At 40.7% G+C, this 72,089-nt stretch overlaps 1 protein-coding gene across 1 annotated transcript; it reads left to right on the top strand.

Annotated features, from left to right (window-relative positions):
• The first annotated feature begins 13,343 nt into the window (after positions 1-13,343).
• FAM83D (family with sequence similarity 83 member D) lies at positions 13,344-51,334 on the top strand. The gene is made up of 4 exons (XM_053715016.1): positions 13,344-13,832; positions 36,591-36,758; positions 47,950-48,074; positions 48,215-51,334. Exons 1-4 carry the CDS (start codon positions 13,368-13,370, stop codon positions 49,131-49,133), a joined length of 1,677 nt encoding a protein of 558 aa, XP_053570991.1. The 5' UTR covers positions 13,344-13,367; the 3' UTR covers positions 49,134-51,334.
• Positions 51,335-72,089: the final 20,755 nt, after the last annotated feature.

Here is a 72,089-nt window from a genome sequence, read left to right as displayed (position 1 = left end):
GGTGCCCTACTCTCTGTAATCAGAGAACAGGGTATTGCAGTGTTTCCTTATTTGGACGATATCTTGGTACTAGCTCAGTCTTTACGTTCTGCAGAATCTCACACGCATCAACTAGTGTTGTTTCTTCGGAAACATGGTTGGAGAATCAATTTACCAAAAAGTTTCTTGATTCCTCATACAAGGGTCACCTTTTTAGGCTTCCAGATAGATTCAGTGTCAATGACTCTGTCTCTAACAGACAAGAGACGTTTAAAATTGGTTGCAGCCTGCCGGCACCTTCAGTCTCAGACATTCCCTTCAGTGGCTATGTGCATGGAAGTTTTAGGTCTCATGACTGCAGCATTGGACGCGATCCCCTTTGCTCGTTTTCACATGAGACCTTTTCAGCTTTGTATGCTGAATCAATGGTGCAGGGATTATACAAAGATATCACAATTAATATCCTTAAATCCCAATGTACAGCTCTCTGACATGGTGGATAGATCACCATTGTTTAGTTCAAGGGGCTTCTTTTGTTCGGCCAACCTGGACTGTGATCACAACAGATGCGAGTCTCTCAGGTTGGGGAGCTGTTTGGGGATCTCTGACAGCACAAGGGGTTTGGAAATCTCAAGAGGCGAGATTACCAATAAATATTTTAGAACTCCGTGCAATTCTCAGAGCTCTTCAGTTTTGGCCTCTGTTAAAGAGAGAACCGTTCATTTGTTTTCAGACAGACAATATCACAACAGTGGCATATGTCAATCATCAGGGTGGGACTCACAGTCCCAAGCTATGAAAGAAGTATCTCAAATACTTGTTTGGGCGGAATCCAGCTCCTGTCTAATCTCTGCAGTGCATATCCCAGGTGTAGACAATTGGGAAGCCGATTATCTCAGCCGCCAGACTTTACATCCAGGGGAGTGGTCTCTCCATCCAGATGTGTTTTCTCAGATTGTTCAGATGTGGGGTCTTCCAGAGATAGATCTCATGAACTCTCATCTAAACAAGAAACTTCCCAGATACCTGTCCAGGTCCAGGGATGTTCAGGCGGAAGCAGTGGATGCACTGACACTTCCTTGGTGTTATCATCCTGCTTACATCTTCCCGCCTCTAGTTCTCCTTCCAAGAGTGATTTCCAAAATCATCATGGAACAATCATTTGTGTTTCTGGTGGCGCCAGCATGGCCACACAGGTTTTGGTATGCGGATCTGGTTCGGATGTCCAGTTGCCCGCCTTGGCCACTTCCGTTACGGCCAGACATACTATCTCAAGGTCCTTTTTTCCATCAGGATCTCAAATCATTAAATTTGAAGGTATGGAAATTGAACGCTTAGTTCTAAGTCATAGAGGTTTCTCTGACTCAGTGATTAATACTATGTTACAAGCTCGTAAACCTGTCTCTAGAAAGATTTATTATAGAGTTTGGAAGACTTACATTTCATGGTGTTCTTCTCATACATTTTCTTGGCATTCTTTTAGAATTCCTAGAATTTTACAGTTTCTTCAGGATGGTTTGGATAAGGGTTTGTCTGCAAGTTCCTTGAAAGGACAAATCTCTGCTCTTTCTGTTTTATTTCACAGAAAGATTTCTATACTTCCTGATATACACTGTTTTGTACAGGCTTTAGTTTGTATTAAGCCTGTCATTAAATCAATTTCTCCTCCTTGGAGTCTTAATTTGGTTCTGAAGGCTTTACAGGCTCCTCCATTTGAGCCTATGCATTCTTTGGGCATTAAACTACTTTCTTGGAAAGTGTTGTTCCTTTTGGCCATCTCTTCTGCTAGAAGAGTTTCTGAGCTATCTGCTCTTTCTTGTGAATCTCCTTTTCTGATTTTTCATCAGGATAAGGCGGTTTTGCAGACTGCATTTGAATTTTTACCTAAGGTTGTGAATTCTAACAACATTAGTATAGAAATTGTTGTCCCTTCCTTGTGTCCTAATCCTAAGAATCCTTTGGAAAGATCCTTACATTCTTTGGATGTGGTGAGAGCTTTGAAATATTATGTTGAAGCTACTAAAGATTTCAGGAAGACTTCTAGTCTATTTGTTTTATTTTCTGGTCCTAGGAAAGGTCAGAAGGTCTCTGCTATTTCCTTGACCTCTTGGTTAAAGTTTTGATTCATCAAGCTTATTTGGAGTCGGGTCAAGCCCCGCCTCAGAGAATTATAGCTCATTCTACTAGATCAGTCTCCACTTCGTTTTATTTTCTGGTCCTAGGAAAGGTCAGAAGGTCTCTGCTATTTCCTTGACCTCTTGGTTAAAGTTTTGATTCATCAAGCTTATTTGGAGTCGGGTCAAGCCCCGCCTCAGAGAATTATAGCTCATTCTACTAGATCAGTCTCCACTTCGTGGACTTTTAAGAATGAAGCATCAGTTGATCAGATTTGCAAAGCAGCAACTTGGTCCTCTTTGCATACATTTACTAAATTCTACCGTTTTTATGTATTTGCTTCTTCGGAAGCAGTTTTTGGTAGAAAAGTTCTTCAGGCAGATGTTTCAGTTTGATTCTTCTGCTTGTGATTTAAGTTTTTTTCTTTCAAATGAAAATAAACTTATTTTTTTGGGTTGTGGACTAATTTTTTCAGCGGTATATGGCGGTTTTTATTTTATTCCCTCCTTCTCTAGTGACTCTTGAGTGGAGATCCACATTTTGGTTATTGATATCCCATATGTCACTAGCTCATGGACTCTTGCCAATTACATGAAAGAAAACATAATTTATGTAAGAACTTACCTGATAAATTAATTTCTTTCATATTGGCAAGAGTCCATGAGGCCCACCCTTTTCATGGTGGTTATGATTTTTTGTATAAAGCACAATTATTTCCAAATTTCCTTTGTTGATGCTTTCTACTCCTTTCTTTATCACCCCACTGCTTGGCTATTCGTTAAACTGAATTGTGGGTGTGGTGTGGGGTGTATTTATAGGCATTTTGAGGTTTGGGAAACTTTGCCCCTCCTGGTAGGATTGTATATCCCATATGTCACTAGCTCATGGACTCTTGCCAATATGAAAGAAATGAATTTATCAGGTAAGTTATTACATAAATTATGTTTTTCATTAAGGCCGCCAGGTGAAAGAGTTTGTAACCAATATGTCCATTAGATTCTTTTCTAAGTAAGCATTTGTCTTGGTCACCTCCCCTTCCATTTACAATACCTTTATCTATCCCTATACATTTTATTTAGGGATATTTATAAAAGAATATGCAGAAATGCACTACTGGGAGGCATATATGTACAGCAACCCAATCAGCAGCTAGCTCCAAGTAGTATATCGCTACTCATGAACCTTCCTAGGTATGCTTTTCAAAGGACACCAAAAGGAAAAAAGCAAATTACATAACAGAAGTAAAGTGTAAAGTTGTTTACTATTGTATGTTCTATCTGATACATGAAAGAAAACATTTGTGTTTAATGCTCCTTTAAAGTTTTAAAACAAATAAACATCTTTTTTAATGCAGCTATTCTCCAATAGTCAAATTCCACCCACTGTTTGCCTTATTTGGAGAAGCCGATCTGGGCTTTATTCCTCAGACAACAAGGCCACTGTTATAAAGTTAGTATAAAGAATTTTGCAGCTTTTATCCACTAAAGCCAATTAGGGACAGATATGTAGCAGGCTTAGCCTTGAGAAGTCATTAAGGTGCATTCCATGTTCTGGTAATTAGAAATTGCTCAACATTCAGTGCTAAATTACATGAGAAAGGCAAAATAGGTTTTTAAGATATTTTGGATTATGTCATGTTTAACCTCATTCCTTTATAGGAACAGGGTTTATGGGGGTTAGTCAATTTTGTTAATATACCCTATGAAGAGGATGTTTTATCAAATTAAAAAATAAGCTGCACTTTAAAAATCAATAGAGCTCAACTTTCAGGGCTAAATTACATGAGAAAGGGGGCAAAAAAAATCATGAAAATATATTGCAAAGTTGTTTTATTAATCATAACTGGGAAGCAATGCTTTTGTGTAGCTCTATCAATCTGTTTGGCTTCTCATGGGATTTCTAAACCTACAAACCAAACAGATTGGTTAGGGACATTCTCAAATCATTCTAATGTGACACTATATAAGAGGCTTGACACAGAGAGAGAGGGAGAAAAAGAGAGAGAGAGGGAGAGATAGGGAGAGAAGAAGAGAGAGGGGAGAAAGAGAGATAAAAAGAAAGAGAGGGGGGAGAGAGAGAGTGGGAGAGAGAGAGTGGGAGAAAAAGAGAGAGAGAGGGAGAGATAGGGTGAGAAAAAGAGAGAGGGGAGAAAGAGAGAGAAAAAAAGAGAGAGGGGGGAGAGAGAGAGAGAGAGAGAGAGAGAGAGAGAGAGAGAGAGAGGAAGAGAGGAGAGAGAGAGGGAAGAGAGAGAGAGGGAGAAAAAGAGAGAGGGAGAGATAGGGAGAGAAAAAGAGGGAGGGGAGAAAGAGAGAAAAAAAGAGAGAGGGGGGGGAGAGAGAGAGAGAGAGAGAGAGAGAGAGTGGAAGAGAGGGGAGAGAGAGGGAGGGAAGAGAGAGAGGGGAGAGAGGGAAGAGAGAGGGGAGAGAGAGAGAGGGGAGAGAGAGAGTGAGGAGAGAGAGAGAGAGAAAGAGCAGGATATATATGTATATATATCTATCTTTTTTTCTTACACTTTTGTCTTATCAGATACTCATCCTCCCCACCTGTATCCAGCTTCTACCACTATTCTTAATGGGACATGAAACCTTAAAGGGACATTAAACACTAGATTTTTCTTTGCATAAATAACATTGTTCTGATTTTCAGACTCCTAACCAAGCCCCAAAGTTTTAGTTGTATACTGATGTATACAGACTTCACATTGCTTCTGTTTGTATAATGGGTCTATTCATATGCAAGGGAGGGGAGAGGGTCTGCTCTCAGCCCCTTTCAGTGGGTGTCCCAGACTAATCTCATCGACAGTGCTAAATTGGGAGTTTCTAAGAAAGTTTTTAAAAGGTTTTATACTGGATTTTTATATTAGTATTGGTGCATATTATTCTTTATAGTAGTGTCTATTACAAGCAGTTAAATTAAAATTGGTGTATACTGTCCCTTTAATTATTAACTCCTGCCCCCTTATTGGCAGGCTTCATTGCTATTTCTTTATTAGCTTTTATTTCATATTAAAGTTATTTGTTCTTCTTTACACAAATTTGGGTGGTATGAAGTTTTTCTATAGCCCTTTGCACATATTCTATTGGTCCTGATTTGTGTTGTATGAAATGGACTATACAGATCTAACTAATAATATTACAAACATTATAAAAATGTAATCAAATGCTTTTGGGCCACTGTGTTTTTAAAATATTGGACTTTGTCTTGGCTTTCCAACAATTTAACCTCTTAAAGGGAAATAAAAGTCAAAATCACGGATGTGAAACACAAAATGTTTTTTTCATGATTCCAATAAACATACAATTTTAATCAACTTATCTATTTACTTCTATTATCTAATTTGCTTGAGGAGAGAGAGAGAGGGGAGAGAGAGAAGAGAGAGAGGGGGAGAGGGGAGAGAGAGAAGAGAGAGAGGGGGAGAGAGAAGAGAGAGAAGAGAGAGAGGGGAGAGAGAGGAGAGAGAGGGGAGAGAGGGAGGAGAGAGATGGGGGGGGGAGAGAGAGGAGAAAGAGAGAGGGAGAGAGAGAGAAAGAGAGGAGAGAGAGAGGGGAGAGAGGGAGGAGAGAGATGGGGGGGGGGGAGAGAGAGGAGAAAGAGGGGGGGGGAGAAAGAGAGAGGGAGGGGGAGAGAGAGAGATGAGGAGAGAGAGAGAGAGAGAGAGAGAGACGAGGAGAGAGAGAGAGAGAGAGAGACGAGGAGAGAGAGACGAGGAGAGAGAGACGAGGAGAGAGAGACGAGGAGATAGAAATTTAACCTCTTAAAGGGAAATAAAAGTCAAAATCCTGGATGTGAAACACAAAATGTTTATTTCATGATTCAACTTTTCTATTTACTTTTATTATCTAATTTGCTTGAGGAGAGAGAGAGAGAGAGAGAGAGAGAGAGCGAGAGAGAGAGAGGGGGGAGTGTGTGTGAGAGAGAGAGAGAGAGAGAGAGAGAGAGAGAGAGGGGAGAGGGGAGAGAGAGGGGAGGAAGAGAGAGATAGAGAGAGAGAGGGGAGAGAGAGGAGAGAGAGGTGAGAGAGAGGGGTGAGAGAGAGGGGGAGGGAGAAAGAGAGAGGGGTGAGAGAGAGGGGGAGGGAGAAAGAGAGAGGGGGAGAGAGGGAGAGGGGAGAGAGGGAAAGACAGAGACGAGGAGAGAGAGAGAGAGATAGAGAGAGAGAGGGGAGAGAGAGGAGAGAGAGGGGAGAGAGGGGTGAGAGAGAGGGGGAGGGAGAAAGAGAGAGGGGAGAGAGGTGTGAGAGAGGGGGGGAGGGAGAAAGAGAGAGGGGGAGAGAGGGAGGGGGGAGAGAGGGAAAGAGAGAGACGAGGAGAGAGAGAGAGAGAGAGAGAGACGAGGGGAAAGAGAGAGAGAGAGAGAGAGAGACGAGGAGAAAGAGAGAGAGGGGGGAGAGAGGAGAGAGAGGAGAGAGAGAGAGAGGGAAGAGAAAGAGGAGAGAGGGGAAAGAGGGGGAGAGAGGGGAAGAGAGGGAAGGGAGAGAGGGGGAGAGAGGGGAAGAGAGGGGAGAGAGAGAGGGGGAGGGAAGAGAGAGGGGAGAGAGAGGAGAGAGAGAGGAGAGAGAGTGAAGAGAGAGGGAAGAGAGAGGGGAGAGAGAGAGGGGAGAGAGAGAGGGGAGAGAGGGAGGGGAGAGAGGGAGGGGAGAGAGGGAGGAGAGAGAGGGAGGAGAGAGAGGGAGGGAAGAGAGAGAGAGAGGGAGGGAAGAGAGAGAGATAGAGGGAGGGAAGAGAGAGGGGAGAGAGGGAGGGGAGAGAGGGGAGAGAGGGAGAGAGGGGAGAGAGGGAGGGAGGGGAGAGAGGGAGGGAGGGGAGAGAGGGAGGGAAATGAGAGAGAGGGAGGTAAGACAGAGGGAGGGAGGGAGAGAGAGAGACGAGGAGAGATAGAGAGAGAGAGACGAGGAGAGATAGAGAGAGAGAGACGATGAGAGAGAGAGAGAGAGAGAGAGTGGGGGAGAGTGTGGTGGGAGAGAGAGAGAAAGAGAGGGGGGGGGGAGAGAGATAGAGATAGAGAGAGAGAAGAGAGGGAAGAGAAAGAGGAGAGAGGGGAGACAGGGAAGAGAGAGGGAAGAGAGAGGGGAGAGAGAGAGGGGGGAGGAGGGGAGAGAGGGGGGAGGGGGAGGAGGGGAGAGAGGGGGGAGGCGGAGGAGGGGAGAGAGGGGGGAGGGGGAGAGAGGGGGGAGGGGGGGAGAGAGGGGGGATATATATATATATATATATATTATATATATATATATTTTTCTTACACCTTTGTCTTATCAGATATCCATCCTCCCCATCTGTATCCAGTTTCTACCACTATTCTTAATGGGACATGAAACCTTAAATGGACATTATACACTAGATTTTTCTTTGCATAAATGTTTTGTAGATTATCTATTTATATAGCTTATACATTTTTATTTATTTTTTTACTGTATAGTTTTGCTTATTTTTAAATAAGATTGCTCTCATTTTCAGACTCCTAACCAAGCCCCAAAGTTTTAAGAGAATACTGATGTATTTCTCCTCCAGCTTGCTCCAGTTTCTGTAAAGGGTCTTTTCATATGCAGAGAAAGGGGGAGGGGGTGTCTAGTATTTAGCCACTTTCCCTGGGTGTTCCTGATAACCTTATGAACAGTGCTTCTAAGTAAGTTTTTAAACAGTTTTATACTGGATTTTTATACCAGTATCTGTCCATATTATTATTTATAGTAGTGTCAATAACATGCAGTTATATGAAACTTGGTGAATACTGTCCCTTTAAAGACAAAAGAAGTGCCATGGAAATTTGTATAAAATTGTATGCTCTATCTGAATAATAAAAGAAAAATGTTGGGTTCCATGTCCTTTTCACACCTTACACATCTTCATGCATTTCTCATTTCTTCACACAACAGCAAAATCAGATATTAAAGGGACACTGAACCCAATTTTTTTCTATCGTGATTCAGATAGAGCATGCAATTTTAAGCAACTTTCTAATTTACTCCTATTATCAAATTCTTTTCATTCTCTTGGTATCTTTATTTGAAATGCAAGAATGTAAGTTTAGATGCCGGCCCATTTTTGGTGAACACCCTGTGTTGTTCTTGCTGATTGGTGAGTAAATTCACCTACCAATAAACAAGTGCTTTCCATGGTTCTGAACCAAAAAAATAGCTTAGATGCCTTCTTTTTCAAATAAAGAAAGCAAGAGAATGAAAAAAAAATGATAATAGGAGTAAATTAGAAAGTTGTTTAAAATTGCATGCTCTATCTGAATCACAAAAGAAAAAAATTGGGTTCAGTGTCCCTTTAAACTTCACTGCACATCTCTGCAAGCACTTCCCCCCAACCCTTATGTTTACCCATTTATAAAACCTCACCCTTTTAACTGAAATCAGGTGCAAGTTTTACTTCACCTGAGCTGACTGCAAGGTAACAAACATCAGGAGTTACCACATAACTTCTTTGTATTCTACTCTTCCTCCAGCTATTAAACATACTGAGAAAAAACCCAAAACCATTGTCATTGTAATGTAGTGCTTTCCCATCGCCTGTTGTGTAATATATATTTTTGTCCTTTAGATTGTAAGCTTGAGAGCCTCTCTCATGTTGTATAAAAGTGCGTCTATAACTGACTGAGTCCAAGGCACTTCTCTCCTTTTGTTTATGTTGTCAGTGAAGTAATGTACTTGTATAATATCTCAATGTAAGTTTTTTTTTTTTTTTTTTTTTGCTTTTTATTGTATTGTACCCTTATGATTGTAATGTACATTTATAAATTGCTGCATAAAATATTGGCGCTTTATAATTAAATGATAATGTCCCTTTAATTTGTGGTCTTATAGCTGGAGAAACACTTTCTGCAAAGTTTCCTTGCTGTTTGCACTTAAACCCTTATTTTTGTTGGATATTACATTTTCTTTAGAGTTTCAAGCTCAAAGCACTTTTATTTGAGGAACTTTACTTTGATCTCTGTAAGGACGAGGGATAGTTGCATACATTTCCAGAATTTTTACCAGTGTGTGTTTTACACTTTCTTGCTTCTGAAGATATACCCTTGCCTATATATTCAATATGCACAGCTAGACTGAATAATAAACAGTTCCATGACTACACGTGGTTAGATATATTTGTTATTATTTTAACATAAAGATCATTTGGAGGAAAGCAAATTTTCTTTTTGTCTTGGGACATAAATGTGTTTCACCTGCATAGTCTACTTCCAGTTTCTGAGGGTTTAAGGGCTGATTCTTCTAGGCTATCTCATCTTTTTGGGCAATAGGAGTAAATGTATTACTATCTGAACATTGCTAATATATTTATTTACTACAACTTAGATGGTTGCCAGTCAGTATTAGCGAAATCTGGAAGAAAGAGTTTGCATCTGTTTTGTCATAATACATTTTTATATATTTTGCAGCATATTCTTTGTATGGTGTTTTTTTTTTTTCTTCAACCTACTTTTTCTTTTTTACACTGCTTAAAGGGACACTGAACCCAATTTTTTTTCTTTCGTGATTCAGATAGAGCATGCAATTTTAAGTAACTTTATAATTTACTCCTATTATTATTTATTTATTCTCTTGCTATCTTTCTTTGAAAAAGAAGGCACCTAAGTTTTTTTTTTTTTTTTTTTTGGTTCAGACCTGTGGACAGCACTTTTTTATTGGTGGATGAATTTATCCACCAATCAGCAAGAACAACCCAGGTTGTTTACCAAAAATGAGCCAGCATCTAAACTTATATTCTTGCATTTCAAATAAAGATACCAAGAGAATGAAGAAAATTTGATAATAGGAGTAAATTAGAAAGTTGCTTAAAATGTCATGCTCTGAATCACAAATGAAAAAAAATGTATGTTCAGTGTCCCTTTAATTGTCTTACCTTACCAGTATACCCTATGGAGCCAAGATACAGTAATTACAAATTAAATACAAAATACAGATATTTCTATATATTGGTTCATGTCTGAGCTAATGCTTACTTGCTGCAATCAATGTCCAACCTTTTCATTCTGTGATGCACATATACTAAAAAAGGGGTTAAAATGTGTGTGTAAGGGGCCATTCTAAACATTACCCCATAGGGGCAATGGGTCTCTTCTGGTATATGAGCCAATATATAGCAAATGTGTATATTTTGGATTTAATATCAAGTTTTATGCAGGAGCGTAAATAGCATTGGTGCAACAGATGCAATGACAATAGGGACCAAGCTTCAGTTTATACATACTGTAGGTGTATGGAAAAGGTGCACAATAGTAATGCAGGGTGGCCTTTTATTAGTGCAGGTTCATCTATCTATCCTCAAAATCATTATATAGATCAGCATGTATATTACTATTGCTTACTACTGAATTACCTTTTGGGGGTCAAAACAATATTAGCGTGTTTTCCACAGTAAATTATCTTGTATTCAATATTTTATAGAATTAATCAGTATTACTGACAGTAAAATGAAAATTAAACTTTCATGACTCAGAGCATGCAATTTTAAACAACTTTCCAATTTACTTCTGCTATCAAATTTGATTTGTTCTCTTTGTATCTATTATTGAAGAGTAAAACTAGGTAGGCTCATAATAGCTCAGGAGTGTGCACGTGTCTTTAGTACTCTATGGCAGCAGTGTTTTGCAACATTGTTTGTAGCTTTGTTATACGATGTTGCAAAACACGGTGCTCTGACAAAATGCCGACGGACATTTGGCTGACAGACAGAATGCCGAAGCATGTTCCGAGTTCGGCCAAGGGCAGATACGCTCCAGAGTACTCTGTTCTAATCAGAGCCTCGGACGCCGCAACTGCCTCTGGGAACCTAACCATGGGTCACAGCCCGCACGTCATGAAATTATCTATCGAATCTCTATCTCTATCTCTTGCATCTATTTATTGAATCTATCTACCTATCTCATGGCTGGACTGTTATCTGACAGCCACTTGTGTGTCGGACTATTATCCGTCGGCTAACAGTCCGGCCACAGCAAGACACCGCTACCATAGAGTACTAAAGACATGTGCACACTCCTGAGCTCTTATGAGCCTACCTAGATTTACTCTTCAATAAAAGATACCAAAAGAATGAAGCATATCTAATAACAGAAGTAAATTGGAAAGTTGTTTAAAATTGCATGCTCTATTTGAATCATGAAAGTTTAATTTCGACTTTACTGTTCCTTTTAACCCCTTAACAACGCATGTCGTACAGGGTACGTCTTACACAAACTGGTCTTTAAAGACCAGCGAGGTACCCTGTACTTCGTCAGGGGTTTCAAGCGGCTGGAATCGATCCTGATCGCTTTCAAGGTATTGCAGTGATGCCTCGATATTGAGACATCACTGAAATACCTTTTTAGGCACACCGATGCAGAGAGAGAGACACTCTGTGGCCCTCTCTGCATCGGCCAGCGATGGTGCCGATCGTTGGTGGGTGGGAGCCATTGTAGGTGGGCGGCCCATCGCTGGGGAACTTCCTTCCGGCCAGCTGTTCTCCATGCCGGGTGCGCGTGCATGTGCAGTCCAAATTAAAATGGTTAGAGAGATTGCTGAGAGAGGGTGGTGGGTGCCAGTGCAGAGGAGGGGGGATCTGGGAGGGGGTAGGGTATAGAGGGGGGCAGCTACACTACAGAATTTTTTTTTTTATTTTAAAGGGACACTGTAAGTAAATATTTTCTATGCCTGTTACTAACTAACTACCCCAAATACGCTTTTTATCAATAGCATTTCATTAACATATCTCTACCGTATATCAGAAATCTTGTCTGCAAATTTGTTTTCCAAACCCACTGCGTGGGTATCCTTTGCTCTGTACCAATCCGTTTACAATACCTAAGTTTCAAAATGGCGCTTTAAACACAAAGTTATTGGTTTAAGTATTTTGAACATGCAGTGCTGAAAATAGTGGGCAGGATAACGTGACATCATCAGCGAATAAAAGATATAACTTTTAGAACGTTATGAAACTTCGTTTTTGAAAATATAGGTCAGTAGGTTTTAATTAATGTTTATTAACTTTAATATGTTAGTTGTTTAGCTTAAAAATTATAACAGTAAGTAATCCTTTAAAGTTATTTTATTGCAAAGTGGGTACTGGCAGACAGCTGCCAGTACCCAAAACGGTGGCTATTAGTGTGTGTGTGTGTGCGTGGGGGGGGGGGGGGGGGGGGTGATCAGGGAGGTTGGGGGCTAAGGGGGATCCTACACAGCAGAATATGATTTTTTTTTTATTATTATTATTAAATAATAGATGTGCAACAGATTTTGGGGGTCAAAGTTAGTTTTTTCCCCATTTTTTCATCATATTTTATAAAAAAATGTTAAGGTAAATTATAAGATATGATGAAAATAATGGTATCTTTAGAAAGTCCATTTAATGGCAAGAAAAACTGTATATAATATGTGTCGGTAGAGTAAATGAGTAAGAGGAAAATTACAGCTAAACACAAACACTGCAGAAATGTAAAAATAGCCCTGGTCCTTAAAGGGACACTAAACCAAATTTTTATCTTTCATGATTCAGGTAGAGGATACAATTTTAAACAACATTCCAATTTACTTATTATATCTAATTTGTTTAATTATTTAGATATCTTTTGTTAAAGAAATAGTAATGCACATGTGTGAGCCAATCGCAGGCACCAATCAGCAGCTACTGAGCCTTTCTAGATGGGCTTTTCAGCAAAGAATATCAAGTGAATTAAGCAAATTAGATAATAGATGTAAATTAGACAGTTGTTTAAAATTGCATGCTCTTTCAAAATCATGAAAGAAAAAATTGGGTTTCGTGTCCTTTGGCTAAGAAATTGAAAACCGGCCTTGTCCTTAAGGGGTTAATGTCAGAAATATTGGTAAAGATATAATTCTATATAAGATCGAATACATGGTCATTTACTGGGGCAAGCACAGCTTTTGTGTACTGGTAAAAGTAGCTCTGACTCTGTATATTATTTTCCCAATATATAACCACATTTTTATGTTACAGATTCAGTGGAAAAATAATAATATTAATTATAAGTCGCTTAGACATAGCCATTCTAGCCTTATGACTTTATTTTGTTACAGGGAGAAACGAAATCGGCAGATATATATCACACACACAGGTAACAGCGTGGATAACACAACAAGTTGACACAGAGCTCTGGGACAGCGTGACATAATTAAGGCGTGTCATAACCACTGAAGGGAGTGATTAGCTGCCATTGGCCGTGGTGTGTCAATCTCTACCAATCACACAACGACCCGGGACTGTTTGGATTTAAATGACTTATAAATGCTATACTGCTGTCTGTTACCTGTTAGTCCTCTGTACTCTCTAGGGACCATGGCTAATCAGTCTCAGTGCCTGGACGATGCACCTTTGGGTTGCCGCTGGGCCAACGTGATGGCCTCGCGGAGCCTTCAGGAGCAATATAGCGAGGCTCAGCGCTTGGCCCTGGAGGAGTTGGTCTCTGGTGGTCCTGATGCCTTTCGGGGTTTCCTAAAGCGTGAGCGGGTCCCTAGCTTCCTCTCAGAACCAGAGGTGGGCGAGATCCTGGGCAGCGCAGCCGCTCTGCAATGCGGGGAGGACGAGGTTTCGGTGTCAGCATCCGTTGACTGCTCATCAGTTACCTATTTCCCTGATCGTTCGGACATTGAGCCCCCGCTGCTGGAGCTCGGTTGGCCGGCGTTCAGCACTGGATCATACCGCGGGGTGACGCGGGTGGAGGTCCATTTCCAGCCCAACTTTGGGGAAACCATCTACAGCTGCAAGGAGGCAGCCCGTGAAATGATCCGATCTGCTCGAGAGGTGGGTCAGAGGAACATACATTAAAAATGAATTATGAAGAATATGTAGCTCTTGCCCATTTAACACCCTTTGACAGTCAAGATGGTAAATGCCTATTGTCTCTACTATCAAATAGAGGTGCAAGAATGTATAATATAGTTTAGTGATACTATAACTTAGGTTTCTGGAAAGCTTCAGTAACATTGGTGTATAGCTCTATCTTTTACACAGGGTTATTGAATTTGCTACAAAATTCATAGGTTGTCGTGTTTTTGTTTTTTTCTTTTGGCAGTTTTTCGTGTAAAAAGAAAAAAAAAACTTCATGGTTAATGTGTGTGTTTTTTTCTTCTTCTTCTAATGGATTCTAATGCAAATGTGTTTCAGGGGTGCAGGTTATGTACTTAAAATCTACACTTGTAATTGTAAGCACAGACATTTTAATTTTCATGTTTCCAGAGTATATATAGGTTTTAAAGTCTTATGCTATTTAATAAATTGATAATGGGCCTCTAGCTGTTGCTTACCCCCCCCCCCATTTTTAATCCTTGTTCAAGTCCTAAACTACCACAGACTGTAAGATGTGTGACTAAGGAAACTGTAACAGAACTGGATTGCATTATGTAATCTAATGCATTGTCTATGTATTATTATACCAACATGACAGAGCTCATCTCAAGTAATAGGTATGTAGAGAACATTGACACACAAAATAAGTCTTTATGTTGCAAAGAGTTGAGTCCAGTCAATCAAAAAGTCCCTAGTGATTTAGCCTGATTACAGACAATGGTATGAAAGTGATAATAAAAAGGATGATAGTCAACACTTATTATTATTATTATTATTATTATTATTATTATTATTATTGCGCTACAACATCAAACTATCAGGCCCATAACTCAGACCTTGTAAATTAAAGAGGAAAAAAAAAATAGTTTCATTTGTACATGAAGATCGATTATATTCCAATGGGAGCAGAAACTGTACCAAATGACATCTTGATGCTTGATTTCTCTTACAAAAGCATCCCAAAATATGCTGTAATTTTAAATAAGATCCATATTAAAATGATATAACCATCTCCATCAGATGTAATTTTAGACAATGTGATCCTCATATTTTGACTCGCCTCCATTTTTCCAAACTGCATAGTAGATATATAAACTAGGGATGCACATTTCACTATTGTGGATCTCTTGTATTAGCAATATTTCTCTTTAACCCCTTAAGGACCAGCGACGTACCCTGTATGTCGCTGGCCTTTTTTTGGGACTTGATTGTTTTATAGTGCGGTCTTTCCACCAGCATTGAGACTGCTCTATGCCACAAAGCCTGCTGGAGGGAGGGCATTAATAGCGTGTTCTTGCTAGACTTGTGCTATTATGTCCTGAAAAACCCCTTAACGACCAGTGACATACAGGGTACATTGTGGTCATTAAGGGGTTAAACTGCAGTTTGTGAAGATTTGTGGTGATTTCTTGTCTTGTTTAGTACAAAATAACCCTGCTATATTGTAGCACCACATTGCCAGAAGGATACCAACACTTCACTTTTTTTTCTGTATAAGATATTGATCATTTTAAAAGCTATTTTCAAATTAAAGGGATAGTATATTCAAAATTAAACTTTTATTATTCAAATAGAGGATGCAATTTTCTAATGTACTCCTATTATCAATTTTGTCTTAGTTCTCTTGATATCTTTTATTTTAAAAATCTGGAATGTAAGCTTAGAAGCCCACCTATTTTTGGTTCAGCATCTGGATAGCGCTTGCTGATTAGTGTCTAAATGTAGCCATCCAATCAGCAAGCGCTATCCTGGTGCTGAACAAAAAATGGTCTGGCTCCTAGACTTACTTTCCAACTTTTTTAAAATAAAGATACCAAGAGAACAAAGAAAAATTGATTATACGAGTAAATTCGAAAGTTGCTTAAAATTGCATGCTCTGTCTGAATCATGGATGTTTATTTTTTACTAGACTATCCCTTTTAAGAGGAGAAAATTCATTGTAACCCCTTGTAAGAGAAGCTTGGATGCTCTATCTTAGCCCATAAGATTTGGGGGTACAAAGTTGAACTGGTAATTACTGTTGCAGCCTTTTCTTTCAAGGGAAATATGAGACATACTAATTATGTACCATGACACTAACTAAAAAAACTAGAACCTATTCTAAAATGGACCTACATTTCAAAGTCAAATTGTATGTCAAGAGCTTTGCTGAACAGTAGATGCATTGCAATACAATGCTTAAGCGCCCCCCCCCCCCCCCCCCCCAAAAAAAAACAGTTTGCATGGTTTCTCTCCATGCTGGGACGTGTTTGATAATTAGGCCCCTTGTCTCGCTCTGATGCTTCTGGTAATGGGGTTTCGCTAGGGTGACCATATTGCCACTTTAAAAAGGGACAGGGACACATATAAAAAATACATATGTCAGGGCTGTTTAAAGAAATGTTTTGTATAAGAACCCTGGCATATGTATTTTTCATGTGTCCCTTCTTAAAGCGGCAATATGGTCAGCCTAGGTTTGGATGATATAATATACTACAGGTCCCTGTGGTGTCAGTGTTGTGCTTTGAATTGTGTGCTGCATGATGTGGATTGTTGCTTCCAAATATGCATGAAAACTATAATTCCCTGTTCCTATCATGTTGTGTTCAAATCAAAGCACAATTCAGCGGCTGAAGGGCTCAAATGTATTCTTTAAAATCTAACAAGGGCAGTACTGTGCTAGGCACATTGGGAAAAGCAAGCCTGTGTCAGGTTAGCGGTTAGTGATAGGCGCTCTGTTTAAATACCTATATAAAACCACAAGTAGGAGCATTTCTCCTCTACTACCCAAAATCAGGCAAATAATACAAATATAACCTAAAGTGAACTAAGTCATGCTAGGATATTATAATGTGGCGACCAAATATAATAGGCTGTAAGATAAATGTATGTATATGTTCTGAACTAGGGTTGGGAGATGAAAGAAGAGGGATTGTAGGACTCGCTGTGTGAGAACTAGCTATATGTTAATAGTGCCTATATGTCAAGCAAAGTTATAAACAAATATGCGCAACGTATGCGTGTTTGTATATATAAATAATAAACCAATACACAAGTTAATAACCTGGATTATACTAGACCCAGAAGGGGTCTGGTCGATCTAATAATTTAAGTGTAGTATCAGACCTATATAGGAGACCTCTGGTAAAAGAATATATTTAATAAGAATACGGTAGGAATTACGGTAATCATTAAAAAAATACTAGGATTAGTATGTTAAGCCACATAAAAACACAGTACATCAAATTGCGCTCACAATTCACATATAAATTAAAAACGATGTGGAAAGCCCATAAAAAGGGGTTCCAATTACGTTCCGAAAAAAGTTAAAATCATGTAAGGCAGATCCAAGTTTTTCCTGCAGAGATACAAGAAATTCTTGTCAAAGTATGGAAAAGTATATACTTTAAGGTGTTTACATTTACTTACACCGTAAAGTTTAAAGTTGTGTCCCGCTGGCTCCTACTCGGCTTGTCTTAGCCCTTGATTGTATGCAATTCTGACCAAACTACGGATCCTTCCGGTGGTCAAATTGGTGCAGGGTTCTTGATTGTACTATGGATACTTTCCGCAGTTGATATTGTGAAAACAGATTCAGCGTTGTGTCTTCGGCTCTAATGAGCTACGGGTTCCTGAACCTGTAAGGAACCCATAGCTCATTAGACCCGAAGACACAACGCTGAATTTTTGTTGTTTAAAAAGATAATCCCTTTATTACCCAATCCCCAGTTTTGCATAACCAACACAGTTATAATAATACACATTTTTTTTTTTTACCTCTGTTATTACGTTGTATCTATGCCTCTGCAAACTGCCCCCTTATTTCATTTCTTTTGACAGACTTGCATTTTAGCCAATTAGTGCTCATTCTTAGGTAAATTTTACGTGCGTGAGCTCAATGTCATCTATATGACACACATGAACTATTGTCATCTAGTGGTGAAAAACTGTTAAAATGCATACAGATTAGAGGCGGCCTTCAAGGTCTAAGAAATTAGCACGTGAACCTCCTAGGTTTAGCTTTCAACTAAGAATACCACTAGAACAAAGCAAACTTGGTGATAAAAGTAAATTGGAAAGGTGTTTAAAATGACATGCCGTTTCTGAATCATGAAAGTTTATTTTGGACTTAACTGTCCCTTTTTTAAGCACTGGACAGATAAAATAAATAGACATTTTGTTCTACTAGTTACGACGAGTCCACTGATTCATCCTTACTTGTGGGATATTATCCTCCTGCTAACAGGAAGTGGCAAACTGCACCACAGCAGAGCTGTATATATAGCTCCTCCCTTCTCTCCACCCCAAGTCATTCTCTTTGCCTATACTAGTAATAGGAAGAGGTAAAGTGAAAGAGGTGATAAAATGATAGTTTTTATTTTCTTCATTGCCCTTCCTCAGGACAAGACGGTTAAAATGAGGGCTAAACAAAATAATTTTTGTTCCTTTCGAAATTTTAAAGGTGGACCCTCTACTTCCTCCTCCGCCACAAAGCAGGAGGGGAGTTTTGCACAATCCAAGTCAGTCTGGAGACCTAACCAGACCTGGAATAAAGGTAAACAGGCCAAGAAGCCCGCTGCTGCTTCTAAGACAGCATGAAGGGGCAGCCCCCGATCCGGGACCGGATCTAGTAGGGGCAGACTTTCTCTCTTTGCTCAGGCTTGGGCAAGGGACGTTCAGGATCCCTGGGCATTAGAAATCGTGACCCAGGGGTATCGACTAGAATTCAAGGATTTTCTCCCAAGAGGGAGATTTCATCTTTCACGTTTGTCTGTAGACCAGACAAAAAGAGAGGCATTGTTGCGCTGTGTAGAAGACCTATATACCATGGGTGTAATCTGCCCAGTCCCAAAACTAGAACAGGGGTTTTACTCAAATCTGTTTGTGGTTTCCAAAAAAGAGGGTACCTTCAGACCGATTTTTAGATCTCAAATGCCTAAACAAATTTCTCCAAGTCCCATCGTTCAAGATGGAGACCATTCGAACTACTTTACCAATGATCCAGGAGGGTCAATATATGACTACCGTGGACTTAAAGGATGCGTATCTTCACATTCCTATCCACAAAGATCATCACCAGTTTCTCAGGTTCGCCTTACTGGACAAACACTACCAGTTTGTGGCCTTTCCTTTCGGGTTGGCCACAGCCCCCAGAATCTTCACAAAGGTGGAAGGTGAATATACAAAAGAGTTCACTAGTTCCACTGACAAGAGTTCCTTTCTTAGAAACTCAGACTCGGTAGACATGAAAATATTTCTGACGGAGGTCAGAAAGTAAAAAATCCTAACTACTTGCCGAGCTCTTCAGTCCATTCCTTGGCCATCAGTGGCGCAGTGTATTGAGGTCATCGGATTAATGGTAGCGGTAATGGACATCGTTCCGTTTGCTCGCTTACATCTCAGACTGCAGCTGTGCATGCTCAGACAGTGGAATGGGGATTATGTGGATTTATCTCCTCAGATAAATCTGGATCTAGAAACCAGAGACTCTTCTTTGGTGGTTGTCACAGGATCATCTGTCCCAGGGAATGTGCTTTCGCAGGCCAGCATGGGTCATAGTGACGACGGACGCCAGCCTCTTGGGCTGGGCTGCAGTCTTTAATTCCCTGAAGGCTCAGGGTATTTGGACGCAGGAGGAGTCCCTACTTCCAATCAATATTCTGGAACAGAGAGCAATATTCAACGAGCTTCAAGCATGGCCTCAGTTGGCCTTGGCCAAATTCATAAGATTGCAGTCGGACAATATCACGACTGTAGCATATATCAATCATCAAGGGGGAACAAAGAGTTCTCTAGCGATGATAGAGGTTTCCAAGATAATTCGATGGGCAGAGACTCACTCTTGCCATTTATCAGCAATCTATATTCCAGGAGTAGAGAACTGGGAAGCGGATTTTCTAAGTCGTCAGACTTTTCATCCGGGGGAGTGGGAGCTCCATCCGGAGGTGTTTGCAGCATTGATTCGTCAATGGGGGCACACCGGAATTGGATCTGATGGCATCTCGTCAGAATGCCAAACTTCCTTGTTACGGGTCCAGATCAAGGGATCCCCAAGCAGTACTGATAGATGCTCTAGCAGTACCTTGGTCGTTCAACCTGGCTTATGTGTTTCCTCCTTTTCCTCTCCTATCTCGTCTGATTGCCAGAATCAAATTGGAGAGAGCTTCGGTAATCTTAATAGCGCCTGCGTGGCCACGCAGGACTTGGTATGCAGATCTAGTGGAAATGTCATCTCTGCTACCGTGGAAACTGCCACTGAGACAGGACCTTCTTATTCAAGGTCCGTTCCAACATCCAAATCTAAATTCTCTGCAGCTGACTGCCTGGAGATTGAACGCTTGATCTTATCTAAGCAGGGATTCTCTGAGTCGGTCATTAATACCTTGATTCAGGCTCGAAAGCCTGTCACTAGGAATATTTTACCATAAGATATGGCGTAAATATCTTATTGGTGCGAATCCAAGGACTACTCATGGAGTAGGGTTAGGATTTCTAGGATTTTGTCCTTTCTCCAAGAAGGATTGGAGAAGGGATTATCAGCTAGTTCCTTAAAGGGACAGATTTCTGCTTTGTCAATTTTACTACACAAGCGTCTGGCGGATGTCCCAGACGTTCAGGCTTTAGACAGAATCAAGCCTGTGTTTAAACCTGTGGCTCCGCCATGGAGTTTGACTTTAGTTCTAAATGTTCTTCAAGGGGTTCCGTTTGAACCCATGCATTCCATAGATATTAAGCTTTTATCTTGGAAAGTTTTTTGTTTTTAGTTGCTATCTTCTGCTTGAAGAGTTTCTGAGCTTTCTGTGTTACAATGCGATTCTCCTTATCTTATATTCCATTTTGATAAGGTGGTTTTGCGCACTAAACCTGGATTCCTTCCTAAGGTTTGTTTCAAATAAGAATATTAATCAGGAAATTGTTGTTCCTTCTCTATGTCCTAATCCTTCTAAGAAGGAGCGTCTGTTACATAACTTGGATGTAGTTCGTGTCTTGAAGTTTTACTTACAAGCAACCAATGATTTCCGTCAAACATCTATTTGTTGTTTGTTCTGGAAAGCGTCGGGGTCAAAAAGCTACGGCTACCTCTCTTTCTTTTTGGCTGAAAAGCATCATCCATTTGGCATACGAGATTGCTGGACAGCAGCCTCCTGAAAAAATAACAGCTCATTCTACTAGAGCGGTGGCTTCCACAAGGGCTTTTAAAAACAATTCTTCTGTTGAACAGATTTGTAAGGCGGTGACTTGGTCCTCCCTTCATACTTTTTACAAATTTGATACTTTTGCTTCTTCTGAGGCTATTTTTGGGAGAAAAGTTCTTCAAGCAGTGGTGCCTTCTGTTTAGGTATCTGTCTTGCCCCTCCCGTTCATCCGTGGACGCGTCGTATCTAGTAGAAGAGAAGTAAACTTATGCTTACCTGATAAATTGATTTCTTCTACGATACGACGAGTCCACGGCCCTCCCTGTCATTTTTAAGACAGATTATATTTATTTTAAAACTTCAGTCACCTCTGCACCTTTTAGCTTTTCTTTTCCTATACCTTCGGTCGAATGACTGGTGGTGGAGAGAAGGGTGGATATATATATATATATATATATATATATATATATATATATATATATATATATATATATATATATATATATATATATATATATATATATATATATATATATATTCCCAGAAAGAAGCGGGCACTCTCCGTTTTTTCAATTTTAAGTTATTTACTTAGTGATGTTTTGGGGTTTCACCCCCGTCCTCAGACTTGCAGCAAAAGTGACTACAAACAGTGGCATACTTATACCCCTCCCCACACCAATTACAAATGCATTTAAACAATAATACAATTATCACAATGCAGTACAAACATCAAAATCTCAATACAATCACCCAAATTTCTCCATTGTGCCTCGGCTTGCAACGGTGCATACCCGGTGCTTCAATCGCGTAATCTCCAAGGAGACGCCACGCTCTATTGGGTCACCCCCCCCCCCCGGGGAAGCCGCCAATCACCTACCGGCGCCAACCGCAGCGTGTACACGTCATCTCAGACGTAGTTTGTAGCTGGATGCGCAAATGCCGGTGATCGTATCATCGGCACAAAAGAACCTGTGACAAGTAAGAACCTGTAAAAAAGTGAATAAAAACATGTGTGACAATATGTTAAAAGCATTAGCAACATTGACCCACATAGCCCCTAGCATTAATAGCTATCAGGATTTATGCCAGTATACATCTTAATTATAACTCCTCATTATTTCTTCATTCAATACATCTAATGTATATACTAATCATAACGGCCAGAATACGTTATAATCCTATTGGTCTAGATTTATATACATAGGCAAATTTGATACTTTTGCTTCTTCTGAGGCTATTTTTGGGAGAAAAGTTCTTCAAGCAATGGTGCCTTCTGATTAGGTATCTGTCTTGCCCCTCCCGTTCATCCGTGTCCTGTAGCTTTGGTATTGTATCCCACAAGTAAGGATGAATCTGTGGACTCGTCGTATCTAGTAGAAGAGAAGTAAATTTATGCTTACCTGATAAATTGATTTCTTCTATGATACGACGAGTCCACGGCCCTCCCTGTCATTTTTAAGACAGATTATATTTATTTTAAAACTTCAGTCACCTCTGCACCTTTTAGCTTTTCTTTTCCTATACCTTCGGTCGAATGACTGGTGGTAGAGAGAAGGGAGGATATATATATATATATATATATATATATATATATATATATAATATACATACATACATACATACATCTCTGCTGTGGTGCTCTTTGCCACTTCCTGTTAGCAGGAGGATAATATCCCACAAGTAAGGATGAATCCGTGGACTCTTCGTATCGTAGAAGAAATCAATTTATCAGGTAAGCATAAATTTCCTTTTTTTTTTTTTTTTTTATGCTGGGCAATGGGTGGTTTTGAGGTGCTACTGTACTAAATAGAACTGGTAGAACCTTCACTGATCTTCATTATTATATCTGCTAACGTCCTTACATAAAACTTCCTTATAAGTAACTGTTATATGACTTACACTATTGTAAGCTCCTTCACTTTAAAAAGCTGACTTATAAAAGAGCTGTTTGATCTGCTTTTGAAGTCGGCTTGGCTTGTTTAATTTAAATATAAGAATAAAATTTAAGAAGCGTCTTATTTCCACCCTAGACTTCAGCATCCTTTATCTTTTTTTTTTTTTTTTTCTCACTTAAAGGGCCACTAAACCCAAAATCTTTCTTTCATGATTCAGATAGAGAATACAAATTTAAACAACATTACAATTTACTTCTATTATTTATTTTGCTTCATTTTTTAGATATCCTTAGTTGAAGAAAAAACAATGCACATGGGTGAGCCAATCACACGAGGCTTCTATGTGCAGCAACCAATCGGCAGCTACTGAGCATATCTGGATATGCTTTTCAGCAAAGAATATCAAGAGAATAAAACGAATGAGATAATAGAAGTAAATAATAGAAAGCTGTTTAAAATTGCATTCTCTTTCTAAATCATGAAAGAAAAAATGTGGTTTTCATGTACCTTTAAATTATATGGGGTTCTCAAAATCAGCTAGTGCAGGATTCTTCAAGACCCAGTGCACTGATGCCACTATCACGACCCTATTATGCTTGGTCTGAAAATTTCTGAAGTAATATATGACATGATAGCTGCAATTTTTTGCAAAGTGACTAAAATGTGTGCGTACTTCTTGATTGTAGTCAAATTTGAAAGTGTTGTATAACATATACTGACCATATACACCTACACAATTTGCAACCTAGTAATGGGTCTTGACATGTGGTTTAAATACCTCTGCACTAGTGTATTGTGAGACACGTGCATGCTTGTACACCAGTTGCATATTATTTGCATGTTTTGGAATGAACAATAGATTTTAATGAATTTAGGTATGAGAGATTATAAAAATAATATAAATAGTTGGACTTTTAATCTAATTTCTGTGCTTTAGAACCCAACCCCATTCTAGATTATTAACCTAAAAATACATTAAAGGGACATGCCACCCACATTTTTTCTTTTGTGATTTAGAAAGAGAATGCAATTTTAAACATCTTTCTAATTTACTTATATTATCTAATTTGTTTTATTCTCTTGATATTCTTTGATGAAAAGCATATCTAGATATGCTCACTAGCTGCTGATTGGTTGCTGCACATAGAAGCATCATGTGATTGGCTCACCATGTGCATTGCTTTTTCTTCAAATAAGGATATTTAAAAAATGAAGCAAAATAAATTATGGAAGTAAATTGTAATGTTTAAATTTCTATTCTCTATCGGAATCATGAAAGAAAGATTTTGGGTTTAGTGGTCCTTTTAAGTTTTAAAATTTTTGGTGTTCTTATAGTGATATGAAACAGTGCTTCTTTAGGATAAGTAATTCAAAATGCAAATAAAAATAAACAGATTGTGTTAAAAAAAAGCAAGCAACTTACTTTTCTTCCTAAATGAACAGTTAGAAATTCTCAGTGTAGCCCCTGCCTGCAGCAAGATAAAAGCACCGCTATTACATAACTTAATCCTACTATCACATGATTTTTGCAGCAAAACTCCTCTGAGCATGGACAATAAACTGATCAGCTATTTTATGGTGTCTCATAGCAACCTGTCAAATGAACATCTGCTCCTTTTTTGCCTTTCTGTAAAGACCACAACCCCCTCGTGGGGCAGTGACAGGATGTAATGGATCATTCACAAATTTAAATGATAAATACATATTGATATGATTTTCTATTAGGTATAACCCATTGCTTATTGCTTTTTTTTTTTATATTACAACAATGAAACAGACTTTTCCTATTAAAGGGAGTTAATATTACACTCGCCTGCCTAAAATTAACACTAAACGTGTACTATAAACCTGATAATCAGCTGCTGATTATTAGCCTTGGTTTCTGCAGCAGTTTTTGTGGCTGACTAGAATTTAATATTGGTAAAGATCCCTAAATTACTCACCGTTCCATTTACAGTAAATCTGTAGGTCTAAATAACTTATCTTTAAACCTCACTAGTTTTGTTTTTGTAAAGAAAAGTTGCTCAGGTGTTATGGCTAGTGCTACGGGGAGTTGGCAAGCTGGGGGGTGGGTTGCCAAGGTAAGGGGATCCCATGTTCTCTCAATTAGATTGCAGAGCTTTACGAACTGCTAAGTTTGAAACATACAACAGAAACTGAAAGAGATGCTTGACATAAAGGCACATTTGCTAAAATATATTATAAATACGTTAAATAAAATCATCACGGCATATATCATAAACACTCGGTATTGTAAAAGATGCTGAGAAGCCTTTTCCTTGCATTATTTGTTTAAAAAAAGCCATATTCATGTATTTAAGCATCAAAGTTCATATAAATAAATACTTTCTGCTGTTTAGACGGTTAAAATATGATACTGGGGTACAGCGATGTGTGTGTTTTAATTACTTAAACGTATCTTCATAATAACGCCATCTCTGTTCATAGGTATGCAACCTACTGGGGTGTAACATTGCCATGACGTTGTTGTAAATAACGTCATATCACATGATACCTATCACTCAGATGACCCATTATCTCAACATGTACTCTGGCAAAATGAGCCTTGCTATATAAACGTATTGTCAATACAGTATGGGTTGAGATGGGGAATCAAAAGGTATATTATTCTAAGAATGCTCACTTGTTGTGTACATGTGGTTTACAGGGGATGTCATGACCACCGCGACTAATATTACCAGCTGTGGTGTATCATGGGATGTAAATAAAACAGGATAAAAAATGTCCCTGTTAATGGACATATGTATAATGCAATCAAGGAACTACTGAGGGAGTCCAAGTGGATACACTGGCTGGACACCCTCATACCCAAAAGACTAAATACATATCAGGATTTTTATTATTATTATTAGATACAGATGATGCTGGGCCCCATCCAGTAGCAGTGTGCTGTCTTACCGTCTTTAGGATGAGGCTACCTCTGTTGGATTTTGAATGGTGGGGGTTTAGGAATTGGTTCCTTTTATTACATAACTTTTCCTAAAGCCCGTGTACACCGGCCAAAAATCCCCATCCCGTTGGAACCCCCCTCCCTCCCTTCCCCGCCGCTTTAAACTTTTTTTTTTCCTGTAGTGCAACGGCTTGCACCCAACCCCCCCCCCTTGCTGTCTGATCCTCACTGACTGAGCCTTACTTATGGCCAGGTATGTTTGTCTCGCGCTGCAATCTCTACTGTGCATGACTGCATCGGACCTACATACCTAGCCTTTTATAATATAGGATTAACAACATTCTGTTAATTGTGTCCTATAGCAAATTGTGTATTACAAGCTAGTATTTCTCTATCACAAATATGTGACATTTATATGAGAGCAGTAGATCATTCTTCTCTCTCTCTCTATATAATTTATGAAGCTTTCAAATGTAGACCGATGGTTCACTTGTTGTTTTTCCCCACTAATTAAAAAGCTGCTTGCTTTTGCAGATTTGTAGCTATATTGTATTTCAGTATGATGTTAAAACATTTTTTAACATCCTAAAACGTGAGGAGTTAAGCGTTTCTTTTATTGAAGGCTGCATAAATATATCCTTGTTAAAAACTATAATATTTGAGGTTGTTCCTTGATTGCATTATACATCTGTTCATTAACAGGGATATTTTTTTGTTTGCAGTTTTTATTTTCATCAAATGACACGCCACTGCTTATAATAATAGTCGCGTGGTAATGACACCACCTGTTAACCGCACATACACAGCAAGTATATGCAAAAAAATAAATAGTATATCAAGAGAACAAAGCGTATAGCATGTCAATTAGAAAGTTGTTTAAAATTGCTTGATCTGTCTGAATAACTAGAGGTTTTTAATTTTGACTTTACTGTCCCTTTTTTAAGAAGAGCTTCTATTTACACCAGTAGTCGACAAATCTGTTTAAAATTTAGCAGCCAGGAAGAATAGTTATGAATTGAGACATACTTTTAGGAGCCAGGCAATGGTATTTGTATATTGATTATATAGGGAATAACCCAAAAAGATATGCGCCAGGGGTAAAATTATAGGAGCCAGTGGCCCCTGAGTTTGTCCAGCCCTAATTTACACAATCTGATGTTTGCATATAACTGACGGATCTTCAGCACTATGGGTCTGATATGGGCATATAACTGACAGGGCTGCAGGAAAGGGGTCTAATGTGCAGTCTAGTACAGGTATAAAACTGACAAGTGTTGCAGTGACGGGGCCAGACCTGAGAGCATATGACTTACAGGAGCTGAAGGGCTTGGTCCAGAGGGTTGATCATGCTCACTCCCTGATTGTACAGCTAGCAACATTAAGGATAGTCCCTATTTGGTTTATGAAGGGCTGCTAATAGGACTAGTTTATTAGTAATGCCTGTCTGGACACAGGTGACGAAACCACATTGTGTACCTTGAGCTGAGGAAAGTTTCTGGTCTGTTTAGATCCTTTGACCAAATATGTAGGGATGGCTAAATGCTTGAATATTAAACTTTTTTGGCAAAACCTGCTCAATGATCAGTCTAGCTTCAGAGGCCATTTGTCCTGAATTGTGCAAATTGTATTTATAAAAAACAACTTAAATTAAAATGACCTGGCTAGTAGTAGGTGTTAAATACACTGACCTGCAAAGACTGCAGTGCTCTTCCATATTGTGGTGTTGCAATGATTTGTATTCCTTTTCTCCAACATAGGTGTGTCCGGTCCACGGCGTCATCCTTACTTGTGGGACATTCTCTTCCCCAACAGGAAATGGCAAAGAGCCCAGCAAAGCCGGTCACATGATCCCTCCTAGGCTCCGCCTACCCCAGTCATTCTCTTTGCCGTTGTACAGGCAACATCTCCACGGAGATGGCTTAGAGTTTTTTAGTGTTTAACTGTAGTTTTTCATTATTCAATCAAGAGTTTGTTATTTTCAAATAGTGCTGGTACGTACTATTTACTCAGAAACAGAAAAGAGATGAAGAATTCTGTTTGTATGAGGAAAATGATTTTAGCAACCGTAACTAAAATCCATGGCTGTTCCACACAGGACTGTTGAGAGCAATTAACTTCAGTTGGGGGAACAGTTTGCAGTCTCTTGCTGCTTGAGGTATGACACATTCTAACAAGACGATGTAATGCTGGAAGCTGTCATTTTCCCTATGGGATCCGGTAAGCCATGTTTATTACGATTGTAAATAAGGGCTTCTCAAGGGCTTATTTAAACTGTAGACTTTTTTTGGGCTAAATCGATTGATATTAACACTTATTTAGCCTTGAGGAATCATTTATTCTGGGTATTTTGATTTAATAATATCGGCAGGCACTGTTTTAGACACCTTATTCTTTAGGGGCTTTCCCAAAGCATAGGCAGAGTCTCATTTTCGCGCCGGTGTTGCGCACTTGTTTTTGAGAGGCATGGCATGCAGTCGCATGTGAGAGGAGCTCTGATACTTATAAAAGACTTCTGAAGGCGTCATTTGGTATCGTATTCCCCTTTGGGTTTGGTTGGGTCTCAGCAAAGCAGATACCAGGGACTGTAAAGGGGTTTAAAGCTTAAAACGGCTCCGGTTCCGTTATTTTAAGGGTTAAAGCTTCCAAAATTGGTGTGCAATATTTTCAAGGCTTTAAGACGCTGTGGTGAAAATTTGGTGAATTTTGAACAATTCCTTCATGTTTTTTCGCAATTGCAGTAATAAAGTGTGTTCAGTTTAAAATTTAAAGTGACAGTAACGGTTTTATTTTAAAACGTTTTTTGTACTTTCTGATCAAGTTTATGCCTGTTTAACATGTCTGAACTACCAGATAGACTGTGTTCTGAATGTGGGGAAGCCAGAATTCCTATTCATTTAAATAAATGTGATTTATGTGATAATGACAATGATGCCCAAGATGATTCCTCAAGTGAGGGGAGTAAGCATGGTACTGCATCATTCCCTCCTTCGTCTACACGAGTCTTGCCCACTCAGGAGGCCCCTAGTACATCTAGCGCGCCAATACTCCTTACTATGCAACAATTAACGGCTGTAATGGATAATTCTGTCAAAAACATTTTAGCCAAAATGAACCCTTGTCAGCGTAAGCGTGGCTGCTCTGTTTTAGTTACTGAAGAGCATGACGACGCTGATATTAATATCTCTGAAGGGCCCCTAACCCAATCTGAGGGGGCCAGGGAGGTTTTGTCTGAGGGAGAAATTACTGATTTAGGGAACATTTCTCAGCAGGCTGAATCTGATGTGATTACATTTAAATTTAAATTGGAACATCTCCGCATTTTGCTTAAGGAGGTATTATCCACTCTGGATGATTGTGAAAATTTAGTCATCCCAGAGAAACTATGTAAAATGGACAAGTTCCTAGAGGTGCCGGGGCTCCCAGAAGCTTTTCCTATACCCAAGCGGGTGGCGGACATTGTTAATAAAGAATGGGAAAGGCCCGGTATTCCTTTCGTCCCTCCCCCCATATTTAAAAAATTGTTTCCTATGGTCGACCCCAGAAAGGACTTATGGCAGTCAGTCCCCAAGGTCGAGGGAGCGGTTTCTACTTTAAACAAACGCACCACTATTCCCATAGAGGATAGTTGTGCTTTCAAAGATCCTATGGATAAAAAATTAGAAGGTTTGCTTAAAAAGATGTTTGTTCAGCAGGGTTACCTTCTACAACCCATTTCATGCATTGTCCCTGTCACTACAGCCGCATATTTCTGGTTTGATGAACTGCTTAAGGTGCTCGATAGTGACTCTCCTCCTTATGAGGAGATTATGGACAGAATCAATGCTCTCAAATTGGCTAATTCTTTCACTCTAGACGCCTCTTTGCAATTGGCTAAGTTAGCGGCTAAGAACTCTGGGTTTGCTATTGTGGCGCGCAGAGCGCTTTGGTTGAAATCTTGGTCGGCTGATGCGTCTTCCAAGAACAAGCTACTAAACATTCCTTTCAAGGGGAAAACGCTGTTTGGTCCTGACTTGAAAGAGATTATCTCTGATATCACTGGGGGTAAGGGCCACGCCCTTCCTCAGGATCGGCCCTTCAAGGCAAAAAATAGACCTAATTTTCGTCCCTTTCGTAAAAACGGACCAGCCCAAGGTGCTACGTCCTCTAAGCAAGAGGGTAATACTTCTCAGGCCAAGCCAGCTTGGAGACCAATGCAAGGCTGGAACAAGGGAAAGCAGGCCAAGAAACCTGCCACTGCTACCAAGACAGCATGAAATATTGGCCCCCGATCCGGGACCGGATCTGGTGGGGGGCAGACTCTCTCTCTTCGCTCAGGCTTGGGCAAATGGGAGTGATTCATCCTGTTCCATTAAGAGAACAAGGGATGGGGTTCTACTCCAATCTGTTCATAGTTCCCAAAAAAGAGGGAACGTTCAGACCAATCCTAGATCTCAAGATCTTAAACAAATTTCTCAAGGTTCCATCGTTCAAGATGGAAACCATTCGAACTATCCTTCCTTCCATCCAGGAAGGTCAATTTATGACCACGGTGGATTTAAAGGATGCGTATCTACATATTCCTATCCACAAGGAACATCATCGGTTCCTAAGGTTTGCATTCCTGGACAAACATTACCAGTTCGTGGCGCTTCCTTTCGGATTAGCCACTGCTCCAAGGATTTTCACAAAGGTACTAGGGTCCCTTCTAGCGGTGCTAAGACCAAGGGGCATTGCAGTAGTACCTTACCTGGACGACATTCTGATTCAAGCGTCGTCCCTTCCTCAAGCAAAGGCTCACACGGACATTGTCCTGGCCTTTCTCAGATCTCACGGCTGGAAAGTGAACGTGGAAAAGAGTTCTCTATCCCCGTCAACAAGGGTTCCCTTCTTGGGAACAATTATAGACTCCTTAGAAATGAGGATCTTTCTAACAGAGGCCAGAAAAACAAAGCTTCTGGACTCTTGTCGGATACTTCATTCCGTTCCTCTTCCTTCCATAGCTCAGTGCATGGAAGTGATCGGGTTGATGGTGGCGGCGATGGACATAGTTCCTTTTGCGCGCATTCATCTAAGACCATTACAACTGTGCATGCTCAGTCAGTGGAATGGGGACTATACAGACTTGTCTCCGAAGATACAAGTAAATCAGAGGACCAGAGACTCACTCCGTTGGTGGCTGTCCCTGGACAATCTGTCTCAAGGGATGATGTTCCACAGACCAGAGTGGGTCATTGTCACGACCGACGCCAGTCTGATAGGCTGGGGCGCGGTCTGGGGATCCCTGAAAGCTCAGGGTCTTTGGTCTCGGGAAGAATCTCTTCTACCGATAAATATTCTGGAACTGAGAGCGATATTCAATGCGCTCCAGGCCTGGCCCCAGCTTGCGAGGACCAGGTTCATACGGTTTCAATCAGACAACATGACGACTGTTGCGTACATCAACCATCAGGGGGGAACAAGGAGTTCCCTAGCGATGGAAGAAGTAACCAAAATTATTCTTTGGGCGGAGTCTCACTCCTGCCACCTGTCTGCTATCCACATCCCAGGAGTGGAAAATTGGGAAGCGGATTTTCTGAGTCGTCAGACATTGCATCCGGGGGAGTGGGAACTCCATCCGGAAATCTTTGCCCAAGTCACTCACCTGTGGGGCATTCCAGACATGGATCTGATGGCCTCTCGTCAGAACTTCAAAGTTCCTTGCTACGGGGCCAGATCCAGGGATCCCAAGGCGGCTCTAGTGGATGCACTAGTAGCACCTTGGACCTTCAAACTAGCTTATGTGTTCCCGCCATTTCCTCTCATCCCCAGGCTGATAGCCAGGATCAAGCAGGAGAGGGCGTCGGTGATCTTGATAGCTCCTGCGTGGCCACGCAGGACTTGGTATGCAGATCTGGTGAATATGTCATCGGCTCCACCTTGGAAGCTACCTTTGAGACGAGACCTTCTTGTTCAGGGTCCGTTCGAACATCCGAATCTGGTTTCACTCCAGCTGACTGCTTGGAGATTGAACGCTTGATTTTATCGAAGCGAGGATTCTCAGATTCTGTGATCGATACTCTTGTTCAGGCCAGAAAGCCTGTGACTAGAAAGATTTACCACAAAATTTGGAAAAAATATATCTGTTGGTGTGAATCTAAAGGATTCCCTTGGGACAAGGTTAAGATTCCTAGGATTCTATCCTTCCTTCAAGAAGGATTGGAAAAAGGATTATCTGCAAGTTCCCTGAAGGGACAGATTTCTGCTTTGTCGGTATTACTTCACAAAAAGCTGGCAGCTGTGCCAGATGTTCAAGCCTTTGTTCAGGCTCTGGTTAGAATCAAGCCTGTTTACAAACCTTTGACTCCTCCTTGGAGTCTCAATTTAGTTCTTTCAGTTCTTCAGGGGGTTCCGTTTGAACCCTTACATTCCGTTGATATTAAGTTATTATCTTGGAAAGTTTTGTTTTTAGTTGCGATTTCTTCTGCTAGAAGAGTCTCAGAATTATCTGCTCTGCAGTGTTCTCCTCCTTATCTGGTGTTCCATGCAGATAAGGTGGTTTTACGTACTAAACCTGGTTTTCTTCCAAAGGTTGTTTCTAACAAAAACATTAACCAGGAGATTATCGTACCTTCTCTGTGTCCAAAACCAGTTTCAAAGAAGGAACGTTTGTTGCACAATTTGGATGTTGTTCGCGCTCTAAAATTCTATTTAGATGCTACAAAGGATTTTAGACAAACATCTTCCTTGTTTGTTGTTTATTCAGGTAAAAGGAGAGGTCAAAAAGCAACTTCTACCTCTCTCTCTTTTTGGATTAAAAGCATCATCAGATTGGCTTACGAGACTGCCGGACGGCAGCCTCCCGAAAGAATCACAGCTCATTCCACTAGGGCTGTGGCTTCCACATGGGCCTTCAAGAACGAGGCTTCTGTTGATCAGATATGTAGGGCAGCGACTTGGTCTTCACTGCACACTTTTACCAAATTTTACAAGTTTGATACTTTTGCTTCTTCTGAGGCTATTTTTGGGAGAAAGGTTTTGCAAGCCGTGGTGCCTTCCATTTAGGTGACCTGATTTGCTCCCTCCCTTCATCCGTGTCCTAAAGCTTTGGTATTGGTTCCCACAAGTAAGGATGACGCCGTGGACCGGACACACCTATGTTGGAGAAAACAGAATTTATGTTTACCTGATAAATTTCTTTCTCCAACGGTGTGTCCGGTCCACGGCCCGCCCTGGTTTTTTTAATCAGGTCTGATATTTTATTTTCTTTAACTACAGTCACCACGGTACCATATGGTTTCTCCTATGCAAATATTCCTCCTTAACGTCGGTCGAATGACTGGGGTAGGCGGAGCCTAGGAGGGATCATGTGACCGGCTTTGCTGGGCTCTTTGCCATTTCCTGTTGGGGAAGAGAATGTCCCACAAGTAAGGATGACGCCGTGGACCGGACACACCGTTGGAGAAAGAAATTTATCAGGTAAACATAAATTCTGTTTTTTGTTGAAGAGTGGTCAGTAGACTGACTTTATTGTTCATGAGAACCATTATGCTGAACGGAAGGTTGTTTTTTTTCCGTCTTCGAAGCTTCTATTTAGTAGCAGGAATGTAATTTGTTTTCAACTTGCAAGGTTTGTCCCATTTAAAGGGGGGAAAATAAATTTCTTAAAGGGACAAGAATTCAGGGAGGTCATAATTTTTTATCTTTTTTTAAAAAAAGTTTCCAATTTACTTCTATAAACTTGCGTAGTTCTCATTGTATTCGGTGCTGAAGAACAGGTGGTGGTAGCATACCCGTGTATGGGGCATAAGGCATGCATGCTTCTACCTACTAGCTTTTCAATAATGGATTCCAAGATAACAAAGTAAATGTGATAATAGAAGTAAATTGGAAAGTTTTTATTTATTTTAAATTGTAGGTTCTGTATGAATCATGAGAGAAAAATTGTTGGGGTTCAGGTTTCATGTTAATTTAACCCCTTTGCTATCAGGAATGAGTGTCAACTGGGTTTCTCATTTGAAATTATTTACATACCACTTGTGCAATCGTGACACAAATGGTTGTAATGGTAAAAGCTTCTCTGGGATCCCCTTTGTTCAGAGATGCATGGCTTTGCCATTGGTTTTTGGTAATTAGATGGCTGCTAATTGCATATGCGCAACACACTATTTATTCCCAGCAGTGAGGGGGTTAATTGTGTAGAAATTACCCTGCCATCTGACACCACCAATTATGCTCAGTTACCCTATGAAAACAGATGCCTGCAGCTCAGGAACAGCAATTCTCATCTGTCACTTGGCAGCCAAGACTGCTAGAGCTCCATAAATATGTGACATTGATCCGTTATGCAATACGGTGGGTGTTAAAATTAGCACTGTTAAAGTGAATGTAAAGTTTCTTGAATGAGTGGTCGGTTTTTAAAAATACTATTAGAACGGGCACTTTCATTCATTAAAGGGACAGTAAACACCAGTATTTTTGTTTTTTAAAAAGATAGATAATCCCTTTATTACCCATTTTCCAATTTTGCATAACCAACACAGTTATAATAATATACTTTTTACCTCTGTGATTACCTTGTATCTATGCCTCTGCAAACTGCCTCCTTATTTCCGTTCTTTTGACAGACTTGCATTTTTAGCCAATCAGTGCTGACTCCTAGGAGCTTCACGTGCCTGAGCTCAATGTTATCTATATGAAACACATGAACTAACGCCCTCTAGTGGTGAAAAACTGTCAAAATGCTTTCAAATTAGAGGCAGTCTTCAAGGTCTAAGAAATTAGCATATGAACCTCCTAGATTTAGCTTTCAACTAAGAATACCAAGAGAACAAAGCAAAATTGGTAATAAAAGTAAATTGGAAAGTTGTTGAAAATTACAAGCCCTATTTAAATCATGAATTTTTTTTTTTTTTTTAATTTTTTTTTACTTTACTGTCCCTTTAAACTTTACATTGCAGCCTTTTTTTTTTTAAAATTACTTACCTTTTTTTTCTTTAGGAAACCCAGACCGGCGATCCTCCGCCCACTTCTCATGCTGTACTTGGCATATCTCTGACGAATCCGGCTTCTTCCAATTGTTGTGTGGCCTCACAAGCTGGTCACCTATGGGGTGCACGCCATGATCGGAGGAAGCCGGTTTCGTCATTGCTGTGCTAAGTACAGAGGAGCTGCGGGCGGAGGATCGCCGGTCTGGTTTTCCTAAAGAAAAGTGTTTTTGTTTTTTTTTTTACTGCTTTTTCAAGTTTAATGAATGAAAAATGCCCCTGTTTTTAATAGTATTTTTATAAAACAGACACTCATTCATTTCACTTTAATTACTATAAAGGTTTAGTGTTTCAGATTCTGATGTATGTACATAGAGATGAAATAAGAAACCAAATACATTTTGTAGTAGCCTTTCCATTTAGGATTCAGTCTGTGCTGCAGGGTAACATTCTTGCAGCGTGTTTCTAAAGAGCTGAATATGGCAGAATCCTACTGTAGCCAGTTTTCATCCTCTCTACTTAAAGGGAAATTAAACACTAAATAAATGCTAGATAGACTGATGCATTCAAAGAAAAGATTAGTCCGAGAGTAACATGTAGATGTATTTAAAGTTTTGTTAGATGTTTAAATATTGACAAAATAAGTGAAAAGTTTTAGTATCTATAAAACAATGGGAGCTGCCATGTTGTAACTTAGGTTACTTTCTCTGCTGCTGACCAACTAGGAACAGTTGTAAATAGGTTACTAGAGTGTGCAGAATATAACAGCGTTCTGCCCTTCCACAGCTAACAGGAACTGAAAAGCTCATAATTTCAGAATAAATTACAGGAAAAGAGGTCAAAATAAATAATGAAAGTATATTGCAGAGTTGGCTTTTATATATACGATTAATCATTTTATATTAAAATCTCAAGGTGTTTAATGTCCATTTTTGAAGCACCTAAAGTTGAATTTAATTGATTATATTTTTTTACACATACCCCAAGCAGGAAGCCATCACATACAGCATATTTATTCTGCAAGCACCTAATAATAAGTTTTAACTGGTCTATATATAATCACTTAAAAATAAAAATTAGGGAAATAAAGATTCTATTTAATATAACATAAAATAAAAATTAGGGAAAATAACATAACATTTAAAAAAAAAAGTATGTAGTGGTGTGTGTGTGTGTTTTTTTTTTTTTTTTTTTTCCCCCGTGATGCCCCCTGGGCTGATGTTTTATAGAAATTCTTATGTTTAACCTAAAACTATAAATGCATTGTAAGCATGGCGTCTTTATTAGTGGCCCCCTTGAGGGGCAGCTGACTCATCTGGGAATATCTCAATCAAACCACACATTCTGAAAAGTGAATTCCCACCTTGTTTGAACATGCACTCTCAAACAGCAGCTGGCATTCCACTCCCCCTTACCTCTCTGTACCCCCACCCCATGCACAAATTTTGGACATGACACTCGCTAACCTGTTTTGAAGTAATTATTCTTTCATAAGATCTTTATCCCTGTTGCCACCTGTCAAGTGTGAGTCCTTTTTGGAAAGGAAAGTTATTTGTCTTTGCAGTCACTAAAAGAATGGTGCGCTGCAACAAGTCTAAACATGATCATTGAATTGTTTTTCACCTTGACTTTCAAAACAGGTAATTTATTAGCTGAGAATTCATTTATAACGGAGGTAATCTCCTTTAGAATTCAATGTCCGCTTCTATTTCAGACAATCAATTACATCTAACCATTAGGAACCTAGGACAGTGTTTCTTTGTATGACATTTTTAATGAAAGGCAACTATTGTGCTTTATACTGTGACCGTTTGTGTTGCGGGTCTGTAATAATCCATTTGTTTTTACAGGTAATTGCTATAGTCATGGACACCTTTACAGACAATGACCTGTTTCAGGATGTTGTTGAAGCTTGCAGGAAGCGCAGGGTTGCAGCCTACATCCTGCTGGACCAAGCACAGTTCCCACACTTTCTCACTATGTGTCATAATCTGGGAGTCTCCCTTGAAGCAGAGAAGGTAACTGGCAACTGAAATTAAGCGCACTGTTCCTTCGGACCCGATAGTGTGTTTTTAAAAAGTCAAAACATTTTTGTTTCACTTTGAATTAAAAGCCATATTCCATATAAAAAATGGATAAGAACAGTAACCGCAGTATCTACAGCCTCATATCACAGGCAGCTTTTAAAATGTATGACTATTTTTACTCCTCCTGTATCATGTGACAGCCATCAGCCAATCACAAGTGCATATACGTATATTCTTTGAATTCTTGCCCATGCTCATTCGGAGCAGGTGACTCAAAAAGTGTATATTGTGTTAATAAAGTAAATTGGAAAGTTGTTTTAAACAGCATGCTCTAGCTGAATCATGACCTTTTTTAATTTGTGCTTGAGTATCCCTTTAAAGAGAGAGGAACTGATGAAAGTGAGTGTTTATTACCAATTGCAAAAGCAAAAAAAAATTTAGACAGGAAACTCCAATATTTTTTTTTTTTCACGATTCAGACAGAGCTTGTGATTTTTAAACAACATTGCAATTTACTTCTATTATCTAATTTGCTTAATTATTTAGGTATCCTTTGTTGAAAAGCTTAGCTAGGTTCAGCACCAATCTGCAAAATTTGCAGCCAATCAGCAAATAGAACCCAGGTGCTAAGCCTACCTAGCTAAGTATTTCAACAAAGGATACCTAAATAATGAAGCAAATTAGATAATAGAAGTAAATTAGAGTAGGTGTTTAAAATTGTATGCTCTGTCAGAATCATGAAAGGAAAATTTCCAGTTCCTTTAAATAAAAATGTAACGTCATGCTCATTAAACATGACTTGACGCTGTTTCAATATGCACAAAATTGTTCTTAATGATTATTGATACAACTAATTACTTTTAAAATGTATATTTATCTAAATTGAGCCCTAGAGAATTCCTATGATGTCTTATTAAGAATAATAATAATAAAAAAAAAAGTTTTTTCTTTAAGATATGGAGAGTCCATGATGTCATCAACTGCTAGTGGGAATATCACTCCTGGCCAGCAAGAGGAGGCAAAGAGCACCACAGCAAAGCTGCTAAGTGTCACTCCCCTACCCATAATCCCCAGTCATTCTCTTTGCCTCTGTCAATGGAGGAGGTGACATATGGTGTCTGAAGGAAATGTGATTCCTTTTGCTACAAGCAAGATTTTTGGGTATAGCTGTAGTCCACATCAATCTCTGCAGTAGAGTAGTGGTGGCTTCAAAGCAGTTAGAAAGGTAGTCCTTGCTGGATATTCTAACATATTTGCTGCCTATGGTATAGAAAGCCAGAGTAGGTTTACTCTGTTCTTTTTCCACAGGTCTCTGTAAGGAGTATGTGTCCTTTCACGCCTTGTGAGCTGTCCTGCCTGACAGTTGGATTGCAGGTAAGTGCTTTTGTCTTCTAGGTATTGGAGACTTGCACGATATAGATAGAGAGAGATATATATATATATATATATATAGACGTGCAGTGAGGTCAGAGATTGGTGAGGCACTAGATATGATACGCCGGAGAAACACATATACAGAGGGCCGCAAGTACCCCCAACCGGGCAGGTTTAAATGATAGCTGAACCAGTGCACAGGTGAAATAATCTGCTGATGGGTGAGAGCAAGTTAGTAGCCACTGAGTTACTAATTAGCTGATTACTTCATATGTGCACTGATTCAGCTATAATGAAAACCTGGCCTGTTAGGGGTACTTGAGGACCATGGTTGAGAAACACTGCACTAAAGTAGATGCATGAGCCATAACTGGTCACATTTATATTACATAACTCACAGAAATGTGTATAGAAAGATTATATAATCTATTAAAGGCAGTTAAATACAGTGATATATTATTTCTGCAGTGCACATTTATTTTATTATTCTATCCCTTGATCATCATGTCAGTCAGGACTAGTCTCTCTCTGGACATGGTATATTAAAAAAAGAAAAGCAAAATGGACCAAAAGCATCATTACATAACTATTATTTGTGCACATTATTTTTTATTATAATATACCTTGATTCATGATCCAGGTATATTATAATAAAAATAATGTGGACAAATAGTAGTAAAGGTAGTGGTACGTATTTCATTAACTCCCCTGCTGCTGCATCATTACATAACTACTATTTGTGCACATTATTTTTTATTATAAATACCTTGATTCATGATCAAGGTATATTATAATAAAAATAATGTGGACAAATAGTAGTAAAAGTACTAACTCCCCTGCTTCTGCCTAGATGCGCTCTCGCGCTTTAAAAGTGTAAGCATTAGCATAGACACTTTCTGTTCTGCCTTACCCGTCCGCAAGCTGAAGATTTTAAAATCAAATTAGTATATGGCTCCGGTGCTCCGTCCGCGTCCAAGTGACCCAGAAGGGATGAGCTGATCAGGTGGCAACACACAGCCCTTCCTTCACAGACTTTGCCGCCAGCCTACAAGACTCCAGTACTTCTGCGCTGCGCTCTGGATTCTATCTTGCGCATGCGCAGGGAGCCAATCAATAACGGTCACGTTCTCCTGGTGTTGTCAATCACAGGAGAACATGACCGTCTGATTGGCTCCCTCTCTAAGAGGCATTACGAGTCATGCCTCCGATTGGCCTATATTTTCCTGGCTGACGTTCAGTCAGCTTGTGACAGCCAGTGGGTGGTGTTTTCATCCATCGCCTGTAATTTAAAAAATGCAATGATGTTACGCAATGGAGAGGTAGAAAAGTACACTGCCTCTCCATAGCGTAACTTGGGGAAAAAAAAGTTAATAGGTTATGTTATGCCAGCAGGTGTCACTAATGCTCATAATATGCACCCATGTTGCGCTATGGAGTATGTCTGCTCTGCATCTCCATAGCGTAACATGGGGGAGAAAATAAAAAGTAAATTTCTTTTTTTTTAACACAATTTTTTTTTTTTATTTATATTACATTTAAATAAACTTTGGGCCCTTATGGCAGGGGAGGCTCTGCCTCCCCTGCCTCCTATGACTGCACGTCCTTGATAGATAGATAGATAGATAGATATATATATATATATATATATATTATATATATATATCTATATATCTCTCTCATATTTTTAGGCAGACTGCAGACACTTATCTAGTGACTTGGAGACTAAGTGGTTAATTATTCTCTTTTTGCTAAAGAGGTTAACTTTTTATTGTGGATTTTTGAGGGATTGCAGCTCATAGAGTACTCGGCATAGTATGTTGTGGACACATTGAATATGCTTTTCAAACAACTCAATATGAGTTTGTGTGTTTGCAAGACCGCTCACTGTTTCTTTACCGGGCTAATTTCAGGAAGTGCGCGCTTTCATTTCTAGCTGCGCAGTTCTTTTGGCCCGAAATGGTCATGTGACCTGCTATTTCGCTTTTTAGACCGAAGCGTAGCAGAGTCTGTCCCGATACTGGTTGGGAGACAGGAGTACTGTGTTGCTTGTTTGGTTTCCGGAGGTGAGGTAGGGCACCTCAGTAAATCTGGGGTGTAGAGGCCTGCTCTTGATATTGTTGGCAAATTTTTGGAGCGTTTTTTTTTTTTTTTTCCCTTCCATTTATCCTCTTAAAGTGACTTTTTTCTTTTTTTTTTTTGTGTGTGTGTGTGTTAGCAATATGAACATGGGTCAAGAATCCCCTGTTTGTGATAAATGCCTGTTATGTCTTGCGGCACAATTGTTTTGCCTATGCAATTTTGTGCTGCTTGCTTAGCTAAATCTTTGCAACGTAAAGATAAATTGTTGCCCTCTGAGCCCAATAAAGTCTCTCAGGATGATGCTGTTCAGGCAATGCTACATAGCTTACTCCTCAAACGTCCTAAGCCTCTCTGGCTTCACATGCAGTGCCCTGCGGTTCCTCTCAACCTCCTGGAGGAGTATATTTGCCTGCAGATTTTGCTGCACATGTATCTTCTGAGGCATTATCTGCTTTTCCTCGGTAGCAAGGACTACCTCACAACTTTCTAACTGCTTTAAAGCCACCACTACTCTACTGCAGAGATTGATGTGGACTACAGCTATACCCAAAAATCTTGCTTGTAGCAAAAATAATCAAATTTTCTTTAGACACCAAACTTCACCTCCTCCATTGACAAAGTAGCTACTGCTACTTCTTTCCCTCTGGTTGTGAAGTATAATTCGTTTGACTTATGAGACTGCTGGACGGCAGCCTCCTGAGATAATTACAGCTCATTCTACTAGGGCTGTCTTCTCTTCTTGGGCTTTCAAAAATGAAGCTTCTGTGGAACAGATTTGCAAGGCTGCAACTTGGTTCTCTCTGCATACTTTCTTTTTAAAGACACAAGTCCACGGATCATCATCCTTACTTGTGGGATTTCACCTCCTGGTCAGTAGGAGAAGGCAAAGAGCACCACAGCAGAGCTGTTATATATAGCTCCTCCCTTCCCTCCCACTCCAGTCATTCTCTTTTGCCTACGTTAGTGATAGGAAGAGGTACATTGAGGTGTTAGTTTTAGATTCTTCAATCAAGAGTTTGTTATTTTAAAGTAGTGCCAGAGAGTGCTACTTTGTCCTGGGGTATAGCCTGCTTCCATTTCAGTCTCTACAGTAGAGTTTTGATGGCTTTAGAGCAATGGGAACTTGTGGGACATAATTCTCACTGCGCCTCCCATATTTGTGCTGCCCTTTATCATTCAGTCTGAGGTACTCACTAACTCGTCATTTGTTTCTTTCTCAGACCAATGTGAGGGAGAGAACCTCTCAAGCTTGGGAACTGCCTTCTGCCAGGCAGTGGTGGAGGTAAGTTCTACCTTTCTGGGACCTAAGGAGACTCAGTTCTTTGTTCAAAACTAGCACTATGGAACATAAATGGTTAATAGCAAAGCCTTTTTATGTTGGGGACTCTTCAACTTTTAAGTGAAAAGTTTTTTTGGGCAGTGCCAGTGTTATTTTTTTTGTGAGGCTCCGGTGGTTTCACTTGTTGTTTTCTTTCCCGGAGGGGAGACATTGGGCTTTGGGTACGCCCGCGATGGGCGGAACTTCCTGTATTTGTGTGCCACTGAGTAGAGCGCTGTTTCCTGTCAGGATTAGTGCGACATTTAGCTGGGCTACTTGATTGTCTGTCTGTCTGTATGTCTGTTCTAGAGCGGCATGTAATGTAATTTCATGCGCTTCAAGTACAGATACGTTAAGTCCGGTCCGGGTTTGTGAGCTGGATTGCACAGTGTGACTGAACAGATCTTCACCTTCAGGGGATCCGGTGTCATTTTGCACAGTAGGAGCACCACAGCAATCTGTGGTGCAGAGGTATTTGTTATGCAGTCTGTTTTTTAGCCGCTGTGCTTAAGAAGGAATCTGACACTTTGCAGAAAAATAGAGAAACGTTAGTATTTAAAGAAACAGTAACGGTCTTTCAATAGTTATCTTTTTCTAATATTTTATTGTTTCTCCTGTTGATTATTTAATAAATTATATTGAATGATGGATCAAGAGGGTGTGCAATATGTTACATGTGCCTTGTGTCTGGATGCAAATGTGGAAGCACCAATCCCTTTCTGTCCTACATGTATTGAAAGGACTAAGTTTTAGGGATAAAAAAATTTCTGAGCCAATCTCTTCTCAGGCAGATGTTGTCCAGGAACCTTCGGATGAGGGTCAATTTATGCCACAACTTTCTCCCCAAGCGTCCCAAAAATTAACGTCCCCACCAGCAGTGCCCTGTGCTTCTGCTCTAGCACCTGCTGGAGTTACTTTAAAAGACATAGCGGCAGTTATGTTTTCCACAATTTCTGATGCGTTGTCTGCCTTTCCTATGTTTCAGGGCAAGCGCAAGAGGTAGGACAAGCATGTTATCAGCAATGTTTCTGATGCCATGGTAGCAGTCTCAGAGGTACCCTCCAAGGGAACTGAGATGGAGGGTATAGAGGTTTTATCAGATGGCGAGATTTCAGATTCAGAACCTTTGACTGATTCGGAGGTTGTCTTTTTCCAATTTAAACTAGAACACCTCCGTCTGTTACTCAGGGAGTTGTTGGTTACTTTAGATGACTGATTCCACAGTAGTAGTCGCTCCTGTAAAGGCGAGTAAATTGGACAAATATTTTGAAGTTCCTACTTTCTCAGATGTTTTTCCAGTTCCTAAGCAAGCTTCTGAGATTGTTTCTAAGGAATGGGAGAGACCAGGTATTCAGAAAGATGTTTCCTATAGCTGACACTATCAAGGAAGCTTGGCAAACGGTTCCTAAGGTGGAAGGGGCTATCTTCACCTTAGCCAAGCGAATTACTATTCCTATTGAGGATAGTTGTGCCTTTTAAAGACCCCATGGACAAGAAGTTGGAGGGTCTACTTAAAAGGATTTATATTCACCAGGGTCTGCTGTTGCAGCCGGCTGCGTGCATTGCTACTGTCACTAGTGCGGCAGCTTATTGGTTTGATGCTCTGTCTTAGTCTCTTAAGTCTTTGACTTCATTGGAGGAGATCCAAGATAGGATTAAAGCTCTGAAGTTAGCCAATAGTTTTATTACGGATGCTTCTCTGCAAATTACTAAATTAGCAGCTAAGAGTTCAAGGTTCTCTATCCTAGCCCACAGAGCTTTATGGTTAAAACCTTGGTCTGTGGACGTTTCATCTTAGTCTAAGCTTATAGCTATTCCTTACAAGGGAAAGACCTTGTTTGGACCTGGCTTGAAGGAAATTTATCTCTGACATCACGGGAGGTAAGGGTTATCTCCTTCCTCAGGATAAGAGAAATAAACAAAAAGGACGTCAAAATAATTTTCGTTCCTTTCGCAATTTCAAGGGAAATTCTTTCTCTTCCTCCTCTAAACAGGAAGGAAACTATTTGCAGTCTAAGCCCACTTGGAGACCCAACCAGCCTTGCAACAAGGGTAAACAGTCCAAGAAGCCTGCTGCTGACTTCAAAACAGCATGAAGGGCATGCCCCCGATCTGGGACCGGATCTGGTGGGGGCAGACTTTCTTTCTTCGTTCAGGCTTGGGTGTAAGACGTTCAGGATCCCTGGGCTATAGAAATAGTGTCCCAGGGATACAATCTGGAGTTCAAGAATTTTCCTCCTCGAAGTTTTCTTCTTTCAAGATTATCTGCAAACCAGATAAAAAGAGAGGCGTTCTTACATTGTGTAAGACCTCTCCTCCCTGGGAGTGATTACTCCCGTTCCTGTACAGGAACACGGGCAGGGTTTTTATTCAAATCTGTTTGTAGTTCCCAAGAAGGAGGGAACTTTGAGAAACTTGTTCAGACTCTTGAGATCTAAAATAGGTCTGAGAGTTCCATCTTTCAAGATGGAAACTATTCTTACCATTCTTCCATTGATTCAGGTGGGTCAATTTATGACGACAGTGGACTTAAAGGATGCATATCTACATGTTCCTATCCACAGAGATCATCACAAGTTCCTAAGGTTTGCCTTTCTGGACAGACGCTTTCAGTTCGTGGCTCTTCCTTTCGGGCTGCCCACGGCACCCAGAATTTTCACAAAGGTTCTTGGGGCTCTACTGGCGTTTTTAAGACCGCTGGGCATTGCGGTGGCGCCTTACCTGGACGCTATTCTAATCCAGGTGCCATCTTGTCAACAAGCAAGGTCCCATACCGACATTGTACTATCCTTCCTGAGAACTCACTGGTGGAAGGTGAATCTGGGAAAAAAAGTTCCTTAATCCCGAAAGCAAGGGTGACTTTCTTGGGAACTGTAATCGATTCAAATCTATGAGGATTTTTCTGACAGAGGTCAGGAAATCAAAGATTCTAGATGCCTGTCGAGCCCTTCAGTCCATTCTCGCCCGTCAGTGGCCCACTGCATGGAAGTAATCGAACTGATGGTGACTGCAATGGACATTATCCCGTTTGCTCGGTTTCACCTCAGACCTCTGCAGTTAAACATGCTCAGGCTGTGGAATGGAGATTATGCAGACTTGTCTCCTCCAATAACCCTGGAGCAGGAGACAAGGGATTCTCTTCAATGGTGGTTGTCTCTGGATCCTCTATCCCAGGGAACATGCTTTCGCAGACCATCCTGGGTGATTGTGACAACAGATGCCAGCCTTCTAGGGTGGGGAGCTGTCTGGGGTCCTCTAAAGGCTCAGGGAGTGTGGACTCTGGCGGAGTCTGTTCTTCCTATAAACATCCTGGAACTGAGAGCGATCTTCAATGCTCTTCTGGCCTGGCCTCAGTTGGCTTCTGCCCAGTTCATCAGATTTCAGACGGACAACATAATGCCAGTGGCTTACGTCAATCATCAGGAAGGAGCGAGGAGTTCCTTAGCGATGACAGAGGTAGCCAAGATAATCCGGTGGGCGGAGGCCCATTCTTGCCTTCTGTCAGTGATCCACATCCCAGGAGTGGACAACTGGGAGGCGGACTTTCTGAGCAGGCAGACTTTTCATCCGGGAGAGTGGGAACTCCATCCAGAAGAATTCTCCAACCTGATTCTCAAATGGGATCGGCCAGAGTTGGATCTCATGGCATCTCGTCAGAATGCCAAGCTCCCGAAATACGGGTCAAGGTCCAGGGATCCTCAGACGGAGCTGATAGATGCTCTAGCAGTTCCTTGGTCCTTCAACCTAGCATATCTTTTCCCCCCATTTGCTCTTCTTCCTTGGGTCATTGCTCGAATCAAACAGGAGAAGGCATCAGTGATTCTCATTGCTCCTGCGTGGCCTCACAGGATTTGGTATGCCGATCTGGTGGACATGTCATCCCTGCCACCTTGGAGACTACCATTGAGGAAGGATCTTCTCATTCAAGGACCCTTCATTCAAATCTAATTTCTCTGAAACTGAATGCTTAATTCTATCCAAGCGGGGGTTTTCTGACTCGGTCATAGAGACCTTGATTCAGGCACGTAAACCTGTAACTAGAAAGATTTATTATAAGATTTGGCGTAAATATCTTTATTGGTGTGAATCCAAGGGCTACTCATGGAGTAGTTAGGATTCCCAGCATTTTGTCTTTTCTCCAAGAAGGATTGGAGAAGGGTATATCTGCAAGTTCCCTAAAGGGTCAGATCTGTCTTATCTATTTTGTTACACAAACGTCTGGTTGATGTCCCAGATGTTCAATCTTTTTGTCAGGCCTTGGTTAGGATCAGGCCTGTGTTCAAACCAGTTTCTCCTCCATGCAGTTTGAACTTAGTTCTTAAGGTTCTTCAAGGGGCTCCGTTTGAGCCTATGCATTCCTTAGATATTAAGTGGTTATCTTGGAAAGTTTTATTTCTTGTTGCTATTTCTTCAGCTCGAATAGTGTTTGAGCTTTCGGCGTTGCAATACAATTCGCCTTACCTTATTTTCCTTTCGGATAAGGTAGTTTTATGTACTAAACTAGGGCTCCTTCCTAAGGTTGTTTCAGACAGGGACATTAATCAGGAGATTGTTGTTCCTTCCTTGTGTCCTAAACCTTCTCAGAAGGAAAGGCTTCTGCATAATTTGGACGTAGTCTGTGCTTTGAAGTTTTACTTACAAGCAACTAAGGACTTTGGTTAGTCTTCTTCTCTGTTTGTAATTTTCTCTGGAAAACGTAAGGGTCAGAAAGCTACGGCTACCTCTTTCTTTCTTTTTAGTTGAGGAGTATCATCCGCTTTGCATATGAGACTGCTGGACAGCAGCCTCCTGAAAGAATTACGGCTCATTCCACTAGGGCGGTTGCTTCCTCATGGGCATTTAAAAATGAAGCTTCTATGGAACAGATTTGCAAGGCTGCAACTTGGTCTTCTCTTCACACTTTTTCAAAATTTTACAAATTTGATACTTTTGCCTCGACTGAGACTGTTTTTGGGAGACAGGTTCTTCAAACAGTGGTGCCTTCCGCTTAGGTTCCCTGTGTTGTCCCTCCCTTATCATCCGTGTACTCTAGCTTTGGTATTGTATCCCACAAGTAAGGAGGATGATGATACGTGGACTCATCGTGTCTTTAAAAAGAAAATGTTATGCTTACCTGTTAAATTTGTTTCTTTTTAGACACAATGAGTCCACGGCCCGCCCTGTTCTCTTAAGACAGGTTGTTAATTTTTGTAAACTTCAGACACCTCTGCACCTTAGCTTTTCTTTTCTCTTCCTAACTTCGGTCGAATGACTGGAGTGGGAGGGAAGGGAGGAGCTATATATAACAGCTCTGCTGTGGTGCTCTTTGCCTCCTCCTGCTGACCAGGAGGTGAAATCCCACAAGTAAGGATGATAATCCGTGGACTCATCGTGTCTAAAAAGAAACAAATTTATAAGGTAAGCATACATTTTTTCTTTTTTCCAAATTTGATACTTTTGCCTCGGCTGAGGCTTCTTTTGGGAGAAAGGTTCTTCAAGCGGTGGTGCCTTCTGTTAAGGTCTGCTTGTTTGTTTTCCCTCCCTAGTCATCCCGTGTCCTCTAGCTTGGGTATTGGTTCCCACTAGTAATTGATGACGTTGTGGACTCTCCATATCTTAGGAAAGAAAACAAAATGTATGCTTACCTGATAAATGTATTTCTTTCCGGATATGGAGAGTCCACGACCCCACCTTTTATTAAGACAGTTATTTTTGATTAAACCTCAGGCACCTCTACACTGTTGTGTTATTCCTTTTTTCCATTTCCCTTCGGTTGAATGACTGGGGATTATGGGTAGGGGAGTGACACTTAACAGCTTTGCTGTGGTGCTGTTTGCCTCCTCCTGATATTCCCACTAGTAATTGATGATGTTGTGGACTCTCCATATCCGGAAAGAAATTTATCAGGTAAGCATAAATTTTGTTATTATGCACATATAGCCAATATGTTATATAGATGTGGAAAAATTATATTCTTTATAATGGTCTCTTTTTGATAATCTGTCTAGTCTCCTCTTGGGTGTTGGCACTTTTTCTATTGCTTCCTAACTAAAGTTACTAGTGTCCTTTTTTTATGTTTGTGGTGTAGTGGATTTTTTTTTTTTTTTTTTTTTTTTATTACAGCAATTTCACTTTTAATTTTACATTGGTTACAAGTGTAGGAATCTGCTTGTATAAGGGCTGTGAATTTAGTTTTATTTGTGCCATTCTGCCCATACTGCAAGCAATAAAGAAGTGCCTCTGGCTGCATAATGACATCCACTTATACTTGTGCCAGAAAGACTACTACTGGTCCTAGCTCATTCTTGCACTATAACAAAGATCTTTTTGGTTGCGGGGGAAAAGGTCAAAACCTTGTCATCCTTTTACAATAAAGTAGCTAAACTAACCTAGTACTATTATTATTTGGTAACCGCTTTGTTTTGCTTTCAGAACCTGAGGGTCAGGACACTAACTGGCAATAACTACTACACACGTTCTGGAGCTAAGATTGTTGGCAAGGCACATGAGAAATTTCTTTTGGTGGATGGACTGAAAGTGGCAACAGGAAGTTACAGGTATATATTTGAAGGAATAAGTTATGAAATTATGCTACATAAGTACATTGTACCATTCTTCATTTGTGTTCGCTTTATACTGTATATGAACTAAAGTCAGTGTCAAGCTGATCCATTTATTTTATTTTTTCTTCTTCTAGCTTCACTTGGACAGATGGAAAACTAAACAGCAGTAACTTAATAATTCTGACGGGCCAGGTGGTGGAGAATTTTGATCTGCAGTTCCGAGTCCTCTATGCTCAGTCCAAACCAATTAGTGCAAAACTACTGTCCTCTATGCGGCTTCAATTTGTTTCTCTGGACTGCCCTCCCAAAAAGATTCAAAACAAGCACATAAGTCCTTTACTTTTGCCCCTAGAACTAGTAAAGCTGTCTAGTACACCGAAAAGAGATGTCAAAGTCGCAGATGCTGTTACTAATATGGACGTAGAAGATGACTGGCTACAGAGTTGTGATATTATCACTGGACTGAAGGAGAGCCAGAGTATTTCAACACAGACTGAGCCACATGAGGGCAGCTTGCCCAGAAGAGGGATGGATATTACCACGCAAACTTACATTTTGTCTGATAGTATTGGAACCCAAACTTCTGTGGCAGCCAAAGTGGCTTCCACCCAAACTATGGTGCTGTCACGATCTGTGACTACGCAAACCACTCAGTTCATAGAACCCTCACCTGTTGTCCAAGGAACAGCACTACGATCCACTCTTACAAGGTCTTCCTCTACGTTCTCTTCTTCCTCCTCCTCTTCCACTATGTCTAGTTCTAGTACTAGCTCTGATTCTTCTGTTAGATCATCTGACTATATAGGTAATGCCATGCAAAGACCAGAATATCCACTTCGAGACAGCTTCAAAAAGTTAACCAAGGAACGCCAGTTTCATTACACTACTATACGTACTAAACTTGATCAGATGGTCTCTATTCTCTCCAGGAGAAACCGTCTGGCTTCTTCATACCTCAATTGTGATTCAGCCCGGTATGGCATGCAGAGGAGTATAATGCACAGTAGTCTTCTGAACCTCCGTGAGGGTAACCGCTTTGCCCCTAATGTCTGAAACTTAACCCAGCAGATATGACTTGAATGGAAATACAACTTGACTGCTTTTAGCAGTAGGTTAAAATCTGGGGATAGAATGCCAGTGGTCTTCCTTTCATGAGCTACAGTGGCATGTTAATATAATGCTAAACCTTATTGTGGTGTTAGAGGATAAAAGAACAATTTGCTTTTTCTACAGCTGCAGGTATAAAATCTGTCCTTAGCTTAGTAATAAAGACAGAACACTGATTTTTTTTTTCTACTCCTCATGTAATATGCAACTGGACTTTGTAATTAACTTAATTCAGCTTCACTAGTGTGTCAAGAAATATCTCATCCTCTGTTAAATATAAAACTCCTCAGGGTGTTTAGCAAAGCTCACTCCTGTCCTTGTAAAGGGGGAGTAGGGTCCCATACCTTTTTACAAATGACAACCAGGGAAGGTATGCAGATCTGTGAAGGCTCCTGAGGCATTAAGGGCAACATGTTTAAACTGTATTCTATTATAAGTGAGAAAAAATGCTGTAGTGTCACCTGCTCTAATGCTTTAGGTTACAGTATTAATTTTATATTTGCTGACTGGATTTTTGTGAGAGGTATTTAGTTAGTCAGTCTGTCTCATTATTCAACAATATCTGTTAGCTATTATTTGCTCCTTCAGTTCAACCACTCAACAAACTGCTGCCAACCTCCATGTTTATTCAGTTAATTTTAGTTTAAAACTTGTCTGACCTTTTTAAAGACAGTCAGATAACCCACAGCTGCAAATCATAATTAAGAGAACCTAGGAGTAGGTTTACCATTTGGTCCAAAGCAAAAAGATCCAAGTATCAGAAAGGAGGGATAGGGATGTTTCTCCTGATGTATACAACTGAGATGCTGCTGTTGCTAGTGTGTAATACCTGAGTTGTGCAGATATTACTACTGCATACCCATGTAACACTGCACACAGGGCTACACCTGGTGTGTCAAACGGTAGGTTGTATCTTCCAGTAGATCTGTGCTCACCAATAGACTGAAAGACTATGTAATTTCCGATTTAACCAGAAGGGAAAACCTTGTCTCAAGCTGAAATAAAAGTGTAAATGTGTTTTCTACAAGTATAATCTGTGGCATAATCGTTGCTACACATGATGTTTAAGCACAATAATATTTGAATGACAAATCTAAGGTATGAGCACAGATAGATGACAAACCACAAACAGTAGATCACATTTCACAAACTCATGACTTCACTGCACATATTAGCTCTTCATTCTTCTTTCAGTGCAACATATAAGCTTTTTATATTATCAGCGTTAATACTTGCTCTAAGAAAATACATTACACTAAGAAGTTGTCAATTTATTCAGCATTGTGAGAATTTTTAATTTATAAAAAGAAATGTGGCTTCATTTTTAACTTTTTAATTTTACATAGTTTTAATATGTAGAAACGGCAATTACACACAATGTGTGCATACGTTTTTTTTTATTAAGTATGTGGTTTTGTTTTTAAATTATTTAAATACTAGACAAAATGCTCTTGCAGTTAAAACATTGCAATCCTTGCTAGCAGATGTCTCAAACTTTGCATTTTTTTTTATGGAACGTGAACTTGGTAGTTTTTATAATTATTATAAACATATATTATATTATATATATATACCAAGATCAATGCTGTCTAGCTTTATACAAATAGCAGTTAAATTAATAAATTGAATTACCCCGACATTGCAATGTTATAAAATATTCTGCATTTGCTGTGTTTCATCTACAAATTTCTGTAGTATTTAGGTGGGAGCATGCACAACTTCAGCAAAAGCTGCCTAGCAATCTACAAAAAAAAAATTTTCTTTTCTTCAAGTGTGTTTTAATACAGAGCAGTTCTAATACGTTATATGCTTGAAAGTAGGTTTAAGTCTGTCATATTTGTTAACCCATCTATTGTGGTTTTATGTTAATGCAATAGGATCTTTATTTTTTTGGGGGGGGTTTGCACAATTATATTTTGGGTGTGGTGGCTTTTTTTTTTTTTTTTTTAAATAATACAGTCGGCTCCTTTCTTTGGTCAGGGGGCATTGATAGGAATAGATGGGTGATCATGCACTTTCTGGGTTTGTAGTTTGTTTTCTGAGATGCTACACATGTAAATATTTCTCTTATTCAAATGCAATTTATTTGATGTTTCCTTTTTACATATGCTAAATAAGATGCAATAAAGTTACTTAAGACTTTGTAATTGTCTTTTATTTAGAGTCCCAGACAGTAAATGGATCACAGATATTATGAAGTTGGAAGGAAACTAAACAATGTGGTGTGTGTATATGTTACAAAATAGTTTACAATGTTATTGTTATATATATATATATATATATATATATATATATATATATATATATATATATATATATATATATATATATATATATATATATATATATATATATATATATTTAAAATGGTTCTGAACAAATGTCACAAAATAACATATTCACATTTAAAGTGCAGGGTGACCGTAAGTGCAAGACCTTATTACATGTTTATCCAAAAATATACCTAGGTAGGTAGCTGGAGCACTACATGGCAGGTAACAGTGCTGCCATCTAGTACATTTGCAAATCTGATAAAAAAAATTGTTACAAAACTGCTGCTATATAGTGCTCCAGACATGTGCACATGTCCCTGATTTTCAACAAAAGATACCCAACTAAGGAAATTTGGTAATAGAAGTAAATTAAAAAATAGTTTAAAATTGCATATGAATTCTGAAAGAATTTTTTTGGCTTTCCTTCCTAAGATAGGGAGAGTCCACGGCTTCATTCCTTATTGTTGGTAAATACAACACCTGGCCACCATGAGGAGGTGAGGACACCCCAGCCAAAGGCTTAAATATCCCTCCCACTTCCTCGTTACCCCAGTCATTCTTTGCCTTTCGTCACGTTAGGAGGTGTCAGAAGATTCAGAGAGTCCTGAAAAAGGATATCTGCCCTTCGAGATAGGACTGGAGTTTTAAGTAGTCATGTCAACCTCTCAGTGAGAGTATTGATGAAAGTTAGTCTGGAGATGCAGGGAAAGTTTTTTTTCTGCTAAACGATCCAGTCTACTGCTAACAGCTACTAAGCAATCAGTGTTGACGAGTTTTACTGCCTGCTTTCTCTCACTCAAGTCCATGTCAGGAGTGCTACTATAAGACTGTCACACTTGAGAGTCTGTGTTCTGTTCCACAGCATGGATCCTGGAGGTAAGATCATTTCAAGTTTTACACATAAAATGCTACAACAGGGTCACAGTGTGGCTCCTTTATACCTTGATAGGATCCAGGGTTAATATCCTCTGAAGGGGGTTTATTGAACAGTTGGGGTTAATTAGTGTATTAATTATTTACATGCTGCTTTGTGTGATTTTTTTTTCCTGGGCTGATAGATTGTGTGTTTTTGGCTGGAACAAACAGGTTTCACTTTTAAGTTTCACTTTCGTTTTTGAAAGTGTTGCACAGCTCCTATTACTTGCTGGTCTTGTAATAACAGGGGAAGAACTATTTTGTACTCCATGTAACTGGGTGTGGTCTATGTTCATTTCCTCCATTCCGGCTGAAACTTGAACCTGAGGAGAGAGTTTCCTCTGTTAACTGTCTGGGTCTAGGAGGTGGTGAGTGCCCCAGCCATTGGGAGTATAAAGGTGCAGTTTTCTATAATAAAAAAACATTTTTATTTGTGTCCTCCTTTGGGTATAACCTGAACTATGGAGGACTCTCTCACACGTTAGAAGGTACTCCTTCTGTATTAAATCATAGCTGTTTATATTGTGAGGAGGCCATGGTTTTACCGCCCACTGAATTATGTTCCACATGCCTTAACACCTTATAAAGTCTAAGAAGAGAGACAAGCCTGCTAAGGCTCTTAGTCCCTCTGAGCCGTCTACCTCTCAGGACTCGGTGTCCTGTGAGATTACTACCCTTGCTACATTATCCACTCCACATACAGTTCCATATAGCACATCTTATCCTCCATCCAGAGGGGGCCTTCCTGCGGACTTTGCCACACAGTTACAAACGGAGGTATCTGTGGCCCTCTGTGCATTACCTCGCTCTAACAAACGCAAGAGAAAGGCTAAACACAGCTCTCATGACCCAGAGTCATCTAAATATTTATTGGATTTAGCTATTATGTCCCAGTTATCCGATGAGTTAACCTTTGTAGCTTCAGAGGGTGAACTTTCTGGGTCGGAGTCCTTAGCCTATAAGCCTGCTGCTGCAGAGAAACCATCCTTTAGATTTAAAATTGAGCACTTGTGTTTTTATTTAAGGAAGTTCTGTCTATGTTGGAGGTTCCAGAGGCCGTGCTGCCTGAAGAACCTATGATACCTCAATTAGACAGTTTACGAAAACAGGAAAGTTCCCTTTGACTTTTCATGTGCCAGTTAAGATGGCAAACATTAAGAACAAATGGGAAAGAATTGGTTCTTCCTTTTCCCCCTCGTCTACTTTTTACAAAGTTGTTCCCGGTCCCGGACTCTAAACTGGATTTGTGGGGCTCCATTTGTAAGGGGCATGGAGCTATCTCTATGCTTGCTAAACGTACTATTATACCTCTTGAGGATAGTTCTTAGTTCAGAGAGCCGATGGCTAAGAAAATGGAAACCTTTCTGAGAAAGATGTTTCTACATATAGAATTTTTGTTTCAACCGGTGGCTGAAGTTGCCGGAGCGGCTACCTACTAGTGCAACTCTTTGTTGGAACTCATTGAGGTGGAGTATCCCCTTGAGGATATTCAAGACTGAATTAAAGCTCTGAGAATTGTTAATTCTTTTATCTGTGATGCGAACATGCAAATTATTCGCTTAAATGCAAAGTCCTCTGGCTTTGCGGTTCTAACCCGCCGGACGCTCTGATTGAAGTCTTGGTCTGTGGATATGTCTTCTAAGTCAAGACTCCTTTTGTCTTCCCTTCAAGGGAAAGATTTTATTTGGTCCAGGCCTGGACTCCATTATTTCTACAGTTACCGGAGGCAAAGGTGCCTTCCTACCGCAAGATAAGAACAAGTCCTAAGGGACAACAATCTTCTAATTTTCGTTCCTTTCATTCTGACAAAGCCCAACAACAATCTTCCTCCAAGCCCGAGCAACCCAAGAGTACCTGGAAGACGGCTCAGTCCTGGAATAAACCATGCAGAATAAGAAGCAAGCCGAAAACAAATCGGCAAGAAGGGGCGGCCCCCGATCCGGGATTGGATCGTGTAGGGGGCAGACTGTCTTTTTTTTTTTTTTTTTCCCAGGAGCCTGGTTCAAGGATGTACAGTATACGTGGATCCTGGAGGTTGTATCTCAGCGATACAAGATAGGCAAGGGGCAGATTCCTTCTCTCAAAACTGCCTACCAGAAAAGAGGGATGCCTTTCTAGGGTGCGGTCAGGATCTATCCTCCTTAGGAGTTGTTGTCCCGGTGCCTATTGAAAGAGGTTTGGGTTTTTATTCAAACCTTTTCATGGTCCCAAAGAAGGAGGGAACTTTTCGCCCAATTCTGGACCTAAAGTGCTTAAACAAATTTCTCAATGTCCCTTCTTTCAAGATGGAGTCAATAAGGTCCATCCTTCCTTTGATTCAGGAAGGCCAGTTTATGACCACTATAGATCTGAAGGACGCTTACCTTCATGTTCCAATCCACAGGGAACACTTTCAGTTCCTGAGGTTTGCATTCCTGGACCAGCACTTTCAGTTCATTGGCCCTCCGTTTGGCCTAGCTACGGCTCCAAGAATCTTTGCAAAAGTTCTGGGGGCTCTTCTAGCCGTTGCAATAACTCAGTATTGCAGTAGTAGCCCCATACTTGGACGATATTCTGGTGCAAGCACCAAACTTTTGTCTTGCGGAAGAATTCTGAGTGCATTCTCAGTCTTCTTCGATCACATGGATGGAAGATAAACTTGAAAAAGAGTTCTCTTATCCCAAGTGCCAGGGTGGAATTTCTGGGTACTATAATAGAAATATCCTCATAGAAATGGAGTCTAACAGAACAAAAAACGTTGCAAGCTAACTTTGGCATGGCTTGCCCTCTGGACCTCCTTGAGACTCTATGTGGCTCAGTGTATGGAGGTAATTGGTCTCATGGTGTCCCACATGGACATCATTCCTTTTGCCAGGTTCCGTCTCCGACCTTTACAACTGCATGCTGAAGCAGTGGAACGGCAATCATTCAGATCTGTCTCAACAGATTTGTATTAAACAGCCGGTCGAGAGAATCGCTCTCTTGGTGGCTCTGTCCAGATCATCTGATCCAAGGGACATGCTTCTTAAGACCATCCTGGGAGATTGTGACTACGGATGCCTATCCAGATGGGAAGCTGTTTGGGGTGCCAGAAATGCACAGGGGTTGTGGACTCGGGAGGAGTTCTCCCGATCAATATTTTGGAACTATGGGCAATCTTTAAGGCCTTGAAGGCTTGGCCACTTCTGGGTTCGTCCCAGTTTATCAGATTCCAATCAGACACTATTACCTTGGTGCCTTACATCAACCATCAGTGGGGAACAAGAAGTTCCTTGGCGATGAAGGAAGTATCTCAGATTCTGGAGTGGGCGGAGGCCAACAGCTGTTCACTGTCAGCGATCCACACTCCGGGTGTGGACAACTGGGAGGCGGATTTTCTTAGCAGACAATCCTTCCATCCAGGGGAATGGTCTGTCCATCCCAAAGGGTGTTTGCAGAGATATGCAGCAAGTGGGGGATGCCAGAGATGGATCTCATGGCGTCCTGTCCCAATACCCAGCTACGGGTCGAGGGATCCCCAAGCAGATCTAATAGATGCACTAGCAGTTCCCTGGAGGTTGAAACTCCTATCTTTTTCTTCTATTACTGCTTCTTAGAGTGGTGGCCCGCATCAAGCAGGAGCGGATATCGGTAATCCTGATTGCTCCATAGTGGCCGTGAAGGATGTGGTTCGTGGATCTAGTGGGGATGTCCTCACCTCCTCAGTGGAAGTTATCTTGTCGCAGAGACCTGCTGATACAAGGTCCATCTGTTCATCAAAATCTAGATTCTCTGAGGCTGACTGCGTGGAGATTGAACGCTTAGTCTTTGCCAAGAGAGGTTTCTCTGAGAGTGTCATTGATACTCTTATTCAAGCTCGTAAACCAGTTACTTGGTGTATCTATCACAAGGTGTGGAGAACCTACTTATTCTGTTGTGAAGAGCATGGTTTTTCCTGGCACAGAGGTAAGGTTACCAGGATCTTATCTTTTCTCCAGGAAGACTGGAGAAGGGCATTTCTGCTACGTCCCTGAAGGGACAGATTTCGGCCCTGTTGGTTTTATTGCACAGGAGACTGGCTAAACTTCCAGACCTTTGTCCTTTGTTAAGGCTCTGATTAGGATCAGACCTGTGTTTAGATCTGGGACTTCTTCAGGTTTTGCAACAGGTTCCGTTTTGAGCCTCTGCGTTTCGTTGACATTAAATGGTTATCTTGGAAGGTTCTCTTTTTATTGGCTATTGCCTCTGTGCGCAGAGCTTCTGAGATCTCTGCTTTGCAATGTGAGCCTCTTTATCTAATTTCTCCTACATTGGTGTATCCGGTCCACGGCTTCATCCTTACTTGTGGGATATTCTCAATCCCTACAGGAAGTGGCAAAGAGAGCACACAGCGGAGCTGTCCATATAGCTCCCCTCAGGCTCCGCCCCCCCAGTCATTCTCTTTGCCGCTCTAACTAGTAGCATCTCCACGGGGGTGGTAAAGAGTATGTGGTGTTTAGTTGTAGTTTTTTATTCTTCTATCAAGAGTTTGTTATTTTAAAATAGTGCCGGCTTGTACTATTTACTCTGCAGCAGAAAGTGATGAAGATTTCTGCCGAGAGGAATATGATTTTAGCACCAGTAACTAAAATCCATTGCTGTTCCCACGCAGGACTGTTAAAACCAGAGAACTTCAGTTGGGGGGAACAGTTTGCAGGCTTAACTGCTTCAGGTATGATCAGTCATTTTTCTAACAAGACCTAGTAATGCTAGAAGACTGTCAGCAATCCACCTCTGGGATAGGTAAGCCATTTTTCTTAGACTCTTTATAAAATTATGGCTTATATTAAGGGCTCTATGCTGATTGACACTATTGTGTGCTTAATCGATTGCTTTTTAGCATGTTTTCTCTATAAATAAGGTGTTTTTTTCAGACTTTAAAACACTTTTGGGGTTTAATTTGCGCCTGGCACTTATTTGGACACCTAATCTAGTCAGAAAGGTCCCTCCACTCTGGAATGAAGAGGGAGGAGGCCTCATTTTCGCGCCTCAATTGTGCAGTTGTTTTGCCTAGGCAGTTCATGCAGCTTTACGTGGGGAGTCCAGAGGCATCAGAAAAGACTCCAGAGAGGCTTATTTCCTACTAAGGAAGGTAAAGGCCACAGTGGAAGCTGTGGCATAGTACTGTAGTGTTTTTAACCGGTTAATTGCTGTTATTAGCTCCGGTTTGGGCATTAAGGGGTTAATTGGTCTGAAAATTTGTGTGCAATCTTTTCAAAGCATTAAGACACTGTGGTGAAAATTTCATTAAAATCGGATGTTTATTTGATGTTTCAGTAATAAAGTGTGCACTTTTATTATTTAAAGACACAGTAACGTTTTTGTCAAAAATAATTTTTATTGCATTGAAGATCTGTTTAAGTCTGTCAAACATGTCTGACCCTTCAGATAACCTATGTTCTGTATGTTCAAAGGCCAAGGTGGTTCCCCTATTAAATTTATGTGTGAAGTGTGCCATCGCGTCCAAACAGCTTAAGGACCGTACAATCACGCTTAAAGATATAGCCCAAGATGATTCTTTAGCTGAAGGTAGTGAGGATAGCTCACTATCCTCTCCTTCTGTGTCAACACCAGCTATGCCCGCGCAAGCGATGCCCAGTACATCTAGCGCACCAATTGCTATTACTATGCAACAGTTAGCAGCAGTAATGGATAATTCTCTCGCAGCATTTTTATCCAAACTGCCAGCTTTTCCTAGGAAGCGTGATTGCTCAGTTTTAAATAAAGAAAATGAGCAAGCAGACGCAGAGGATAATTTATCTGTAGTGCCCTCACTTCAATCTGACTTGGCGGTGAGGGAGGGCCTGTCTGAGGGAGAAATTTCTGACACAGGAAAAGTTTCTCAGCAGGCAGAGCCTGATACCATAGCATTTAAATTTAAGCTAGAACACCTCCGCACCCTACTTAAGGAGGTCCTAGCTACACTTGATGATTGTGACCCTTTGGTGGTCCCAGAAAAATTGTGTAAAATGGATAATTTCGTAGAGGTCCCAGTACACACTGATGCGTTTCCGATACCTAAGAGGGTGGCGGATATAGTGAATGAGTGGGAGAAGCCAGGTGTACCTTTTTGTTCCCCCTCCTATATTTAAGAAAATGTTCCCCATTGTTGACCCCAGAAGGGACGCGTGGCAGACGGTCCCTAAGGTAGAGGGGGCAGTTTCAACGCTAACTAAGCGCACGACTATACCAATAGAAGACAGTTGCGCTTTCAAAGATCCTATGGATAAAAAAATTAGAAGGTTTACTTAAGAAAATTTTTGTTCAACAAGGTTTTCTTCTTCAACCAATTTCTTGCATTATTCCTGTAACCACTGCAGCTGCTTTTTGGTTTGAGGAATTAGAAAACTCGCTCCAGAAGGAGACTCCTTATGATGAAGTCATGGATAGAATTCACGCCCTGAAGTTGGCTAATTCTTTCATTACAGATGCCGCTTTTCAGTTAGCTAAATTAGCAGCGAAAAATTCTGGTTTCGCAATAGTGGCGCGTAGAGTGCTTTGGCTAAAATCGTGGTCGGCGGATGTGTCGTCCAAAACAAAATTGCTTAATATTCCTTTCAAAGGTAAGACCCTATTCGGGCCAGAGTTGAAAGAAATTATTTCAGATATCACTGGGGGAAAGGGCCATGCCCTTCCACAGGATAGACCTTTCAAAGCTAAAAATAAGTCTAATTTTCGTTCCTTTCGCAATTTCAGGAACGGACCGGCTTCTACCTCTACAGCTACTAGGCAAGAGGGTAACGCACCCCAGCCCAAACCAGCATGGAAACCATTGCAAGGCTGGAACAAGGGTAAACAGGCCAAAAAGCCTGCTGCTGCTACCAAGACAGCATGAAGGGGTAGCCCCCGATCCGGGACCGGATCTAGTAGGGGGCAGACTTTCTCTCTTTGCTCAGGCCTGGGCAAGAGATGTTCCGGACCCCTGGGCACTAGAAATTGTCTCTCAGGGGTATCTTCTAGAATTCAAGGACCTTCCTCCAAGGGGAAGGTTCCACATGTCTCGCTTATCTTCAGACCAGATAAAGAGACAGGCATTCTTACATTGCGTAGAAGACACTTTGAAAATGGGAGTAATACACCCAGTTCCAACAGCAGAACAAGGACTGGGGTTTTACTCAAACCTGTTTGTAGTTCCCAAAAAGGAAGGAACTTTCAGGCCAATTCTGGACTTACAGATCCTAAACAAATTCCTCAGAGTTCCATCATTCAAAATGGAAACCATTCGGACAATTTTACCAATGATCCAGGAGGGTCAATATATGACTACCGTGGACTTAAAGGATGCGTACCTGCATATTCCTATCCACAAAGATCACCATCAGTTTCTGAGGGTCGCCTTTCTGAACAAGCATTACCAGTTTGTGGCTCTTCCCTTCGGATTATCCACTGCTCCCAGAATTTTCACAAAGGTGCTAGGGTCTCTTCTAGCGGTGCTAAGGCCAAGGGGCATTGCAGTAGCACCTTACCTAGACGACATTTTAATACAGGCGTCGTCCTTTCACAAAGCAAGGGCTCATACGGACATTGTTCTAGACTTTCTAAGGTCTCACGGGTGGAAGCTGAACATAGAAAAAAGGTTCTCTGTCCCCGTTCACAAGGGTTCCCTTCCTGGGAACAATAATAGACTCGGTAGAAATGAAAATCTTTCTGACAGAGGTCAGGATATTAAAACTTTTGAACACTTGTCGAGTTCTTCAATCCATTTCTTAACCCTCCATAGCTCAGTGCATGGAGGTAATAGGACTAATGGTTGCTGCAATGGACATGGTTCCTTTTGCTCAAATTCATTTAAGACCATTGCAACTGTGCATGCTCAAACAATGGAATGGGGATTATGCAGATTTGTCTCCCCAGATTCAGATGGACCAGAAAACCAGAGACTCACTCCTCTGGTGGTTGTCTCAGGATCACCTGTCTCAGGGAATGAGTTTCCGAAGACCAGAGTGGATCATTGTCACGACCGACGCCAGCCTCTTAGGCTGGGGCGCGGTCTGGGAGTCCCTGAAGGCTCAGGGTCTATGGTCTCGGGAAGAATCTCTTCTCCCGATAAACATTTTGGAATTGAGAGCGATATTCAATGCGCTCCAGGCATGGCCTCAACTAGCGGAGGCCAAATTCATCAGATTTCAGTCGGACAACATGACGACTGTAGCGTACATCAATCATCAGGGGGGAACAAAGAGTTCCCTGGCGATGAGGGAGGTATCCAAGATCATCAAATGGGCAGAGGATCACTCCTGCCATCTATCAGCAATTCACATCCCAGGAGTGGACAAATGGGAAGCGGATTATCTGAGTCGTCAGACTTTCCATCCGGGGGAGTGGGAACTCCACCCGGAGGTTTTTGCTCAGCTGACCCAGCTATGGGGCATTCCAGATCTGGATCTGATGGCGTAACGTCAGAACTCCAAAGTTCCATGTTACGGGTCCAGGTCCAGGGATCCCAAGGCGACATTGGTAGATGCCTTAGTAGCGCCTTGGTCGTTCAATCTAGCTTATGTCTTTCCACCGTTTCCCCTTCTCCCCCGGCTAGTAGCCAGGATCAAACCGGAGAAGGCTTCGGTAATTCTGATAGCTGATAGGTATGCAGACCTGGTGAATATGTCATCGGTTCCACCATGGAAGCTGCCTTTGAGGCAGGACCTTCTAATTCAAGGTCCATTCGAACATCCAAACCTAGTTTCTCTGCAACTGACTGCTTGGAGATTGATTCCGAAAACCCACGCTTAGCTACAATTAAGCGTTCAGTTATAGATACTCTGATCCAGGCTAGAAAGCCTTGTCACCAGGAAAATTTACCATAAGATATGGCGGAAATATCTTTGCTGGTGCGAATCCAAGGGTTACTCATGGAGTAAGATTAGGATTCCAAGGATACTATCTTTTCTCCAAGAAGGATTGGAGAAAGGTCTATCAGCTAGTTCCTTAAAAGGACAGATATCTGCTCTGTCTGTTTTGTTACACAAGCGTCTGGCAGCCATGCCAGATATTCAGGCGTTTGTACAGGCTTTAGTCAGAATCAAGCCTGTCTACAGACCTGTGGCTCCTCCATGGAGTCTAAATTTAGTTCTTTCAGTTCTTCAAGGGGTTCCGTTTGAACCTCTACATTCCATAGATATTAAGTTACTATCTTGGAAAGTTTTGTTTTTAGTAGCTATTTCTTCTGCTAGAAGAGTTTCTGAATTGTCTGCTTTGCAGTGTAATTCTCCCTATCTGGTGTTTCAAACAGATAAGGTAGTTTTACGTACCAAACCTGGTTTTCTTCCAAAAGTGGTTTCCTATAAGAATATCAACCAGGAATTAGTTGTTCCTTCTCTGTGTCCTAATCCAGTTTCTAACAAGGAACATCTGTTACACAATCTTGATGTGGTTCGTGCTTTAAAGTTTTATCTAAAAGCAACTAAAGACTTCAGACAAACATCGTCCTGGTTTGTCGTCTATTCTGGCAAGAGGAGAGGTCAAAAGGCGACTGCGACCTCTCTGTCTTTCTGGCTGAAAAGCATCATCCGGTTGGCTTATGAGACTGCTGGAAGGCAGCCTCCTGAACGAATTACAGCTCACTCTACTAGAGCTGTGGCTTCCACATGGGCTTTCAAGAACGAGGCTTCTGTTGAACAGATTTGTAAGGCAGCGACTTGGTCTTCACTGCATACGGTTGCCAAATTTTACAAATTCGATACTTTTGCTTCTTCGGAGGCTATTTTTGGGAGACAGGTTTTGCAAGCAATGGTGCCTTCCGTTTAGGTTACCTGACTTGTTCCCTCCCTTCATCTGTGTCCTAAAACTTTGGTATTGGTTCCCACAAGTAAGGATGAAGCCGTGGACCGGATACACCAATGTAGGAGAAAACAGAATTTATGTTTACCTGATGATAAGTTTCTTTCTCCTACGGTGTATCCGGTCCACGGCCCGCCCTGGCATTTTGGTCAGGTTTAAATTTATTTTTTTGTAAACTACAGTCACCACTGCACCCTATGGTTCTCCTTTTTCTCCTAACCGTCGGATGAATGACTGGGGGGGCGGAGCCTGAGGGGAGCTATATGGACAGCTCTGCTGTGTGCTCTCTTTGCCACTTCCTGTAGGGATTGAGAATATCCCACAAGTAAGGATGAAGCCGTGGACCGGATACACCGTAGGAGAAAGAAATTTATCAGGTAAACATAAATTCTGTTTTTTCATGCAGATAAGGCAGTTTTACATACTAAATTAGGTTTTCTTACTAAGGTTGTGTCAGATCGCAACATCAATTAGGAGATTGTGGTTCCTTCCTTGTGTCCTTATTCTTCTTCAGCAAAGGAATGCTTACTTCACAATTTCGATGTGGTTTGCGCCTTGAAGTTCTACCTCCGGGCTACTAAGGAGTTTAGACAATCTTCCTCATTGTTTGTTGTCTATTCGGGGAAGTGTAAGGGGAGAAGGCTACTTCAACTTCCCTATCTTTTTGGTTAAGAATTGTCATCCGCTTAGCTTACGAAACAATGGAACGTTGTCCTCCTGAGAGGATAACTGCTCATTCCATTAGAGCAGTGGCTTCCTCTTGGGCATTTAAGAACGAGGCCTCTATGGATCCGATTTGTAAGGAGGCTACCTCGTCCTCCTTACATACTTTTTCAATTTTACAAGTTTGATGTTTTTGCTTCGGCTGAAGCAGCTTTCGGGAGAATAGTTTTGCAGGCTGTGGTGCCCACAGAATAGGGTCCATCTTCCTTTTTGTTCCCTCCCGTTGTTTATTCAGTGTCCTCTGGAGCTTGGGTATAGTTTTTCCAACAGTAAGGAATGAAGCCGTGGACTCTCCCTATCTTAGGAAGGAAAACATAATTTATGCTTACCAGATAAATTCCTTGAGTCCACGGCCCCCACATGTTTTTTCTTGTTTATGGGCGGTCCCCTATTATTATTTTATTCTTCTGGCACAATTTGTACCCTAATGTTTCTCCTACTTTTCCTTGGCAGAATGACTGGGGTAATGAGGAGGTGGGTTTGATATTTAAGTCTTTGCCTCCTCCTGTTGGCCAGGTGTTGTATTTCCCAACAGTAAGGAATGAAGCTGTGGACTCTCCCTATCTGGAAGGAAAGGAATTTATCTGGAAAGCATAAATTATGTTTTCATGTCTTTTTAAGTATCTAGAATAAAGCAAATTTAAGGGACAAAAACATAATGCTGCATTCTTGTCCTATTTATAAGTGTAAAGTTTGTCTATATAAAGTAATAGACAACCTGTTGAAACCTAGTTTTTTTTTTATTGAAGTTAAAGTGACTCAGATTATAACATGTAGTACATGCATTTTAAATTTACATTGGCTTTATTTTTTTTTGTTACAAACAAAAAAAAAAATCAAAGAAAAAGAGCAACAAAATCAGTACAAATATCACATTACAATGTCCTGTTATTTTAAAAAAAAAAAAAACTAACAACGTTTAGATAGAAATATTCATAGTTTAATATTTACGTAAAGATTACATTCTCCTGTATAGGTAGGGATACAGCAAATCCTCTTTCACATGCAATCTAGTTTTTTTTATTTGAAGTATATGGAGCATCAAAAAGTATTAAGTGATAAAGTAATTGTAGAAAGGCCTTTATACCAGAGGAGCCTGGCATATGGAAAAAAAAATATTCATCTAAGCTCTTTGTTGCAAAATAATAGAATTTCTCTAATTTCAATGTAAGAGAGACTAAGTCCTTACAAATGGCAGGTGAAGATGTCTTACATGACTTGGGAATTAATTGCTTGGCACAACTGATTATGATGGGTAAATGGACATGAATCCCATACTTTTAGTTCATGGTTCTGATAGAACATACAGTTTTAACCCCTTAACGACCGAGGACGTGCAGGGTACGTCCTCAAAAAAAAAGCAGTTAACGCCTGAGGACGTACCCTGCACGTCCTCGGTGTGGAAAGCAGCTGGAAGCGATCCTGCTCACTTCCAGCTGCTTTCCGGTTATTGCAGTGATGCCTCGATATGGAGGCATCCTGCAATAACCGTTTTAAGCCATCCGGTGCAGAGAGAGCCACTCTGTGGCCCTCTCTGCACCGGAGATCAGTGGCTTACAGCGTTGGTGGGTGGGAGCCGGACCGGGAGGCGGGTGGCGGCCATCGATGGCCCTAGTGGTGTGGAGGGGGGCGGGATCGTGGGCGGGGATGCCAGGGGGCGCGCACGGGAGGGTGGGGGCGGGCGCGTGCAAGGGGAGGGAGCGGGTGGGAACCGCTACACACAGAAAAAATAGTGTAGGAAAATGGAAAAAAATTGTATAAAAAAAATAAACAAAGCGTATAATAAAGCAATCAGTTAGGTGGTGGGGGTTGGTCTGTGGGGAGGGGGAAGCTACACTACAGAAAAAGCGGGCAAAAAATAAAAAAAAACATATTTTTTTTGCAAACTGGGTACTGGCAGACTGCTGCCAGTACCCAAGATGGCCCCCAATAAGGCAGAGGGGAGGGTTAGAGAACGGTTTTGGGGGGGGTCAGGGAGGTTGGGGCTAAGGGGGGGGATCCTACACAGTAGCATATGTAAATATGCTAAAAAAAATGTTTATTATTTTTAAAAACCCTTTTATTTTAGTACTGGCAGACTTTCTGCCAGTACTTAAGATGGCGGGGACAATTGTGGGGTGGGGGAGGGAAGGGAGCTGTTTGGGAGGGATCAGGGGGTGGGATGTTTCAGGTGGGAGGCTGATCTCTACACTAAAGCTAAAATTAACCCTGCAAGCTCCCTACAAACTCCCTAATTAACCCCTTCACTGCTAGCCATAATACACGTGTGAGACGCAGCAGCATTTAGCGGCCTTCTAATTACCAGAAAGCAACGCCAAAGTCATATATGTCTGCTATTTCTGAACAAAGGGGATCCCAGAGAAGCATTTACAACCATTTGTGCCATAATTGCACAAGCTGTTTGTAAATGATTTCAGTGAGAAACCTAAAATTGTGAAATATTTTAAGTTTTTTTTAATTTGATCGCATTTGGCGGTGAAATGGTGGCATGAAATATACCAAAATGGGCCTAGATCAATACTTGGGGTTGCCTACTACACTACACTAAAGCTAAAATTAACCCTACAAGCTCCCTAATTAACCCCTTAACTGCTGGGCATAATACACGTGTGGTGCGCAGTGGCATTTAGCGGCCTTCTAATTACCAAAAAGCAATGCCAAAGCCATATATGTCTGCTATTTCTGAACAAAGGGGATCCCAGAGAAGAATTTACAACCATTTATGCCATAATTGCACAAGCTGTTTGTAAATAATTTCAGTGAGAAACTGAAAGTTTGTGAAAAAATTGGTGAAAAAGTGAACGATTTTTTTGTATTTGATCGCATTTGGCGGTGAAATGGTGGTATGAAATATACCAAAATTGACCTAGATCAATACTTTGGGATGTCTACTAAAAAAATGTATATACATATCAAGGGATATTCAGGGATTCCTGAAAGATATTAGTGTTCTAACGTAACTAGCGCTAATTTTGAAAAAAAAAATGGTTTGAAAATAGCAAAGTGCTACTTGTATTTATGGCCCTATAACTTGCAAAAAAAGCAAAGAACATGTAAACATTGGGTATTTCTAAACTCAGGATAACATTTAGAAACTATTTAGCATGGGTGTTTTTTGGTGGTTGTAGATATGTAACAGATTTTGGGGGTCAAAGTTAGAAAAAGTGTGTTTTTTTTCCATTTTCCTCATATTTTATAATTTTTTTATAGTAAATTATAAGATATGATGAAAATAATGGTATCTTTAGAAAGTGCATTTAATGGCGAGAAAAACGGTATATAATATGTGTGGGTACAGTAAATGAGCAAGAGGAAAATTACAGCTAAACACAAACACCGCAAAAATGTAAAAATAGCCTTGGTCCCAAACGGACAGAAAATGGAAAAGTGATGTGGTCATTAAGGGGTTAAACAACTTTTTAATATACTTCTTTTAACTATTTTACTTCATTCTCTTGGTATCCTTTATTGAATGAGCAGCAGTGCACTACTGGGAGATAGCTAAACACGGGTGCGCCAATGATGAGGCATATATGTGCAGCCACCAATCGGCAGCTAGCGTCAAGCATACCTAGGTATGCTTTTCAACAAAGGATACAAAGAGAACACAGCAAATTAGGTAATAGAAATAAAGTGAAAAGGGTTTACTTGGCGTGAGGTAACATCTGCACATCAGCTTCATGGCCATCTCCATCACGCAAAAGGAGGAAGATCTACGCATTTGCTTAACTAGAAGGAGCCAGTCTTTTCTTTTTATTATTAGCAATCCCATATCTTTGTATAAAAGGGGAGATTACTTGTGTAACTATAAGTTACAGAAAGAGTACCTCTTGGTGGGTGGGGGTTAATTATAGAATAAAGGTTAGCGGGTGACACAAGTGTGTTTTGTATGGGTGAGTGATATGAAATTAAAGAGTTTCACGTATTTATACCAGTTGTCAAAATGTGGGCTTATTAACTCAGATATTTCTGCTTAGTGCAGTTCTAAACAGCTTTCCAATATATTTCTATTATCAAATGTATAATTATATTGTTATCCTTTGAGGAACCAACAATGCATTATTGGGAGATAGCTGTACACACATGGTGAGCCAATGCCAAGAGGCATATATGCGCAGCTAGCTCCCAGTACTACTTTGTCCTGCCTGAGCATACCTACTGTAGGTATACATTTCAAGAACACACAAAAGTTTAATTTTTACTTTACTGTCCCTTTAATATTTCAACTTCTTTAGTAACAATGATTATTATTACTTTACTTTAGATTAAACATAAAAATAAACAAACTGTTAAAAAAAAAGCAAATCACTTATTTGTTTTCTTGCAAAATAAGCACTCAGTTTAGCCACTGCCCACAGCTAAACAAGGAAGTAGACATTGCAAAACTTAAGTTTTCGGTCACATGATTTTCCCAGCAGAAGTCCTATATTGATCATGGGAAATAAAACGACTTGAGCTATTTTGTAATGTCTCCTAGCATCGATACAAAAGAAACACTCTACCTTTGCCTTCCTGTTGAGACCTTCTCCTTGAGTGGCTAGGTCAGGAAGTAAAGGAAAATGACACTGCAGAAATGAAGTTAAAAAAAAAGATTTAAAGGTAAAATCAGTTTAAAATGATCAATAATACATATTGCAATAATTTCTATTAAAGGGACAGTCAAGTCAAAATGAAACTTTCATGACTCATATAGTGCATGCAATTTTAAACAACTTTCCAACTTATTTTTTTCATCAAATTTGCTTTGTTCTCTTGGTATTCTTTTTTTTAAAAGCTTAATCTAGGTAGACTCAAACTGATTTCTAAAGCCTTAAAGGCCGTTCCTTATCTCGGTGCATTTTGACACTGCAAGTTCATATGTGCCATATAAATAAACATTGTGCTCACTCCCATGGAGTTATTTATGGGTCAGCACTGACTGACTAAAATGCAAGTCTGTCAAAAGAACTGAAATAAGAGGGCAGTCTGCAGTGGTAATCACAGAGGTAAAAAGTATTAATATAACGGTGTTGGTTATGCAAAACTGGGAATGGGTAATAAAGGGATTATCTTTCTTTTTAAACAATACACATTTTCAAGTAAATTGTCCCTTTAAATATAAGTCTTGTTTCTACAATAAAACAGACTGTTTAAGATCCCGTTTAAAGGACCAGTAAATACAGTAGATTGGCATAATCAACCAATGCATGATAAAAAGACAATGAAATATTCTGACAAATTTCAAAGTTATGTCTATTTCCACTCATCCTGTATCATGTGACAGCCATTAGCCAATCATAAATACATATACGTATATTCTGTAAATTCTTGCACATGCTCAGAAGGAGCTAGTGACTCAAAGTTTAAATATAAAAATACTGTGCACATTTTGTTAATTGAAGTGTTTTGGAAAGTTGTTTAAAATTGCATGCTCTATTTGAATCATAAGTTTAATTTTGACTTGTGTCCCTTTAAGTGCATGAATATAGCAATAAACTACTGTGGCATGCAGTTTTATAACCTGATTTTTAATTTTACAATACCTTTTGTGGCCCTAAGATACTGACAAGTAATATTATTTGTTTTGTATGATGATGAGTTCATATGAATTCCATAACGGGGGATATACTTCCTTCCACTAGGAGGAGGCTGGAAGTACACACAAGAGCTTCAATTCCTTCTTACCTCCCCTCTCCCCAGTTTGTTCTCAGACTCCCAGGAGTAAAAGCTGAAGATCAAAGTGCTCCGGCTATTTGTTTCAAAAGTTTTTATTGAGATAAAATGAACAGAATGTATGCATATCATAACAACTTTGCCCCATTGGTTACAGAGGGGACCTGAAATTCACTATCAGCATATGCATGCAACAACAAATATCGTACCTGGGCCGGCAGTTCATTTCCAGTAGTGTAAAACCAGATCAGTGTCAACATGAACCACCGGTATTTACCTCATTTATAGGTAAAAGGTCATTTGTCGTTCCTCTTCCCACACCAACCGCTACATCTCTTAAATTTACCTTTACATGTGTCCAGTAGAATTACTATCATCATACATCACGTAAGACCATATAGGTGTATTGTAACCCTCTACACAATCGTGATCCATGACTATAACTAGCCTCAGTCTCTTACCATATTCCAGGCAGGTGGAGTGGGGGGGGGGGAAACGGATAGGGAAAGGAGGGAGGCTATAAAAAGTGGTGGGGGAGGGGGGAAAGGGAAGAAAGATAAAGAGGAAATAATGAAAAAAGGGACGGGCCCCCCCCCCCCCGAAGATTGTGAACTCATTTGGACTCAAGCCACTAAGAAGATCTCAAAATCAAAGTTTGGTGTAGATTATAGACTTCCTAGGGGTACCTGTCTATGGGCCCAAAAATCAATTTTGTTCAAGTGGTGGTAGAATCCTTGTTCCATCAAAGCATATAGATCTAAAGTTTTTAGGACACTAGTCAAGGGGGGTGGTTTAGGCTGTCTCCATTGCCTGGCAATCAAGACCTTAGTAGCTGCAAAGATGAAAATGGCCAAATGTTTCTAAATTTTAGGCATTTTCTGTGGAAAAATATTAAGGAGGGCCACCTTAGGCCCCTTCGGGAGTGAAATCCCAGCTGAGCTACACAACCCAAAGGGCCTCAATCTCTGGGAAGGACCACTAGCTATGGAGGTCTGAGCCTACCTGATCACAGTTTCTCCAACATAGAGACGAGTAGGACGAGGACATCCGTGCCAGTCTCAAGGAGGTGTAGTGCCACCTTAACATAGAGTTCTACTGAGTTAGCACAGTGAAGAGTCTTCCTTGTAAGTATAATAGTCTGCGACCAGGTCTTGTCAGAAATTGGGGTTTTTAGATCTAGTTCCCATGCCTTCAGCTGCCTGACCTCGTCTGCTGTCACATCTTTCAAGATTAACGTGTAGTGAGTGGAGAGGGGTCTCGGTAGGCTTTAACCCAATATCCATCTCTGCTCCCAAATGGATTGTTGTCTAGGGTCTGAGGTCATACTCCGGCTATTTGATTAAAAAAAAAATGTTGAAGGGGCGGAGCCGGCTGCTGACATGAGAGCAGCATAACACCGGAGTTCCGCCACTAAGGCCGTATATCTAGCCGCTTATCCTGGCTATCCTGCCTTTATATGCCACTAAACCACCCCTATCACCCATCATCATTAACTGTGAAGGTTGAGAGGAAATCGCCTACTTTTGAATCCGGCCTATTAGGGCCTACCCGGTCTTTCCAGCCAGTAATGGCGACCGCAACTAGCACCACACTGAGTTAGGAACATCTCAGCCGACAGGCCCCACCTAATAATCTGGAGGCTCAGGGACCTCCGGACCGGAAGCTGCTCACTTTGATCCGGATACAAATTTATCCCCCGGCTTGGGCCTACAACGGACCAGAAAGGGTAAGGAAACTGCATAGACACCTCCACACATTGTTCACACAGTGCACCAGAGGTAATACTTGCCCTGCTCCCTCCCTAACTTGGCTTAGTGGTGCCCACAACAGGGGGAAGAGATAATAGACAAATAAAGAAAAGCAGAGAATATATAAAGAGGCCACAAATTCCATCAGCTCCTAGCTCTGAAGATATTTAAGGCCCATAAGGTAATACTACACAGAATCTGTCTGACATCCACTTCATATAAAGAAAAGAGGGAGGGATAAACCAAACCTTAATTCCTGAGATTTCTGCTTGCTATTACAGAGACTGCCAGTATATTGGGAATAGCAAAAACTGCTTCTTCTTTTTTCACCTGTAACTGCCCTGCAGTTTTCCATCACTGCATTCCTAGGACTGGAGTCCTGAACCATCAGTCACACCAGTTCAGGCATACACACGTCACTTAACATGTCAACTAGATGTGCCTTAAAACAAGATAAGCTAGTGAAACCTGTGACAGGGAAACTTCTAACAATGTCCTCTTTCCTACAAAGCTCAGACACAACAGATATGTCTCCCACCAATCTTAAGCAAAAGGAAAAACTTGCAGCAAATGCTGCTCAAGACTTGCAACACTGCAGGCCCCAAGCAGCAGACTCGCAACTGCCGACAACACTCTTGCAAAATATCCCCACGAAACAAGATATTGCAGACATAGTGGGGTCATGTATCAGAGAGGAACTAGCCGAGATGAAGTAGGATATATATTTCAAGTGGAAACCTTGGAAGATAACCAAGACAACATGAAAGAAGATATTCAACAACTCACGGAACAACTAGCCACACAGCAAGAAACCATAGTGTCACTCCAGGAAAAATTGGATGACCTGGAGAACCGCAGCCAACACAAGAACATGCGTATCAGAGGCGTGCCTGAGTCTGTGTTACTGAGAGATTTTCCGGTTTATCTTTAAGCCTTGTTCCAGCACCTAAAAGACCCCTCCTATACAGCAGAGATCCCATGGGTCAAAGCACACAGAACCTTAAGGCCTAAGGCACCGGACTCAGTGCCACATTGTAATTCGCTTCAAGAATTTCCAAGAAACAGAAATGCTCTTACCTCAATCCAGAAAGAATCAACCTGTGAGATTTAGAGGAAATGTTTTGTAATTCTTCCAGGACCTTTCAACACAGACACTGCAACGGAGGAAAGCGTTCACTCCAATCACCACCTTATTGAGGAATAATATATCCCATATCGCTGGGGATTCCCGACGCATATCTGGACGATCAAGAACAATTCACGCCATATATGTAGGACTCCAGAGGATATCCCAAATTTTTGTTCCACACTGGACCTAGACCCCCCTTTCTGGGTCCCCCACCCCTGCCCACACCATGTCTTCTCCCCCCAAGAGACAAAATCCACCAGCCGAATCATGGCACACCATCTTACAAAAAAAGAACAAACCAACCGAGGTCTCACCTAGGAGCCATACTACTTTCAACCCTGCTTCATCGACCCACTCTGTTTAATAATTTAATCACCTTTAATCTGTAAGAACTTTGTATAATGTAGGGACTCGTGATTAAAGCTCCCCGCCAGATCGGGCAATTAAATGTACCATGTATTTGTAACCCTTTAACATCTTACAGGTCTTTATAACTATACCTCCGTACAATAATCCCCATTCTCCCAGCCTCCCTTCCCTTCCATGTTCTAACCTTCCCACCCTTCCATCCCTCCTACCCCCTTAACCCTCCTGTTCTAAAATTCCTTTGGCCAGGGTATTCTGCTCTATCGATTTTACTAGACCCACACGCTCTAGGGCTATCAGTGGTCATACCCCCTAATTACTC

This window comes from Bombina bombina, chromosome 1 (genome assembly GCF_027579735.1).
Source record: "Bombina bombina isolate aBomBom1 chromosome 1, aBomBom1.pri, whole genome shotgun sequence".
In the NCBI taxonomy this organism is placed as follows: domain Eukaryota; kingdom Metazoa; phylum Chordata; class Amphibia; order Anura; family Bombinatoridae; genus Bombina; species Bombina bombina.
This window is presented reverse-complemented; position numbering and strand designations above follow the sequence as displayed.

What these genes read in the sequence shown, in the direction of transcription:
- FAM83D (XM_053715016.1), top strand. Translation starts at nt 13,368, where the DNA reads ATGGCTAATCAGTCTCAGTGCCTGGACGATGCACCTTTGGGTTGCCGC. An exon ending in TGATCCGATCTGCTCGAGAG is followed by an intron (nt 13,833 to 36,590) that starts GTGGGTCAGAGG and finishes TTGTTTTTACAG; the next exon opens with GTAATTGCTATAGTCATGGA. An exon ending in GTGGCAACAGGAAGTTACAG is followed by an intron (nt 48,075 to 48,214) that starts GTATATATTTGA and finishes TTCTTCTTCTAG; the next exon opens with CTTCACTTGGACAGATGGAA.